This window comes from Spea bombifrons, chromosome 11 (genome assembly GCF_027358695.1).
Source record: "Spea bombifrons isolate aSpeBom1 chromosome 11, aSpeBom1.2.pri, whole genome shotgun sequence".
In the NCBI taxonomy this organism is placed as follows: domain Eukaryota; kingdom Metazoa; phylum Chordata; class Amphibia; order Anura; family Pelobatidae; genus Spea; species Spea bombifrons.
This window is the reverse complement of record NC_071097.1, coordinates 38,125,451-38,197,539: the sequence shown is the minus strand read 5'-3', so window position 1 is coordinate 38,197,539 and position 72,089 is coordinate 38,125,451. Positions and strand designations below refer to the sequence as shown.

General features: G+C 46.6%; 3 protein-coding genes across 3 annotated transcripts in view; 2 read left to right on the top strand and 1 right to left on the bottom strand.

Moving 5' to 3' along the window:
- Positions 1–6,234, top strand: part of KCNK18 (potassium two pore domain channel subfamily K member 18) — a 7,235-nt gene extending 1,001 nt beyond the window's left edge. Inside the window, exons 2-3 of the mRNA XM_053450027.1 lie at positions 4,730–4,876; positions 5,288–6,234. Coding sequence (XP_053306002.1) covers positions 4,730–4,876; positions 5,288–6,093 — 953 coding nt within the window. The 3' untranslated portion in view covers positions 6,094–6,234. The remainder of the gene's footprint in view (positions 1–4,729; positions 4,877–5,287) is intronic.
- A 12,899-nt stretch (positions 6,235–19,133) lies between these two features.
- SLC18A2 (solute carrier family 18 member A2) lies at positions 19,134–37,294 on the top strand. Its single transcript, XM_053451361.1, has 15 exons — positions 19,134–19,254; positions 27,981–28,326; positions 29,117–29,175; positions 29,386–29,469; positions 31,301–31,393; positions 31,518–31,607; positions 31,848–31,891; positions 31,981–32,041; positions 32,324–32,419; positions 33,308–33,386; positions 33,967–34,018; positions 34,879–34,942; positions 35,574–35,693; positions 36,162–36,295; positions 36,859–37,294. Exons 1-15 carry the CDS (start codon positions 19,134–19,136, stop codon positions 36,964–36,966), a joined length of 1,551 nt encoding a protein of 516 aa, XP_053307336.1. The 3' UTR covers positions 36,967–37,294.
- Positions 37,295–41,353: 4,059 nt separating this feature from the next.
- On the bottom strand, positions 41,354–56,308 carry PDZD8 (PDZ domain containing 8). Its single transcript, XM_053451355.1, has 5 exons — positions 55,555–56,308; positions 55,233–55,358; positions 53,514–53,616; positions 44,786–44,942; positions 41,354–43,652 (listed from the first exon to the last, which is right to left on the bottom strand). The coding sequence occupies exons 1-5, from the start codon at positions 56,247–56,249 to the stop codon at positions 41,518–41,520; spliced, it is 3,216 nt and encodes a 1,071-aa protein (XP_053307330.1). The 5' UTR covers positions 56,250–56,308; the 3' UTR covers positions 41,354–41,517.
- Positions 56,309–72,089: the final 15,781 nt, after the last annotated feature.

Sequence of the window (72,089 nt, the reverse complement as noted above, 5' to 3'; positions counted from 1 at the left end):
CTCTGTCACTATACACGGGATGGGTCTGTCACTATACACGGGACGGGTCTCTGTCACTATACACGGGACGGGTCTCTGTCACTATACACGGGACGGGTCTGTCACTATACGCGGGACGGGTCTCTGTCACTATACACGGGACGGGTCTCTGTCACTATACACGCGACGGGTCTGTCACTATACGCGGGACGGGTCTCTGTCACTATACGCGGGACGGGTCTGTCACTATACGCGGGACGGGTCTGTCACTATACGCGGGACGGGTCTCTGTCACTATACGCGGGACGGGTCTCTGTCACTATACACGTGACGGGTCTCTGTCACTATACACGGGACGGGTCTGTCACTATACGCGGGACGGGTCTCTGTCACTATACGCGGGACGGGTCTGTCACTATACACGGGACGGGTCTCTGTCACTATACGCGGGACGGGTCTCCTGTCACTATACGCGGGACGGATCTCCTGTCACTATACGCGCGACGGGTCTCCTGTCACTATACGCGGGACGGGTCTCCTGTCACTATACGCGGGACGGGTCTCCTGTCACTATACACGGGACTCCTGTCACTATACGCGGGACGGGTCTCCTGTCACTATACGCGGGACGGGTCTCCTGTCACTATACGCGGGACGGGTCTGTCACAATACGCGGGACGGGTCTCTGTCACTATACACCGGACTCCTGTCACTATACACGGGACGGGTCTGTCACTATACACGGGACGGGTCTCTGTCACTATACGCGGGACGGGTCTGTCACTATACAGGGGACGGGTCTGTCACTATACGCGGGACGGGTCTCCTGTCACTATACGCGGGACGGGTCTCCTGTCACTATACACGGGACGGGTTTCTGTCACTATACGCGGGACGGGTCTGTCACTATACGCGGGACGGGTCTCCTGTCACTATACACGGGACGGGTCTCCTGTCACTATACACGGGACGGGTCTCCTGTCACTATACACAGTGTTCATAGAACAGATTGCTTTCTGCACACAATGCGACACACGCTAAGAACTATATGCACAATACGCGGGGCGACACACTGACACACGCCCCGTATTATGGATTTAGTATATGCTGCACAATATATGTAACGCTATAGGAGGAGGGGGGGTCCCGCAACTCGCTTTCAGCAGCTTTCACTTTATTGATTATCGGGAAACGGGTCCAGAAAGAGATAAATAATTTAAGGCCATTAAATGGCGTGGCCAACAATGCATGCTGGGGAGGACTTACAAACACTAATTGCACCTTAATTGCTGGGGGGGGTAAATGGAAAGCGTCAACTATATCAAGGGATTAAATAAAGTCCAAGAGGGGAGCATTTTAATAAAAAGACACAGAAAGTACAAGAAGTAGAGGCCATAATTTAAAGTTACAGAGAGGGAGACTGAGGGATAAATTCTACTTTGCAGAAAGGGTAGTAGATACCTGCACTAGACCTCTGGTGGAGTAGGACAGGCAGACACAGTAAAGGAATTCCCCGGTAAAGCTCCGCTGGGGAATAAATTAGTAAAGAGGGCTGATCAGGTCGGCCGTCACGTTAGGTTAATGAGCAGCTCTTTGAGTGCTCGGCGGCTCTGAGTGAGGAAGCGCCTAACTCTGCTGACTCGGCTAATGGCTCCCAGCCTTCAACTAATGGCTGATGGAGCACAACTTACACTGAATGAGCCAAATCAGCCGGGAATCAGAGCCAATTACTGCACCTCCGCGGGCGCGTGTCATCACTCTGACTCCACCCACTCCCCACCCAGGTCCATCCCACTCCAAGCACCTTTGCAGGCTAAATCCACCCCATGTATCACTGCTCATCTCTCCCCAGGTAGAAGGAGACCCGTGGGGGGACATAACCTGTAACTACGGCAACGGTGGGGCCTCACACATACAAAGCTACGGAATATGATAGCGCTATAGAACTCAACAAATAATAATACGTGATATAATACATGGTATAATCCAGTCCTGGTCCTGGTATGACCAAGTCATGTGATATGGCCTTATATATATATATATATATATATATATATATATATATATACGGGATGATATAAACATTTGTGTAAAAATCCCAGACACCACGTTGTAATAAACCAAATAAGTTATTCACCTTCGTCTGTCGCCTCTAAGCCTGGGGCACAAGGGGTTACGTTTTGTACTAATAAGCATTCATTGAATAATGATTTTATTAAAGACAGGAGAATTATTATCCCATAACTTCCAGCAACGAGCAAAACTTTCTGCTGTATACTGTAATTACCCGCCAGTGCTATATACAGTAATATAACCCCAGCGCTGAATACAGTAATATAACCCCCCAACGCTGAATACAGTAATATAACCCCAGCGCTGAATACAGTAATATAACCCCCCAACGCTGAATACAGTAATATAACCCCCCAGCGCTATATACAGTAATATAACCCCCAGTGCTGTATACAGTAATATAACCCCAGCGCTGTATACAGTAATATAACCCCCAGTGCTGTATACAGTAATATAACCCCCAACGCTGAATACAGTAATATAACCCCCAGCACTGTATACAGTAATATAACCCCCAACGCTGAATACAGTAATATAACCCCCAAGCGCTGTATACAGTAATATAACCCCCCAACGCTGAATACAGTAATATAACCCCCAGCGCTGTATACAGTAATATAACCCCCAGTGCTGTATACAGTAATATAACCCCCAGCGGTGTATACAGTAATATAACCCCCAGTGCTGTATACAGTAATATAACCCCCCAACGCTGAATACAGTAATATAACCCCCAGCGCTGTATACAGTAATATAACCCCCAGCGCTGTATACAGTAATATAACCCCAGCGCTGAATACAGTAATATAACCCCCCCCCAGCACGGTATACAGTAATATAACCCCAGCGCTGAATACAGTAATATAGCCCCCAGCGCTGAATACAGTAATATAACCCCCAGCGCTGAATACAGTAATATAACCCCCAGCGCTGTATACAGTAATATAACCCCAGCGCTGTAAACAGTAATATAACCCCCAGTGCTGTATACAGTAATAACCCCAGCGCTGTATACAGTATTATAACCCCCAGCGCTGTATACAGTAATATAACCCCCCAGTGCTGTATACAGTAATATAACCCCCCAGCACTGTATACAATAATATAACCCCCCAGCGCTGTATACTGTAATTACCCGCCAGCGCTGTATACAGTAATATAACCCCAGCGCTGAATACAGTAATATAACTCCCCAGCGCTGAATACAGTAATATAACCCCCAGCGCTGTATACAGTAATATAACCCCCAGTGCTGTATACAGTAATATAACCCCCCAGCACTGTATACAGTAATATAACCCCGGGGCGCTGTATACAGTAATATAACCCCCCAGCACTGAATACAGTAATATAACCCCCCAACGCTGAATACAGTAATATAACCCCAGCGCTGAATACAGTAATATAACCCCCCAACGCTGAATACAGTAATATAACCCCCAGCGCTGTATACAGTAATATACTCCCCAGCGCTGTATACAGTAATATAACCCCCAGCGCTGTATACAGTAATATAACCCCCAGTGCTGTATACAGTAATATAACCCCCCAACGCTGAATACAGTAATATAACCCCCAGCGCTGTATACAGTAATATAACCCCCAGCGCTGTATACAGTAATATAACCCCAGCGCTGAATACAGTAATATAACCCCCCCCAGCACGGTATACAGTAATATAACCCCAGCGCTGAATACAGTAATATAACCCCCCAGCGCTGAATACAGTAATATAACCCCCCAGCGCTGTATACAGTAATATAACCCCAGCGCTGTAAACAGTAATATAACCCCCAGTGCTGTATACAGTAATAACCCCAGCGCTGTATACAGTATTATAACCCCCAGCGCTGTATACAGTAATATAACCCCCCAGTGCTGTATACAGTAATATAACCCCCCAGCACTGTATACAGTAATATAACCCCCAGCACTGTATACAATAATATAACCCCCCAGCGCTGTATACTGTAATTACCCGCCAGCGCTGTATACAGTAATATAACCCCAGCGCTGAATACAGTAATATAACTCCCCAGCGCTGAATACAGTAATATAACCCCCAGCGCTGTATACAGTAATATAACCCCCAGTGCTGTATACAGTAATATAACCCCCCAGCACTGTATACAGTAATATAACCCCGGGGCGCTGTATACAGTAATATAACCCCCCAGCACTGTATACAGTAATATACCCCCAGCGCTGTATACAGTAATATAACCCCCAGCGCTGTATACAGTAATATAACCCCCAGCAGTGTATACAGTAATATAACCCCCAGCGCTGTATACAGTAATATAACCCCCCAGCGCTGTATACAGTAATATAACCCCGGGGTGCTGTATACAGTAATATAACCCCCCAGCACTGTATACAGTAATATAACCCCCAGCGCTGTATACAGTAATATAACCCCCAGCGCTGTATACAGTAATATAACCCCCAGCGCTGTATACAGTAATATAACCCCCAGCGCTGTATACAGTAATATAACCCCCAGCGCTGTATACAGTAATATAACCCCCAGCGCTGTATACAGTAATATAACCCCCAGCGCTGTATACAGTAATATAACCCCCAGCGCTGTATACAGTAATATAACCCCCAGCGCTGTGTAATCGCCTCCGTCGTGTCCGGTGAGAATTCAGACCCCGACGCGGTTTTCTTCTTCCAGGTGAAGCGTTACAGAAGGATGAGTTTCTGAACTCCACGCGCGATCTGATCTCTCATAAGGTTAAAGTGGAATGGCTGAAGCAGCCGGGACTCGAGTGGAATTTCCTCACATCTCTTTTCTTCTGCTGCACGGTGTTCACGACGGTCGGTAAGTGATCGCCTGGACATGATTCAGACATGAACACCCCATTTAAAGGGGAAACGCGCGGGGAGCAGGGGGCCTGTCAAGAGCTGGAGGATTCGGGTCAAACCCAGGTATTTACGAACATGTGGCAAGAGGTGTTCCAAAAAAACAAACCAATTGAGATAAAACGTGTACAATTTATACTTTTTTCCTCCTTCCTGGCCTTTAACTCTCCAGTTTTGTCAGGATCAGCAGCAAACAAGACTCCCCAAACGGACCAGGCCCAACACAAAATGTTATATAAATAGGTAAAACTTTACTCTCTTCACCAAATAGACAAAGAGCCTTCCTTCCTCAGAGCCACCGCTTATCGTTAATCAATGATTTCTTCTGTTTGTTGTTTTTCCGCTAATTTGTCCGCCATTTTGTGTACAGGGTACGGCCACCTATATCCGGACACAAGGAACGGGAAAATCGCTTGCATCATCTACGCCACGTTTGGAATTCCTCTAATGCTGCTGCTTTTAACCGACCTGGGGGATATTCTGGCCGGCCTCCTGTCTTCGGCTTATAAAAACGGAATCACGTTCTGGAGCGGGTTCTGTTCCAAACCGGAGTCCAAGGTGTCTGCGTTACTCTCCAGGAAAAGCTGTTCCGGAAAGTCAAGCTTAGAGTCCACGCTGGACAGCCGAGTGTCCATGAAGGAGCCTTTGAACCTCACCGATGTTTTAAAGAAAGAAGCCGCGGTGAAGACAAAATACCAGCAGATGCGGAACATTAATATTTTTGAACAGATTATTATCAAAGAGCATTTCGAGAGAGAACAGTTAAAATGCAGCAGTTTCCAGAAATCGCTTTCCTGCCCCCAACTAGAGCAGGCGTCGGCGGGCGACTCCGCCATTAAGGACTTGGATAAGCTCGGGGCGGAACTGGAGCAGCTGGATGTGCCCATCTCGCTCATCGCCCTCGTGTTGATGACGTACATCATGTTCGGGGCCTTGGTCCTTCCTTTGTGGGAAAAAGAATGGACGACGTTGGATGCCTTTTACTTCTGCTTCATCACCTTGACTACCATTGGCTTTGGTGACGTCATCCCCCAGCATCCCAACTACTTCCTGCTGCTCTCCGTTTATATCGTGGTCGGAATGGCCATCATGACCATGGCCTTTAAACTCTTACAGAACCGCATGGTCTGCTTGTATAAGCATTGCATGGCTTGCATCAGCCACGGTCAGAAATGATTCCACAGAGAAATGGCAAAAGTAGTCATTTCTTCCCTGGGGAACGCCTTGAACAGACTGCCGGCCTACACTGGGGTGTTTGTGAGATGGGTCATCGCCTCGTATGCCACAAGAATGGCATCAAATGGAACTATTCCTCCCCAGTAGTAGTTGTGAAAAACTTAATCTGTCTGTCCGTGCGAGTTATGCCTGGATGACCCAGGGGTCAGAGAATCTATTCTCATTATTATTATTATTCTCATTAATGGTTATTAGTAGTAGTATTATTAGTAGTAAGAGTATTATTATTATTCTCACTATTATTATTATTGTGAGATGTAGTAGTATTATTGTTCTCATTATTATTATTCTCATGAATTATTATTAGTAGTAGTATTATTAGTAGTAAGAGTATTATTATTATTCTCATTATTATTATTAGTAGTAGTATTATTATTCTTATTATTATTAGTATTATTATTTTCATTATTAGTAGTAGTAAGAGTATTATTATTATTCTCATTATTATTAGTAGTAGTAGTATTATTCTCATTATTATTATCATCATTATTAGCAGTAGTAAGAGTATTATTATTATTATTCTCATTATTATTAGTAGTAGTAGTAGTATTATTCTCATTATTAATAGTATTATTATTATTCTCATTATTATTATTAGTAGTAAGAGTATTATTATTATTATCATTATTATTCTCATTATTAATAGTATTATTATTATTCTCATTATTATTAGTAGTAGTAAGAGTATTATTATTATTATCATTATTATTAGTAGTAGTAAGAGTATTATTATTATTATCATTATTATTATTATTCTCATTATTATTAGTATTATTATTCTCATTATTATTAGTAGTAGTAAGAGTATTATTATTCTCATTATTATTAGTAGTAGTATTCTCATTATTATTATTATTCTCATTATTATTAGTAGTAGTAAGAGTATTATTATTATTCTCATTATTATTATTATTATTAGTAGTAGTAGTATTATTTTCATTATTATTAGTATTATTATTAGTAGTAGTAGTAGTAAGAGTATTATTAGTAGTAGTAGTAGTAAGAGTATTATTATTATTATTCTCATTATTATTATTAGTAGTAGTATTCTCATTATTATTATTATTCTCATTATTATTATTAGTAGTAAGAGTATTATTATTCTCATTATTATTATTAGTAGTAGTATTCTCATTATTATTATTATTATTCTAATTATTATTATTAGTAGTAAGAGTATTATTATTATTATCATTATTATTATTAGTAGTAGTATTCTCATTATTATTATTATTCTCATTAGTAGTAAGAGTATTATTATTATTCTCATTATTATTAGTAGTAGTAGTAGTATTTTCATTATTATTAGTATTATTATTATTATCATTATTATTATTATCATTATTATTAGTATTATTATTATCATTATTATTAGTAGTAGTAAGAGTATTATTATTATTATCATTATTATTAGTAGTAGTAGTATTCTCATTATTATTATTCTTATTATTATTAGTAGTAGTAAGAGTATTATTATTATTCTCATTATTATTATTAGTAGTAGTAGTAGTATTTTCATTATTATTAGTATTATTATTATTCTCATTATTACTATTAGTATTATTATTGGCTGCCGTTGAGATGCTTTACATCTGACCGAGGAGTCACGCGTTGCATGTTGCAGATATATCCGTCTTTATCGAGGCGCCAAGCGAGAAAGCGCTCTTCGTTGTCCGTTCTATGCATTGCGCGGCAGGGAAGCGGATCGCTGCGCAGGGGAAGGTTTGCATTCTATAGAACATTTTATAATCCCTTATATTGTCATGTGGGAGATTTACACCAATAGCCAATTAAATAACAATTCACGGAATAAATAGCTTTGAATGAAAAACTTAAATGTATGTATTTGTCCTAAGCAGATTTGTTCTACATATAGATTATGGGTGTTTTGGGTCGAAGACGAGGATATGGGGCATTATTTACTAAATACACAACCAAACATAGCGGCTGGGAAATCGGCTGCATGGACGCCCGTAAATCCCCTGCTGAGCCCTAAAGTGCTGCAGGTTCAGTCGGTGAAAATAAAGAAACTGGAAGTGCTTGAAATTTGTATCTTTTGTGTAAAATCACACGGTCTGTTTATTCATTTCCTCTCTTATTTATTATATCTGCTACGTCTGGTAAATTATTCCAGCCAACGTGTTCATGAATGTTAAAGATAAATGGGCTTTAACAATTCTGCTCATGTTTCTTAACCCCAGTTTCATTCTGGAGCCCAAATACCTGCGCGACCGCCCTGTGGTCACACTTACAGGTGAGGAGCGGGGGCAGCCCTGCTTGGTGCCCAGGAGCTAACATGAGATCAAAAATGAAGCAAAAGAGAAAAATGAACCTCTTCTAATCTTCTAAAATGACTGCCGGCTGCGCAGGAGCGTTCGTGTATACTAGCGGCCAACCCCTCACATCGAATCCACATGGCCTCACCTGGAACCCACTAAAAGGGACAGCCACTCAGAAGCCCTCGCAAAGCCAATCCCATTTCAGTCAATCTGCAAGTTGTTTCGCATACGTTAGCATGAGAGAGAATGCGACTGGTCAGCAGAATTAACCCTTAGCATGACTGACCACTCAACTTCTCAGTGAAAAGACCCAATCGTCTACCTACGTTCCAGCCGACTTTATCCATAACGATTGTAATTACAACTCACAGCCAGCAGGTGGCGAGCTTCCTATCACCTGAAAGCTTTGTGTTAATCAATTGCTCCTGAAGCGCTAACACTTTTATTGTTTTAATTCCATTACCTTTCTTCTGTGTTTGGGGTTACAGACATTTGGGTCTTTTCAGTAAAATGCACGTTGGCACCTGTAGCTCCCGTATCGCCAACCAGACAGGCATCTTTCGTTTCTCATGAAGTACTAGAAAACTCTATTACTTCTGTTACCCAGAAGTCGAATGATCAGTCTAGTTAAGGGTTAACCCAACTGCTTTCCGGTTGATATTTCTGGCCCATGAGAGATAAGCTTGCGGCTTTCGCCAACGGGTGCAGATCCTAAGATTTCAGGGAATCCGCATTCAAGCTATTTTATTTCAAAGTAGTTTCTCATCGTTCTTCTTCAGTAGTTCTTTTTATTTTATTATATTTTTTATTTTAACTTATTATATATTTTTAGCTTTAAATTAGCCATAATAGCAGCCTCCCATCGATAATAAAATTTGTACATTTTGCTAGAGCAGCAGCGCAAAGCTGGGATTTTATTAAAGACAGGAGGTGAGTATTATTCCTCCCATTCTCACTATTGCCTACCTTTTTCCTTTAGGTTAATATTTCTTTGATGATTAAGTTCTTCAAGTTGTTGACTTTTCATTCATCTCAAGATTCTTGATAGATGTCATTAAATGTGAGTGATTACTCGGAAGGTTACTCGGTTTTAGTTCGGCTTTGTTCTAAAGGAAGATTTAGCAATAATAGGAGCCTCCTGCCCTTTGTAAAATCTGATTTGCCCCCTCCGGACCCTGTTGGGATCTGTGACAAGCTAAGAACACTGAGAGCTTTGCCTACATTTCCACAAACACTACCTGCGCATGGCCACTAGATGGAGCCAAAGCACCGGCTTCAGGTTATCAACTGCGCTGAATGATAATAATAATCATCATCATCATCATAATAATCATAACAATAATAACCCTAATAATACTATAACATAATAATAATAATAATCATCATAATAATCATAACAATAATAATCCTAATAATACTATAACATAATAATAATAATAATCATAACAATAATAATCCTAATAATACTATAACATAATAATAATAATCATCATAATAATCATAACAATAATAATCCTAATAATACTATAACATAATAATAATAATCATCATCATAATAATCATAACAATAATAATCCTAATAATACTATAACATAATAATAATAATCATCATAATAATCATAACAATAATAATCATCATAATACTATAACATAATAATAATAATAATCATAATAATCATAACAATAATAATCCTAATAATACTATAACAATAATAATCATCATCATCATAATAATCATAACAATAATAATAATCCTAATAATACTATAACATAATAATCAGCATCATCATAATAATCATAACAATAATAATCCTAATAATACTATAAAATAATAATAATAATAATAATAGTTAATTGCCAAAAACGTACTTGATGTGAATGATAAAGAAGCAGTAAAGGCTGGCAGCAGCAGCAGCGGTGGCTAAACATAGAGAACCACGTAGGACGTGTGATTTATTATTACTCTTATATTATTATATTAATATTACTATTATTAGTAGTACTGTTATTACTGATAAAAACACGTTAGCGTCATTAATTCATCACACGGAAGATTCTTAGATATTTATAATAACCCAGACACGCAGCGAGGCTACCATGCTTTGGGCACTCTGGGCACTCAAACCTCTTCTGGGTTTTCTGCACCAATTATAAGACATTTTACAAAACTTAAAACCTGTTAACTGAGCAGCCAATCAGGAAGGAGCATCCAGGTGCATGCTGGGATACGTCTTCTCAGCAAAACCGTCACTATGTAAATCTTTTATTAGAAAGCTGTGGGGTAAACGTTAGAATATAAGGGGCAATTCTTTTACCCTCTGCTGATTGACGGATCTGCTTTAAATGTTCTTATTAGTTCTGGGGCAGATTCCCAAGGCGCTGGGGCAGTGAATGGGTGAAGGGGCAGTTTCTTACAGTGAATGGGGCAGTTTGTCACCTAACCACGAATGACTATTTGCGATACATTTTGGGGGTTCAGTGGCAGGCTGGTGACTCTTGTTATCTCTTTGGCAATGCGAGGGTTATAATGAATGGGACTCCATATCCTGATGCATTGTATGGAACTCGCGTTCGCCATCATCCTACGTACCCCGCTGTGAGGCAGCTTTCAGCAGTTCCAGCCCCGGGACCGGTTTTGCCCTCCCTGTTTTCGCTGATTTGAATGCCAGTGAAGTCGCGGAGGGAGCGTTTCCGCCCGAGGTGAAGTCCGGTGACGGATTGCCGCGGTTCTGGATTGTGGCGCGTGCAGCCAGCGGCGTCCGCCAATAACGGCGGATGGGAAGTAATTATCTCGCCGACTCCTTTGCCTAAAAAGCTTTAATTCTTGATTTCATTTCTTATTAAGTGTTTAGCGAGACGAAGGCGCCGACGTCTCCGTGTCGTTACATCGCACGGCCTTCGAGCCACTGGCCCTCAGCTTGGTGAAGATGATGCAGTCGGGGCGCTGGGCACCACTATACGGTTCAGCGGGGGTCTTGGTTGGTTGAATATTCTAGAATCTATCTATATGGATTTTAGAATCTTCCGCCGTTTAGCCGACGTGGCCCCAGAATGGAAGGTCCATCTAACGACTGCCCGATCACCAGCCTGGGGGTTACATCCAGCCTCCTCGTGAAGACCCCGATCCTTAACGGGGGGATTTTAAGCGTTTTTTCCTTTTTAGTTCAAGTTCCTGCCAATCCGGTTTGTATTCAGAGGGAAGACGACGAGGATTTCCCGCCGCTCCACGAATGAAACCCGATTTATTTCCATCCTCAAAGGATAATAATAATCGCCACAAATAACCAGAGTGACCGAGTCTGTTCCACCCGAGCGCAAATCATCAAGCGCTCAATAAAAAGGAGCGCGGGGGGAGATTAAAGGGAAGCGGCGCTTTTATGGAGACTTCAAAGGTTTCTTTGTTGAAGGAATGAAAACGCGGAATATCCAGAAATGCCCGGCTCGGGGCATCTTCTCGGGGTGATCGGGGGCATCTTCTCGGGGTGATCGGGGTAACCTGCAGGTCCATGTTTGGTTCCGCTCACCGTGATCGGAGTGCAGGTTGGATTCTAGAAGGATCCAGAAAGATGCAAAGAAATAATAACTTAATAAACAGGGGAGGACTGGGGGCCACATTCAGCTGACGGGCTCTATAAACGTGTTACACGCCACAGAAGAATGTGCCCTCTCCAGAACATGCAGCACAACGTGCATACACGCCTCGTCAAGAAGCTCAGCAAGGATCCAGTCCAGAGGGGAACCCTCTGTAAATTAAAGATAACTGGAAACTGCCCCCCCAGACTCCAAATCTATAGAACTTCTAATCCCAGAACAATGTGCAACAACTCCCACCACTAACAGGCATAGTCCTAGAGGTCTGGGAATCATCAAACCCAGTGCTACTGGTCTGAGGCCCCCTCGCTGAATGGGTTCTTGTGGCCCCTACTCTGGGAAGGCAAATAATTATTTCCTGACTTATGTAATGAAGGAACCGTAAGTACCCTGGAGTAGGGTTTGTCAGCCTGTGATGCCCCGGCAGGGGTAATTTACAAACCGTCCCTCTTGTGAGATAGATGACAGGAAGCAGCTGATATTAGGGCTAATTGGTTTAAATCAGGTTAATGGCGGTATCTGGAAGGCGCGAGGAGCAATTTGTCTGGCAGCAGAGAGGGCTCTACGTGCCGCTGCGGCTTCCGCCGGTGACTACAGGGGTGGCCCCGGCGTCCCCCAGAGCTCTTCGTGTCTGTGATGAGACTTCGCTCTCCTTTTCGCTATTCGAAGCCCGTCGGATAAATGAGTTGGCCGCTCTGTGAAGCCACAGAATAAAAACCTGGCCGGGCGTTTTTTGCTCCATACAGTAACTTTTTTTCTCCATACGGTAACTTTTTTGCTCCATACAGTAACTTTTTTGCTCCATACAGTAACTTTTTTGCTCCATACGGTAACTTTTTTGCGCCGTACGGTAACTTTTTTGCTCAGTATGGTAACTTTTTTGCGCCGTATGGTAACTTTTTTGCTCCGTTCGGTGGCTTCACCACCATGAAACTTTAACAAACTGACAATATTTCCTAACCCGATACGTTCCCTTTCACTCCGTGATCTATTTCACTGGATCGCATAGATAATCCTAATTTCCTATTGATATGAAGAAGGCAGGAAGGTCAGGGCTGATCCTTCTGCCACGAGGGGTAAATGGGCGACCCACGGGCTGGGGCCCTAAGTGTCTGGACTTTTGTGGAACGCGCGGTTTGACCGGAATCGGCTGCTGTTTGCTTTATTTTGATGAAAATTCCCGGTAAAGTAAAAATTGTGCTTTGACCCAGACAAATAACCCTTCATTTACCTGTCCTCGTGCGACTCGCTAATGACAGAAAATAACCCGGGGCGCTGAGCGCGCATGCAGATCGCACGCAGGTCGCCGATGGTTGCTGTGAGACAAACCTAATTATATTGCACAGAATCTCAAGTGCCACAAAAAGGCATCTGGAAGGTTTATTGACGGCGTTTGTGGGAAGCGACAGGCGGCCACTTCTAGAGGACACAATCTCAGTGACGGGTATTGGGGCACAGTTACCCCCGGCCCTGAAGCGCAGGCTGGGTAGGTATTCTGTGTTTGCCCCTGGATCCCGGCACACAAACGCTTTGAACGTTAGGTTTGGTTCTTCGATGACCGGAAGCCTCCTCCCGGGGGGTGAAATAACTCTCCATAAAGCTAACCCAGTCCCATCTGCCCCTCTCACAGGTTTCGGGGGGCCGCATACCCCTCGATGACAGAAGAGGCAAAAGCCAGAACTGGGGCAAACCCTGATTTATCAGCATCGCATAAATAAATAAATGTATGACATGTGAGCCCCCCCCCGGGGGCCACCAATAATTATTACCTCATCACTGAGCTGACATCATGATAACACACAGGTGGAATGGAAGGAAGTTTTACTTTACTGAGAGGGTGGTGGATAAGTGGAACAGCCTCCCAGCAGAGGTGGTAGAGGGTAATACAGTGAGGGGATTAAACATGCATGGGATAGACATACGGCTCCTGAATCTAAGACGAGACCAACGACTGATTAAGGTTTGAGTCTTTACAGCAGGAGAAACGGTCGACTAGACGGGGGCCGCCGGGGGCCGATCTGGCGGCAGGTTCTACATCTCTATAAGCCCTTTGATGGCTATAACTGATCATTGATCTGCCCTCAGACCAAGAGACGGTTATTATCAGAAATTCCGTGCGGGAACAGACAGATTCATTGCTGCCAAGCCACCCGGCGCTGAAAGTGTTAACTATACCCAAAGTATTTAACCCTGCCAGCACCGGAGGCGTGAGAGAGACACATCACTGGCCCCGCGGTTTCTGAAAGGGTTAATGAGAAGTATAAAGGAATCCATTTCCGTGAACGTTATTATTGTAGCGAGTTGGTGAAAATGCTGATATTAGAAGCAAATGGAAAGCCATAAATTATTTAAGGATTTCGTTAGCCCGGGGCGGCCTGATTATTTCTCGACTGGTTAATAACGCGCCGCATATTCCCGGGGTAATTAATCAGAGGATCCCGAGTTATATAAACCCCACAAAATGAAAGAGATCGGGGGGGATCATCGTCGGGGGGCTGGAGGCTGTATGAGAACAGATAACTTATTAATGGGTTCCAGTACGGGAGGAAGACCCATTGGTGCCCCTCCTGGATCGTTAGTCTGCTAAAGGGACCCCGATGGAGTTTGTTGGGCTCGTCCCTCATACAGAGCCGGTTACCCCAGGTGGAAAAGAATCGTTCTGCGTCCCACGAGCCGGTAGATCCCGTGGGCAGCCCAAGACCTTCCCAACGTGGCCACCATGACTGGGACCGGGATAACTCTTCTCATTTCTTTCGAGGCGCCTCTGAAAAGGTTCCCAGCCCAGTCCTCTTGGCAGATCAGTGGCCCGTATAGAACGATGAACAGAATGTGGTAATTACTGAATCTTGCCCCACTATTGAGGCTCGAGGTCTGGGAATAACTGCCCCACAGGAGTCCACGTAAATAACAAGCGGCCAATCCGTGTTCTTCGGCTGTCTCCATCCGGAGGTAAATTCTGTTTCAATTCCTCCCCTTCAACTTCTGGATTAAGGGTTCCACGTCCAGGATGGTGAATGGAAAGTGCTGCCCCCTGCAGGGTGTGGGGTGTATAGACTCGCCGATGGCAATTATTACTGTTATGCCCCCAGCATCCAGCAGGGGGCAGCACTTTACATGCCCCTCTGGCCCAACGTGGGCTTCATGCTGTGACCTTGATCCCGTGTCAGTCACGACGTCCCCGGCTTACGAAATATGTTAAATATATTAAATATACAGGGCCTGGAGAGGCATAAACAAAGCATGGGGGCCACATTCGGCCCACAAGAGATTCTGTATCCATTCGGAATCTTTGACTCAGCTCTAATAAATCCTCATCTCGCGTCACCTTATTGTGGCAAATAATTGCTGATTGTAAGCCTTGTGAGACGGGGCCGGTATCTGTGTACTCAGCTGGGCCCCGGGAATCTGCCTCCGGGAGACGGATGATGTCACAGCGAGCTTCGGGACACACGGCAGCCGGGGGGGCACTTATCCTGGAAGATGTTTCTGCCGGTATTACTACATCGCGGAACGAGCTTCTCCCGGACACCGGCGTTTGGACTCTTCAGTTTTATGTAGCGCCATCAAATTCCGTAGCGCTGTACAATAAATTTAGAATCCGTTTAATCCAGATGAAGTCTTACTTATTTCCCAAAATGCATTTCTGGATAATTCTCATACAAGGACATTCGTTTATAGAAATGATAGTGACCCTCATCCCGTCCCATCATCCTAAACCAGATCTGCCTGCCCTGACCACATCCCAATCCAGGTCTGCCTGCCCTGACCACATCCTAAACCAGGTCTGCCTGCCCTGACCACCATCACAAACCAGATCTGCCTGCCCTGACCACCATCCCAAACCAGATCTGCCTGCCCTGACCACCATCCCAAACTAGATCTACCTACCCTAACCACCATCCCAAACCAGATCTACCTACCCTGACCACCATCCCAAACCAGATCTGCCTGCCCTGACCACCATCCCAAACCAGATCTACCTACCCTGACCACCATCCCAAACCAGATCTGCCTGCCCTGACCACCATCCCAAACCAGATCTGCCTGCCCTGACCACCATCCCAAACCAGATCTACCTACCCTAACCACCATCCCAAACCAGATCTACCTACCCTGACCACCATCCCAAACCAGATCTGCCTGCCCTGACCACCATCCCAAACCAGATCTACCTACCCTGACCACCATCCCAAACCAGATCTGCCTGCCCTGACCACCATCCCAAACCAGAACTACCTACCCTGACCACCATCCCAAACCAGATCTGCCTGTCCTGACCATATCCTAAACCAGATCTGCCTTCCCTGACCACCATCCCAAACCAGATCTACCTACCCTGACCACCATCCCAAACCAGATCTGCCTGCCCTGACCACATCCTAAACCAGATCTGCCTGCCCTGACCACCATCCCAAACCAGATCTGCCTGTCCTGATCCTTTTCTTGTCCCTCTGTTACAATGAAAGGGTTAAGATCCGGGTTCTCTGGGCATTTTTCTATCTTTTGATATGTTTTAGGCTGTTCTATTGAATTTCTCTTATTTGACTTATTCTGCGGGCTTCGCCGGATCCGTAGCTTATTTCTTATTTAAAGAACGATAAACCTTTTCTATCGCGAGTAATTTCCATCCCGCAGAAGCGGCGTTCGCGCTGCCGGCCGGACCGAAATCTCATGAATTAATATTAGTTTTCGGGCAGCTGGTTTATATCTGATCAATTTTCTTTATTAGATTCAGACAAATACTTTTTTCCGCCTCTGTATGTGACAGCGCAGATTACATGATAACGCGTAACAAAGGACCCGTGTGTCATGTACATCCGTACAGCACACGTAAATATTACCAGCTTGCCCCCACGGTGCCTGCTTGTTGCCCCTCGCGGTTATTATTACCCTATTAAGAGGTGAGTCGGTTGGAGGAACGCCGGTGCTTGATCCCCCTTACGGCCGATACCCCCCATCGCCAGTTGCCTGGTGTCGGGGCAGAAAGGATGCCCCAGAGGCCCCAGAGGCTGTAGCTCCAAATACAGCAGTATCTCACAGCCTTTCCCTTTGCAGCGTGGACTGGTTTCCAGTTCAGCCCCAGTAAGTGGAGTGCTGGTTGGGTGGTGGTAACCGGCGTTCGGATCACAGGCTGGGGGTGAGCAGTCCTGGAGCAGCAGACAGAGATCTCTGGTGACGCGAGGAGGAGCTGGGTAAGAGGGGCTGCCTGTGCCCCCCTCTCCTCTCTATCTGCCCCCCTCTCTGCCCCCTCCCCTCTCTCTCTGCCCCCTCCCCTCTCTCTGCCCCCTCCCCTCTCTCTGGTCCTCTCCCCCTCTCACTAGGTCTCTCTGAGTCTTCTTCAGTCTCTCCATCTGCAGCCAACAGCTGGAGCAGAGGATCAGCCTGTGGGTACCCAGGTGAGTCTGTATCTGCCCCATCCCAAACCTCTGTGGCACTATTTGCCCCATCCCAAACCTGCAGCCGAGACCCCTGTGCCACTATTTGCCCCATCCCAAACCTGCAGCCGAGACCCCTGTGCCACTATTTGCCCCATCCCAAACCTGCAGCCGAGCCCCTTGTGCCACTATTTGCCCCATCCCAAACCTGCAGCCGAGACTCCTGTGCCACTATTTGCCCCATCCTAAAGCTGGACCCGAGACCCCTGTGCCACTATCTGCCCCATCTGAAAGCAGTACCCCTGTATCTGCCCCGTCATAAGGAAACCCCCGCTGGATGCCTCGTGTTACTGGGAGCTTCACGCGTTGCAGGTCCCCTCGGAGCCTCCAGCCGAAAATATTCAAACTCCGCTTGTCCTATATTCCCAGGATCCGCATTTAACCTAATTTAAGCTTTCTGTCCCCGATGATGCGATGTGCGGGGCACAAAACGTTGCATTTCCATTTATTTCTCTATTTTCTGTGTTTTCTTCAAAAAATGCTTCACTAGAGAGAATTTCATGAAATCAGCGATTTCCTCACCAGCCTTAATAACAGATGACGGAGCGATGAGAATTCAGAATTAGACCCCGGCACGTGAAGGGTTAACCCCACCATATACAAAAATGCTTGTTTTTTGAGAAATAAAAGACCCTCAAGTCTCAGAACTTTGCCTTAATCAGAAAAAATCATAATCGCTCATTTGTGGCGGGTGACACTCGGCCGCGGCGTCCGTCACCTTAATGCGCAAAGAGCCCTCTGCCCCCCGCGCACGACTCCGTTTATTAAAATCCCGTTAGAATCTGACAATTCTATTAAAAAGAGATATTTATCATTTCTGATTGTTTCTTCCCGTTATCAGGAAACATTAGAGCAGATCCTGATACCCCCGGGGCAGATCTGGAAACTATCAGGGTTTGCTCCGAATCTCAGAGTTTTTGCCCCAGTCTCGGGTGAATGGGCAGATTCTCAGGTTTATTGCCCCAGTCTGGGGGTGAAGGGGCAGATTCTCAGGGTTATTGCCCCAGTCTCGGGGTGAATGGGCAGATTCTCAGGGTTATTGCCCCAGTCTCGGGGTGAATGGGCAGATTCTCAGGTTTATTGCCCCAGTCTGGGGGTGAAGGGGCAGATTCTCAGGGTTATTGCCCCAGTCTCGGGGTGAATGGGCAGATTCTCAGGGTTATTGCCCCAGTCTCGGGGTGAATGGGCAGATTCTCAGGGTTTTTACCCCAGTCTCGGGGTGAATGGGCAGATTCTCAGGGTTATTGCCCCAGTCTCCGGGTGAATGGGCAGATTCTCTGGGTTATTGCCCCAGTCTCGGGGTGAATGGGCTGATTCTCAGGGTTTTTGCCCCAGTCTCGGGGTGAATGGGCAGATTCTCAGGTTTATTACCCCAGTCTGGGGGTGAAGGGGCAGATTCTCAGGGTTATTGCCCCAGTCTCGGTGTGAATGGGCAGATTCTCTGGGTTATTGCCCCAGTCTCGGGGTGAATGGGCAGATTCTCAGGGTTATTGCCCCAGTCTCGGTGTGAAAGGGCAGATTCTCTGGGTTATTACCCCAGTCTCGGGGTAAATGGGCTGATTCTCAGGGTTTTACCCCGGTCTCAGCCAGGGGCGGATGGTTTAGGGTCTCTGATAGTTTTGGGGGTCCGGCTGACGGCCCCTCTCCTTGTGTTTGCAGGGTCCGTGTGGTCGCCATGTCGGTCTCCGAGCTGAGCGTCTTCCGGTGGCTCCGGGAGGGCAGAGAGTCGCGCCGGTTAATCCTGCTCATCGTTTACATCGCGCTGCTGCTGGATAACATGCTGCTCACCGTGGTCGGTACGTACAAAGCCTCTCCGTCCGGCTCCGGCCCCTCAGGGGGTGTTTTTGGGGTTCTGGGTGATCTTTGGGGCTTTTTGTGATTAATGAGGTTTTTATTTCTTCTGGAAGGAAATTAGAGAGACGTCCGTTTATACTGAGAGTCCCAATAGCTATGCGAAGGGTTAATGTACCCCTAGCTATGGCTGGGTGTACGGCGAGGGGCATTAGTGGCAAGAAGAGAGTAGTGGCTACAGTGCTGGAGACCCCATCTCTGACCTTCTGGAGAGAGTTCAGAGGAGCCGACTACAACGGGGAGCGGTCTGCAGGATTAAAATGATCAGAAAAGACTGAGGGGTCTCAATATCGCCGGCTTGGGGGGGCAGACGGGGGGGAGAGAGAGCGACGGGGGGGAGACGGGGGAGAGAGATTTTAATACATAAAGTACAGGAGGGAATTTATTTCAGAGGAGGAGAAAAGTTACAAGAAGCCAGAATCTAACATTAGAGAGTCAGAGACTGAGATGGAACGGAAGGAAGTTTTACTTTACTGAGAGGGTGGTACTTTACTGAGAGGGAACAGCCTCCCAGCAGAGGTGGTAGAGGGTAATACAGTGAGGGGATTAAACACGCATGGGATAGACATACGGCTCCTGAATCTAAGACGAGACCAACGACTGATTAAGGTTTGAGTCTTTACAGCAGGAGAAACGGGCGAGTAGACGGGGGCCGGATGGGGCCGATCTGCAGGCAGGTTCTGGGTTTCTAAGTGGAAATGCTATAAATCCTGTGAACGTGCGAGGAACGATCCCGGCAGAGATCATGTCGGTTTCACGTTAAAATATCCAATAATTGGTAAAATAAATGCCAGGAATTATTCTTTTAGCCGGGAAATGTTGCCGGTTTGTCTCCGGCTGTCGTTCTGCCGTCTTAGGGGCGTCGGGGAAATGAAAATATTTGTGTGAAGTAAATGCGGTTGGGTCCCCTTTTACTTTTACTGTCAGCCCCCGTCTGATGCTCGGCTCACGTCGGGCCGCTCTGAGGATCCGGCTCCAGAACGGCTTCCAAATGTATCTAACGGATGTAACGTATATAACGGAGATAACGGATATATAGTATATAACACATATAATATATATAACGGATATAATGTATCTAACGGATATAACGCATATAACGGATATAAGGGATATATTGTATATAACAGATATAACAGATATAACGGATATAACGGATATAATGTATATAACGGATATAACGGATATAACGGATATAAGGGATATAAGGGATATATTGTATATAACGGATATAACGGATATAACGGATATAATGTATATAACAGATATAATGTATATAACAGATATAACGTATATAACGGATATACCAGATATAACGGATATAACGGATATAACGCATATAACGGATATAAGGGATATATTGTATATAACGGATATAACGGATGTTACGGATATAATGTCTATAACAGATATAATGTATATAACAGATATAACGTATATAACGGATATACCAGATATAACGGATATAACGGATATAAGGGATATATTGTATATAACGCATATAACGGATATAATGTATATAACGGATATAACGCATATAACGGATATAAGGGATATATTGTATATAACGCATATAACAGATATAATGTATATAACAGATATAACGTATATAACGGATATAACAGATATAACGTATATAACGGATATAAGGATATATTGTATATAACGCATATTACGGATATAATGTATATAACGGATATAACGCATATAACGGATATAATGAATATAACGCATATAACGGATATAAGGGATATAACGGATATAATATAAATAACGGATATAATGTATATAACGGATATAACGGATATAATGTACATAACGGATATAACGGATATAACGGATATAATGTATATAACGGATATAACCAATATAATGTATATAACGGATATAACGGATATAATGTATATAACGGATATAATGTATATAACGGATATAACGGATATAATGTATATAAAGCATATAACGGATATAATGTATATAACGGATATAACGGATATAATGTATATAACGGATATAACGGATATAATGTATATAACGGATATAACCAATATAATGTATATAAAGCATATAACGGATATAATGTATATAACGCATATAACGGATATAACGGATATAATGTATATAACGGATATAATGTATATAACGGATATAATGTATATAACGGATATAACGGATATAATGTATATAACGGATATAATGTATATAAAGCATATAACGCATATAACGGATATAATGTATTTGGCGTCTGGTTTTAGAGAAACAATGTTTCTGGGGCAGAAGAATCTCTTTCCATATTGCGGGGGTCCGGATCTCTGTGCCGGGAGGGAGGGGGTCCGGTTTATTTGGTTCACTCGTTCCTGGCGCAGCTGCCTTTGCAAGATTATTATCACCCGGAGCGTCCCAATCAGCGCCTTCCCATTAGTGCGTTCGCCGCTATTACCTCAACGCGATGAAAGGAGACTTTTGTGCTCCTCGTCTGCAAACAGGACGTGTCAGGGAGGGGGGCGGCTGCTCTCAACAAACAGGACAGAGGGGAACAGACGCGTCCTCCCCATATATAATATATATTCTATATAAATGATCCGTCTCCACGTCCCGCATCGCATTCCATGAAATAATCAGTTTGTTAAATTCATCTGTTCAATATGACAGCGATATATAAATAATAATAATAACACATTGTACAGCGCTGCGGAGTATGACAGCGATATATAAATAATAATAACACACATTGTACAGCGCTGCGGAGTATGACGGTGATATATAAATAATAATAATAACACATTGTACAGCGCTGCGGAGTATGACGGCGATATATAAATAATAATAACACATTGTACAGCGCTGCGGAGTATGACGGCGATATATAAATAATAATAATAACACATTGTACAGCGCTGCGGAGTATGACGGCGATATATAAATAATAATAATAACACACATTGTACAGCGCTGCGGAGTATGACGGCGATATATAAATAATAATAATAACACACATTGTACAGCGCTGCGGAGTATGAGGGCGATATATAAATAATAACACACATTGTACAGCGCTGCGGAGTATGACGGCAATATATAAATAATAATAACACACATTGTACAGCGCTGCGGAGTATGACGGCGATATATAAATAATAATAATAACACATTGTACAGCGCTGCGGAGTATGACGGCGATATATAAATAATAATAATAACACACATTGTACAGCGCTGCGGAGTATGACGGCGACATATAAATAATAATAATAACACATTGTACAGCGCTGCGGAGTATGACAGCGATATATAAATAATAATAACACACATTGTACAGCGCTGCGGAGTATGACGGCGATATATAAATAATAATAACACACATTGTACAGCGCTGCGGAGTATGACGGCGATATATAAATAATAATAATAACACACATTGTACAGCGCTGCGGAGTATGACGGCGATATATAAATAATAATAACACACATTGTACAGCGCTGCGGAGTATGACGGCGATATATAAATAATAATAACACACATTGTACAGCGCTGCGGAGTATGACGGCGATATATAAATAATAATAACACATTGTACAGCGCTGCGGAGTATGATGGCAATATATAAATAATAATAACACATTGTACAGCGCTGCGGAGTATGACGGCGATATATAAATAATAATAACACACATTGTACAGCGCTGCGGAGTATGACGGCGATATATAAATAATAATAATAACACATTGTACAGCGCTGCGGAGTATGACGGCGATATATAAATAATAATAACACACATTGTACAGCGCTGCGGAGTATGACGGCGATATATAAATAATAATAACACACATTGTACAGCGCTGCGGAGTATGACGGCGATATATAAATAATAATAACACATTGTACAGCGCTGCGGAGTATGATGGCAATATATAAATAATAATAACACATTGTACAGCGCTGCGGAGTATGACGGCGATATATAAATAATAATAACACACATTGTACAGCGCTGCGGAGTATGACGGCGATATATAAATAATAATAACACACATTGTACAGCGCTGCGGAGTATGACGGCGATATATAAATAATAATAATAACACACATTGTACAGCGCTGCGGAGTATGACGGCGATATATAAATAATAATAATAACACATTGTACAGCGCTGCGGAGTATGACGGCGATATATAAATAATAATAACACACATTGTACAGCGCTGCGGAGTATGACGGAGATATATAAATAATAATAACACACATTGTACAGCGCTGCGGAGTATGACGGCGATATATAAATAATAATAACACATTGTACAGCGCTGCGGAGTATGACGGCGATATATAAATAATAATAACACACATTGTACAGCGCTGCGGAGTATGACGGAGATATATAAATAATAATAACACACATTGTACGGCGCTGCGGAGTATGACGGCGATATATAATTAATAATAACACATTGTACAGCGCTGCGGAGTATGAGAGCGATATATAAATAATAATAACACATTGTACAGCGCTGCGGAGTATGACGGTGATATATAAATAATAATAACACACATTGTACAGCGCCGCGGAGTATGACGGCGATATATAAATAATAATAACACACATTGTACAGCGCTGCGGAGTATGACGGCGATATATAAATAATAATAACACACATTGTACAGCGCTGCGAAGTATGACGGCGATATATAAATAATAATAACACATTGTACAGCGCTGCGGAGTATGACGGCGATATATAAATAATAATAACACATTGTACAGCGCTGCGGAGTATGACGGCGATATATAAATAATAATAACACATTGTACAGCGCTGCGGAGTATGACAGCGATATATAAATAATAATAACACATTGTACAGCGCTGCGGAGTATGACGGCGATATATAAATAATAATAACACACATTGTACAGCGCTGCGGAGTATGACGGCGATATATAAATAATAATAATAACACACATTGTACAGCGCTGCGGAGTATGACGGCGATATATAAATAATAATAATAACACATTGTACAGCGCTGCGGAGTATGACGGCGATATATAAATAATAATAATAACACATTGTACAGCGCTGCGGAGTATGACAGCGATATATAAATAATAATAACACATTGTACAGCGCTGCGGAGTATGACGGCGATATATAAATAATAATAATAACACACATTGTACAGCGCTGCGGAGTATGACGCCGATATATAAATAATAATAACACACATTGTACGGCGCTGCGGAGTATGACGGCGATATATAATTAATAATAACACATTGTACAGCGCTGCGGAGTATGAGAGCGATATATAAATAATAATAACACATTGTACAGCGCTGCGGAGTATGACGGTGATATATAAATAATAATAACACACATTGTACAGCGCCGCGGAGTATGACGGCGATATATAAATAATAATAACACACATTGTACAGCGCTGCGGAGTATGACGGCGATATATAAATAATAATAACACACATTGTACAGCGCTGCGAAGTATGACGGCGATATATAAATAATAATAACACATTGTACAGCGCTGCGGAGTATGACGGCGATATATAAATAATAATAACACATTGTACAGCGCTGCGGAGTATGACGGCGATATATAAATAATAATAACACATTGTACAGCGCTGCGGAGTATGACAGCGATATATAAATAATAATAACACATTGTACAGCGCTGCGGAGTATGACGGCGATATATAAATAATAATAACACACATTGTACAGCGCTGCGGAGTATGACGGCGATATATAAATAATAATAATAACACACATTGTACAGCGCTGCGGAGTATGACGGCGATATATAAATAATAATAATAACACATTGTACAGCGCTGCGGAGTATGACGGCGATATATAAATAATAATAATAACACATTGTACAGCGCTGCGGAGTATGACGGCGATATATAAATAATAATAACACACATTGTACAGCGCTGCGGAGTATGACGGCGATATATAAATAATAATAACACACATTGTACAGCGCTGCGGAGTATGACGGCGATATATAAATAATAATAATAACACATTGTACAGCGCTGCGGAGTATGACGGCGATATATAAATAATAATAATAACACACATTGTACAGCTCTGCGGAGTATGACGGCGATATATAAATAATAATAACACACATTGTACAGTGCTGCGGAGTGTGACGGCGATATATAAATAATAATAACACACATTGTACAGCGCTGCGGAGTATGACGGCGATATATATATATAAAAATAATAATAAGAATTATTAGTAGTATTATATTATTATTAGTAGCAGTATAATTTCTATTATTATTGTTATTATTATTGTTTTTATTATTATGTTATTATATTATTAGAAGTAGTATAATTATTATCATTATTATTATAATTATTATTATTATTATTATGTTTGCTTCTTGCTTCACTGTCATTCATAATAAGGATTTGGGGACATTTGCGTGTTCTGGACACATGTAAAGCTTTGACGTGTACACGAGGCAGGCTCATCATGTATGAAGGGAAATGGTATATTTTGGGGGGGAGAAGGGAACGTCGGAGCCGTCAGCTTGGTGGGTAAAAACATGATTGTGATAATGTGCCGCAGCTGGAAGGTGAAGCCCCCGGGCAGCGGGACCCCCGTAGTCAGACATTTATTTTGTGATATTTGCGCAGGTTTAACTCCACGTAATTAAATAATCAATCAGATCGCGTTTTACTCGGAGACTGAAACACCGATCAATACGAATTTCTCCACATGCGGCTCGGAGACTGAATTCTAGAACAGCCGTAAAACGAGAATTCCGCAAAGAAATAATACATAAAGAAATAATAAATAATAGCAAAGAAATAATACATAAATCATAATAATAATAATAAAGAAATAATAAATGATAACAAAGAAATAATACATAAATAATAATAATAAAGAAATAATAAATAATAAAGAAATAATACATAATAATAATAATAATAATAATAATAATAATAATAATAATAATAATAATAATAATAATAAAGAAATAATAACAAAGAAATAATACATAAATAAAAATAATAATAATAATAAAGAAATAATAAATAATAACAAAGAAATAATACATAAATCATAATAATAATAAAAATAAAGAAAGAATAAATAATAACAAAGAAATAATACGTAAATCATAATAATAATAAAGAAAGAATAAATAATAACAAAGAAATAATACGTAAATCATAATAATAATAAAGAAATAATAAATAATAACAAAGAAATAATACATGAATAATAATAATAAAGAAATAATAAATAATAGCAAAGAAATAATACATAAATAATAATAATAAAGAAATAATAAATAATAACAAAGAAATAGTAAATAAATAATAATAACAAAGAAAGAATAAATAATAACAAAGAAATAATACATAAATAATAATAATAAAGAAAGAATAAATAATAACAAAGAAATAATACGTAAATCATAACAATAATAAAGAAATAATAAATAATAACAAAGAAATAATACATGAATAATAATAATAAAGAAATAATAAATAATAGCAAAGAAATAATACATAAATAATAAAGAAATAATAAATAATAACAAAGAAATAGTACATAAATAATAATAATAAAGAAATAATAAATAATAACAAAGAAATAATACATAAATAATAATAATAAAGAAATACTAAATAATAATAAAAAATAATACATAAATAATAATAAAGAAATAATAAATAATAATAAAGAAATTATACATAAATAATAATAATAAAGAAATAATAAATAATAATAAAGAAATAATAAAATAATAATAATAAAGAAATAATAAATTAATAATAAAGCACATTTTCCCATCGTGGACGTTATGGTTTGTAAATTATTTCGGATTTCCCTGGAAACACAGAACCGGCTGATACGTCGAGCTTCTCATAAGCGGATCACATCATGAATATCAGGACGGTCTCCTTGTAGCGTTTTTGCGTTAATTGACTGGTCCCGTTAGTTTAAGCCCCCCAGCCCCCCAGCCCTCCGGCTCTGTAACCAGGGCCTACAGTGAGTGAAAGAGCCAGAGGGTCATTAATAACCCTGAACCCCTAATAACTATTTTACTAAGATTTCTGCTCCCTGACTAGATCCTTCCTGTGCTCCTTCTCAGGGTTTCCTAAAAGCCCCATTTGGTGGGGCAGGTGTATAGGTTACAAGAATGTTTGTGGTGAGCTGGGCAGTTAGGTGACTGCGCCACCGGGGTACATGGTTGGGATTGCCCCCCAACCGCTGACATGGAAACAGCCTATCGGGAATGAGGACGGTCTCCTTGTAGCGTTTTTGCGTTAATTGACCGGTCCCGTTAGTTTAAGCCCCCCAGCCCCCCGGCTCTGAAGGTCAGTTCTCTGTAAAACTCTCCGCAGAGCTGCTTGGCTTTACCCGTTTTTCTTTGATGACGGCTTTTCAATTGTAAAATAAAAAAATACGTAAATACAAAAGGTGGCAGCTCTCAACAATTCTGGAAATGTTCTGATTTTGGTTCATCGCTCGGGGCGATGTCCCTTTCTGGCATCATAAGACCTATTCTATTGTTCTAATATTTTATGGTTATGTCCCGAGTTCATGCTGTAACTCGCTCTGTGGGAGAACAAATTCTGCCCTAATGCCCCGTGTCCTCTCTCTGTCTCCAGTCCCCATAATCCCCAGCTACCTCTACACGCTGACACATGAAGCCAACGGAAGCGACCCCCACGGGGGTCCGAGTGGGCCCACCGCTGCCAGCGGCTATCAGATGATTTTCTCCTATTATGACAACACGTCCTTAATCATTAGTAACGGCACTCGGGGCTCGGAGCTGCCCGGACCACATGGGATCCCGACCCAACCACCCGGCGTCTCCACCGCGGCTGCCCCGTCCGACTGCCCCAAGGCCGACTCGACTCTACTCAATGAAAATGTCAAAGTTGGCTTATTATTTGCTTCCAAGGCTACGGTTCAGCTGCTGACAAACCCGTTCATTGGCATCATGACCAACAGGTACGTCTACGGGCGAAAGAGAACGCCATGCCGTCACAGAAAGTCTGTCTATATATATATGTGTGTGTGTGTGTATGGATATATATATATGTGTGTGTGTAGATATGTGTGTATGTATATGTGTATATATGTGTGTGTGTATATATATATATATATGTGTGTGTGTATGTGTATATATATATATATATATATATATGTGTGTGTGTATGTATATGTGTATATATGTGTGTATGTATATATATATATATGTGTGTGTGTATGTATGTATATATATATGTGTGTGTGTGTATATATATATATGTGTGTGTGTATATATATATGTGTGTGTGTGTGTGTGTGTGTATATATGTGTGTATGTGTATATATGTGTGTATGTATGTATATATATCAGTAACCAGGGCCTACAGTGAGTGAAAGAGCCAGAGGGTCATTAATAACCCTGAACCCCTAATAACTATTTTACTAAGATTTCTGCTCCCTGACTAGATCCTTCCTGTGCTCCTTCTCAGGGTTTCCTAAAAGCCCCATTTGGTGGGGCAGGTGTATAGGTGACAAGAATGTTTGTGGTGAGCTGGGCAGTTAGGTGACTGCGCCACCGGGGTACATGGTTGGGTTTGCCCCCCCGGCCCCAACCGCTGACATGGAAACAGCCTATCGGGAATGAGATTTCACGCCATTCGGTTTGGAGACTGGGGGGGTCTGTGAAACATGGAGGACAAAACCCAGGGAGCCAAACCCTGGATAAAGCCGAGGCGTTTCGCGCTCCGTGATCCTGTCTTTTCTCTTGCAGGATCGGCTATCAGATCCCGATGTTCGCCGGGTTCTGCATCATGTTTCTGTCCACAGTCAGTAAGTATTTCCAGATCCCGGTGATCAGCGCAGATCCCACCGCCGAATGAAATGTCCGTCTTATCAGAGAGTGCGGGGAACACCACCCTGTATCCCTTCCTTACAGATGATATCAGGGGACGCTTTTTAAACGAGGAACAATCGTAATTCTCACAAATAAGGGAGTTTCAGTCGCTGACCAGTAACGGCGGATTTTCCTTCTCTCCGCAGTGTTTGCGTTCTCGGGGACATACTCGCTACTCTTCATCGCTCGCGCCATGCAGGGAGTTGGCTCGTCATGTTCTTCTGTAGCAGGTAACACCCAGGGCTTTCCCGAGGAGATGGAGCAAAGTGCGGCTCTCCCCGCTCTCCCAGTATGGAGAATGGAGGGACACGGAGCACACGCTCGGTATTAATAAAGATGGCGCGAGTGGGATTAATGCCGCCTGTGCCTGAGATATATATGTTATATATATATGTACATAAGAATGTAGCAAATTTAGGTAATTGGTAAAAAAAATTTTTTTTACTTTTTAACCCATTAAGTGCCTTTTGAAAGGAGGTCACGCGCACGTCATTATTATAATGAATCCGCGCACTGAGGGTCTCCAGCGGACTAAAAAAAACACTGTGCAAAAGTTCTAGGCGGGTGTAAAAAATGCTGTAAATGAAGAATTCTTTCAAAAATAGACATTACTAGTTTATTTTATTATTTAACAAAAATGCAAAGCGAGAGAACGGGAAAAAACCAAATGAAATCAGTATTTGGCGACCGCCGTTTGCCTTCGGTTCTTCTCGGTGTCTCGCGCAGGTTTTTCGGCAGGCAGGTCGTTCCAGACATCAGGGAGAAATAACCGAAGTTCTGTGGACTTCGGCTCTTCAATCGCTTCTCTCTCTCGATGTAACCCCTGGTGGACTTGATGATGTTGAAATCAGGGCTCTGCGGGGGCCAAACCATCACTTCCAGGACTCCTTGGTCTTCTTTACACTGAAGATTCCATTCTTGCCCGGCTCTTCAGCCCTTCGACGAACAAACTTCTTCTGCCGCAGCCATATATTTCACATTTTGACTCCTCAGTCCAGAGCTCCTGCTGCCATTTTTATGCTCCCAGGTTCCAGTGTTTTTGTGAATAGTCGAGTCGCTTGGTCTTGTTTCCACGTCGGACGTTTGGCTTTTTGGGCGCAAGTTTCCATGAAGACCACTTCTGAGCAGACTCCTCCGGACAGTAGATGGCTGCATCAGGGCCCCACTGTTTTCTGCCGGTGCTGGGCTGATGGCACCGCTGGACATCTTCTGATTGCGAAGGGAAATAACCACGATGTGTCTTTCATCAGAACATCCGGAATCCCCTGCTGCCTGGAAGAGACGTTGCTGACGAGGTGTAGCTACCCTGGGGGTTGTTGCTGTTCTCGGTATTGTGCTGGTGAATGGCTGGTGTTTCTGGCTACAAATTGATGATCGCTTGAACCTGTTTGATATGATTATAAACTCTCTGCCTGCATCAGCCCTGACGGCGGCCGAAGACCCAGAAGAACCGTTACTGTTTTAAACGCAAAGGGCAGTCGCAGATTTTTCACCCACTTTGCAATTTGTTAAATGATAACAATAATATTTGGACGCCTATTTTTGGTAAAATTTGTTGTTATATTTTTGTCGATAAAGTGTGGTTTCTTTTATTATCACATTTAAGTTGCAGTAAATTCATTATTACTAATATCTTTTATTTTTATGATCAGAGCGTTATTTTAGTCATCGTTACCGCATCTTCTCCGGGGTATTTTTAACAGGCGGACGGCTCCCGTCGGAAACGTTTAATCTCACTGACAAACTCCCGCTTTAATCAAACCCTTTTGCTCGGAAGCAGCTGCCGGACGTCTTGTCTCTTCCCATATAATCGCCCGCCGCATGCTGCATGTCAATGCATTCATTAGGCGCCAGGGGCCGGTGCGGACGCTACACTTTAACCCTTTGCGTGCGCTGCTGTGCCGGTCTCCAGGGTTGATATTTTTCATTACTGCTCGCGCGGCTTCTGTTTGCTCCGATATAAAGGTCACGGTGGATTTATTTTAAGCCTCGTGGGGTCCGAGAGCCGACTGTTTGCCCTGTAAATCCCAGTTTAAAGCCGGCGTGTGTTGTGTCTCGCAGGTATGGGCATGCTGGCCAGCGTTTACACCGACGACGAGGAGCGCGGGAACGCCATGGGGATTGCGCTGGGCGGACTGGCCATGGGCGTTTTAGGTCAGTACTTGGAGCTCATTCACGCCCCGAACACCCCGTTGAAACGGCCGCCGGCCCCCGGTATCTGTAGGGAATGAAGTCTGCGGGCCGGGATTCTGTAACCCCCGCTCTTTGTCGTCCTCAGTGGGGCCGCCGTTCGGAAGCATCCTCTACGAGTTTGTGGGGAAGACGGCGCCGTTCCTGGTGCTCGCGGTGCTCGTCCTGTTTGACGGAGGTCAGTAACACGTCTGACGGACTCGTTTTACATCAGAGCCGCCGAATGTCTCGCCTCGCGGTGATAGAGACGAGGCGGTTGGTCATTTACTTTTCAGTGACAGAATCCCAACCCTTGGGGACTGTGCTGGACACGACTCTCTCCCAAAGAGCTTGCAATCTATAAGTGTCAGTTGCAGGATTTTGCGCCGAGGGTTCTCTGTCGCAGTTGTCTGATGATGAATCTTTTAACCCTTCCTAGCCCTGCAGCTGTTTGTCCTGCAGCCTTCCAGAGTCCAGCCCGAGGTCAGTACTCGCCTGAAGCCAACCCATAAACACGAGACCAAAATGTCAGCGCGGGACGCAGGTTAACGGCCTCTGTCTTTCCTCCGCAGAGTCAGATGGGGACCCCGCTCTTCACCCTCCTCAAGGACCCTTATATCATCATCGCTGCAGGTAAAAAAAAATGCATTAAAAGCCCTGATGCCTCCTCATTCCCTTTTCAAATGACACTGAAATGCGCCGGCCCTTCGGGGGCCGCCTTCCTTCCATCATCAGACTCTTCCAATTTTGTTGCGTTTTAAAGGGGAGATGCTGCCTTATTGCTTGGCCCCGGGGGCCAGTCCTCCGAGGGCTTCTGCTTCAGCCTTCGGGGATGGCCTCCAGTAGGCCGTGGCCCGTAGAGTCGAGGCCTCACAGCCACCTCTGGGATAACTTTTCTGTCGCTGTCCGTTTCAGGCTCCATCTGCTTCGCCAATATGGCTATCGCGATGCTGGAACCTGCGCTGCCCATCTGGATGATGGAAACCATGTGCTCGCGGAAATGGCAGCTGGGTAACGTCAATTAACCCCTTCTATATATACATCAATTAACCCCTTCTATATATATATATATATACAGATAACACGCAGTGGGTGACGTATGATAATTAACCACTTCTATACACACAGATAACACACAGCGGGTGACGTATACGTCAATTAACCCCTTCTGTATATACAGATAACATGCAGCGGGTGACGTATTCCTTAATTAACCCCTTCTATATATACCGATAACATGCAGCGGGTGACGTATGATAATTAACCCCTTCTATGCACACAGATAACACACAGCGTGTGACGTATGATAATTAACCCCTTCTATGCACACAGATAACACACAGCGGGGGACGTATACATTAATTAACCCCTTCTATATATATATATATATATATCTATATATATATATATATAGATATATATATATATATATATAGATATATACAGATAACATGTAGCGTGTGACGTATACGTTAATTAACCCCTTCTGGGTGTATGTAGGGTTGCGGGGTAAGAGTATTTAGGGGTGTGGGGTATATTAGGGGTGCAGGGCTGGGTATATTAGGGGTTGTGGGGTAAGAGTATTTAGGGGTGTGAGGATGGCTGTAATTAAAGGAACAGAACTTGGGGTATCTGGGTAGATGTTTATAACCCAAGTCCTGGGGCTCGATTTGCTTTTTGCCCCAGCCGGAGGCTATTTCCCTTTTCGTGGAGCTCTGGGTAAGGAATTGTTTCTCGTTTCAATCCCCCGACACCTTTCTGCTTACGTCTCACTCCGGTTATTGTGGATCGGAGCTGAGATAACGGAGTCGGCGGATATTAAACCTGCGCAATGTCATTAATTGCGCTCTTGCTCTGCGTGTGGCTGATAAGGCGAATGATCCTTCCCCTCCCCCCCAGGTGTCGCCTTCATTCCCGCCAGTATCTCTTACTTCATCGGGACCAACATCTTCGGGGTCCTCGCTCACAAGATGGGAAGGTAGGGATCGTTTTTTATTACTCCCCAGAGATCCGCTGATAGCGGAATCAGCCGATTTATTAACGGCCAGCAGATTCAGAGAGTAAAAAGTAACATTAAGGGACACGTTTCATGCCTTTTATGGTGAAAAAAGCAGAATTTGGTTTAAATAAAAGCAAAAAATCTAAATTAAGAAAAGTCTATGTGGAATAAAAATAATGAGGTGCAGGGAAGCGGCATTTTCTGACATTTTTAGTTTGGTTTGGTAAAAAATGGGTAAAAATCTAGAGAAAAATCAGCTCTTTCCTTACCTGCAGCGGTTTAAAACATAAAAAAAATGAATAAAAGTCTCTGGATCTTTTAGTTTTTAATCTTTTTTATCAAATAACATTTGGCAGGAAAGGGGTTAAGTGGTGCAGTCACTGAAGGTGTAGGGTGTCGCCGGCTGTCATGCCCCCTGCAGGCGGTTGTGTGCTCAGCGCTTTACACGGCATCGCTGAACACTGGGGCTGTTTTTAGGGTCTTGCAGGGGGTAGAATTGGGGTAAACGGCTTGGATGTGGGGCAGATTTGATGCTTTACTTTGTTTGTTTGCCCCCCAGGTGGCTCTGTGCGTTCATTGGGATGTTACTGGTGGGAATAAGCATTCTATGTGTAAGTACCGCCGGCGGGTATGTATAATAATATATAATGTATATATAATAATAATAATAAATATACAATGTATATATAATAATAAATATATAATAATAAATATATAATGTATATATAATAATAATAAATACCGGTATATAATAATATATAATGTATATATATATATAATAATAAATATATAATAAACATATAATGTATATGTAATAATAAATATATAATGTATATATAATAATAATAATAAATATATAATAATAAATATATAATGTATATATAATAATAATAAATATATAACGTATATATAATAAATATACAATGTATATATAATAATAAATATATAATAATAAATATATAAAGTATATATAATAATCATAATAAATATATAATAATATATAATGTATATGTAATAATAAATATATAATGTATATATAATAATAAATATATAACATGTATATATAATAAATATATAATAATTAATATATAATGTATATATAATAGTAAATATATAACGTATATATAATAATAAATATATAATGTATATATAATAATAAATATATAACGTATATATAATAATAAATATATATTTAATATTTAAGTAATAGACGTAACGGGGCAAATGCCTAAACAGCAAGACGCCAGAGTCCGAATATCTGCTGGGACCATTGGTTTCCTTGGCGATTGCTCAGTTTTTCCTCAGTTTAAGGGGTTTAACAGAGATCTGTGGGGGTATTAAGTCGGGAGAGGTTTGGGGTTTGCGGACCGCCCATGCGGGGAACCGGCTGCCCTTTGGCGGTCTCTAGCGATAGTAAACTGTCTCTTTGTTCTGAGGCCGGCGCTGTCACTTCTTTTTTTATACCCCGCAGGTCCCTTTTGCCAAAAACATCTATGGCCTCATTGCACCGAATTTTGGCGTCGGATTCGCAATCGGTGAGTTTTGCCGCCTGGCGGAGATCGGCTCGCCGTCTCGTGAAGAAACGCTTATCACGTTAATGAATATTAATGATAATATAATAATTATAAAATATCTGTAATATCTGTCCGAAATAAACGAATTTATATCAGAGAACGAGGAGAAAAGCCGAGCCGTCCTGCCCCAAACCACGTCGGAAGCCGTCAGAGCTCCTCCATGAAACGCTTGCGCTGCGGGGGTCATTATATGAAAGGGCTTTATTCACTTAGCTAAACAATAGCGGGAGAGGGTAACCCACCTCCCCGACCCCGTGGGCCTCTCCCGCATGAGGGCCTGAGCCGGGCCTGATCTCGCTGTGTCCGGGGGCCCTATATACATATATGTGTACATATATGTGTTAGTGTATGATGTAGTGTGCGTGTTACTGTATGGCGTGTATGTAAGTATTTGGTGTTAGCGTGTCGGGGTGAGACTAGCGGCCCCTGGGAGAGTGGAAGAGACAGGGAGGAGCAGAGGTGTTAGCATGAGTGTGTGTTAGTGCATGGAGAGCATTTGCGTGTAATTGGGGGGGGTGGATGAAATACTGGTTACCCCTGCAGGGAGCCAGATCACAATTCACAGTATTTACAGAGCTTTGTTCCCTGGCAGGGATGGTAGACTCCTCCATGATGCCGATTATGGGATATCTGGTGGATCTGCGCCACGTTTCGGTCTACGGCAGCGTTTACGCCATCGCGGACGTCGCTTTCTGCATGGGATTTGCGTTGGGTAAGAAGCGACCGGACGTTAAGCTGCCGAGGGCTGCTACTCCCACGAAGCCCGGCCGGCCAAGAGACTCGCAGCCCGTGGATAAACCCCATTAAAGGAGCCATCAGAGGTCACTTTCTCCTCCCCAGCTGCGTCTCCAACACGATTCTCTCATAATTATCTCTATTTGCCGAGATCCGGGTAAACCGGCGGCAGCTGCGCATGTTCTCATCGTAAATCCTCACAAAGGGAACTGGCCACTGTAATTACCCGGCCTCCTCCAGCAACGTGTGAACTAAACACGTGTCCCAGAGCTCGGCTTTCATTCCTAACCCGGACTTTTCCCGAGGTCCAGCCGAGCCGGCGGCGCGTGCTGACCGTATGTTTAGTACGTTTAGTACGATAAGTGTGTTTAGTACGTTTGTTTAGTATGTTTAGTATGTTTGTTTAGTAGGGAGGGTTAATGCGTGTGTTTTTGGAATCGGACAGGTCCATCTGCGGGGGGCGCCATCGCCAAGTCCATTGGGTTCCCCTGGCTGATGACTATTATTGGCATCGTGGACATTCTCTTTGCCCCCCTCTGCTTGTTTCTCCGAAGCCCACCTGCCAAGGAGGAGAAAATGGTAAGCGGAGAGAGACGGGGGAGAGGAGAGAGACACGGAGGAGAGAAGAGAGACGGGCGAGAGGAGAGAGACAGGCGAGAGGAGAGAGACGGGGGAGAGGAGAGAGAAACGGAGGAGAGAAGAGAGACGGGCGAGAGGAGAGAGACAGGCGAGAGGAGAGAGACGGGGGAGAGGAGAGAGACACGGAGGAGAGAAGAGAGACGGGGGAGACGGGATGGGATAGAGAAATAACAAAGGCCGTGAGGGAAATTTATTCCAAAGGAGGAGAAAAACAAGAGACCGGAATCTAACAGTAGAGGATCGGAGACTGAGATGGAATGGAAGGAAGTTTTACTTTACTGAGAGGGTGGTAGATAAGTGGAACAGCCTCCCAGCACAAGTGGTAGAGGGTAATACAGTGAGGGGATTAAACATGCACGGGATAGACATACGGCTCCTGAATCTAAGACGAGACCAACAACTGATTAAGGTTTGAGTCTTTATCATATGGGGGTCACATTAAGGTTTATTGAATGTGGAATGAAGCCGGGGGGGAATAATCGGGTTTCTTTTCCCCCCGGCAGGCGATTCTGATGGATCACAGCTGCCCAGTAAGAACGAAGATGTACACGCAGAACACGTCGCAGGCTTATTACGCGGCCGAGGACGAGGAGGAGGAGAGCGATGAATGATCGGCGCCGGCGGCTCCGCTTCCCGTTCTAACGAATCTCTTTTTAGTTCTATCGATTTTTAGTTTTAAGCCAAAGGTACTTTGATCTCCAGCAGCTTTTCATGTTTGGCCGCAGAAACTTTGAGAACGGACCTTCGGCTGTCAGCCGACTTCAACTCCCAGAAGCCTCAGCCGACAGGAAAGCGAGCAGAGCCTGGCTTATGGGAGTTGCAGAGAAAGCGGCTGATGCGCTGTGAAAATACATTTAAAACAAGCGGGTTTCATATATTTGAAATCATATATCTGTGATAATCAAAGGGTTAACATCCGCAGGCTGTCCTCACACTTACTCCAGGAACGGGCGATGTAAGATGGGTCCGGCTTTTACATGGGGTCAGATTACATAAAGCAGGGCGTAAGGGGGGGCGACGTTCCTTTAAAGGGTCAGAATCTATGACATCACGTGATGTAACATGAGATCAGGTCTAAATTTGTGACACAACTCGGTGTGGGGAAAACGATCATGTGACCCGGACCAGTAACAAAAGCGGGTCTTGGGAAACTTCTAGAGCCTTTTGGACAAGTGGGTGTGGTTAAACATTAGCCCCACCCACATCTATCCTTGTCCCACCCACAATATATTTAATCTCCCTTCCGTTAAAGGAGCAGGCGGGGAATTCCTCTCCATGCGCGACAAACATTAAACGCTGCTAGCGGCGCGAGACGCGCACCGAGTATCCAGACAGCGCCGCAGACTGCCGACAGCCTTAAGACAAAAGGAGTCTTTATATAGCCGTTTCTATAAATATTGTTCAAAAACTTTATTTTATGTATTTGATTTCTTATACAATATATTTTTAACTACTGTGTGTAACGTAAATGTGTATAAACGCATAAAACCCGCATCCCTTTCTCTTTCATGTTAAATAAGGGTTAATAAGGGCCTGGCTGTTACCGGGGCTACTGTCGTTGTCGGGGTAATTAGATGCCATTCTTAGGACCCTCAGCCTTTTATTACGGGGCAGATTAAATCAAATTCATTTACATTTCATTTCCTGAAAGCACCTTTATTATCCAGCGGCCCTCGGAAAATGAAACGCGCCGCATCTCATCACCATGGCAACCTCAGCGAACAAAGCAAAGCGAGCGCAGCCCGGCCCGCGTCTCTGCTGATTGGTCAGGAGGTTTCGGAGATGCACATTTTACTATTTTAGTTAAAGTGCGAGACCCAGACCTAAACATGTTTCATTTACCACAAAGTCCTTGCCTGAAGCAATCAGCAGCTTAACAACTGGTGAACGATACGGGGAGGAATAATCACGCGGCTCCTGAGAGAGTGACGTTAAGGTGGCTGTTCCCATGATATCAGCATATAATACATAAATATCACTCGTTTACTACGGAGCCTGAAACACAAAGTATCCGGGAAACAGACAGATCTGCTTTAAAGCTGCAGTCCCACCAGGGATAGACTCGGGGCACGGCCCCCGGCGGACGCCATCAATTTACTAATTACAGCTCCTTTGGGTTAAAGACGTGTTGGCGTCAATCACTCTCTTTAACAGAAACTGAAAAAGCAATAGAAACACACATATACACTGCCCTTACACACACACACACACACACACACAGTCACGCCTGCCTCTCCACACACACACACAGTCTCTCTCTCACACACGCGCACGCCTGCCCCTCCACACAGTCAGACACACACACACACACAGTCACGCCTGCCCCTCCACACACACGGTCACAAACACATACACACACACACAGTCACGCCTGCCCCTCCACACACACAGTCACGCCTGCCTCTCCACACACAGTCACACACACAGTCACGCCTGCCCCCCCCCCCCACACACACACACAGTGACGCCTGCCCCTCCACACACAGTCACACACACACAGTCACGCCTGCCCCTCCACACACACAGTCACACACACACGCACGCGCACACACACACAGTCGCGCCTGCCCCTCCACACACACAGTCACACACACACACGCACACAGTGACGCCTGCCCCTCCACACACAGTCACACACAAACACAGTCGCGCCTGCCCCTCCACACACAGTCTCACACACACAGTGACGCCTGCCCCTCCACAGTCACACACACACACACACACACACACACACACACACACACAGTCACGCCTGCCCCTCCACACACACAGTCACACGCACACGCACACACAGTCGCGCCTGCCCCTCCACACACACAGTCACACACACACACACGCGCACACAGTCGCGCCTGCCCCTCCACACACACAGTCACACACACACGCGCGCACACACACAGTCGCGCCTGCCCCTCCACACACACAGTCACACACAAACACACACACACAGTCACGCCTGGCCCTCCACCCGCGCCATGGGGGGTGAGGTGAGAAGACGGGAACCTGCAGGGGGAGCAACCAGGAGACGGGGGGGGGGCTGCTACATAATTACATAATTTTGGTATTTAACACAAAAATACCGAGCCGGCTGCCACAAAAATAATTGCAAAACAAGCAAGTGGGAAAATTATTTGTTTTTAAACAACTTTTTTTTGGGAGAAGAAAAACCTTTATTTTTTTCCCCGGCTCAACCACCAGCGCCGTTAACCCTATAACTGGGGCAGCAGAGTTGTCACCTTGTACCCTGGACGACACATCTCAGCACCCTCAGCCGACACATAGAGGATCACGAAAGGCTCTTATATTTTCCCCCCACTTCGTGGAATACACTGAAGTAATAGAGAACGGGGACACCAAAAGCCATGAGTAGCGCGGGGGCAGCTGGGGGTCTGCATGTGGCCCAAAATTTTTGTGTGCAAATAACAGCCGTGGCCAAGCGGCCTCTCGCCTTCAGTCTTGCTCACCCTCAGCCTCCTAATTAGATTGTAAGCTCCCGGAACCAGTCTGTATTGCCACACGGTATACTGTCAGTTTTCACTTCCCCTTCGCAGCATCGCCACGGCCTCTGCGGGCGCTCCATAAACGTAACACGCAGTCCTGCAATGATCTTTTTATTACGGAAGCCATTTACAATCACGCTGCAGACATTAAAACTCTCGGTACGAGCGGATCGGAGGCGGCCGCAGACCCCCGCGGACTTCCCTCCGTCACACGAAATCCCATCACGCTCAGCCTTCCCCTTTAGTAGAAAAATATTGCACTCCATTAATTCGTCCTTTACAAAAAATTAGCAGCAGATTAATGTTCCCGGCCGTCCGAAGCTCAGACATTTACAATATTCACAGAGGGGGTCGCCAACGCGGGGGCCGCCTGCGGCCAGACGCTGCACTCCAGGACCGTCGAGGCACGCAGTCACACACCGCTCTGCGTTCTAGGTGCTGGAAGACCCAGTCTAGAGCTGGAATTCATGGGATACTTTACTCCGGAACCTGCTGCGAGGGCCGGACGGCACTGTACCGAGTGCCAGCAGCGCGTAGACGTCCTTCTGAGCTCGTACTTAACTGGAGAACAAACAACATCCACGATTTATACGTTTTTCTAGGTTTAGCTCCTATCACTCACATCACGCTCAGCCTCAGCTACACATTAGAGTTCTGGCCCTTTCAGATAGAGTCTAGAACCGCGCAGACTGGCCGTGAATCGGTTCTGGAACAGCCTGGACTTCAGGGATCGGGCCGCTGTGTACTACAACTCCTATCACTCTCAGTGTGGGGCCGCTGCCACAATCACTCCATGCATTCAGAGTACAGGCTCCGGCTGCGATGCCTCAGACATAAAAAGGTGGCATTACCAGAAATAATAATATATAAAAAAAAAAAGGTTCTAGCCGGTGCTCTGAGCGGTTCATCTATAGCAGAACCGCTTCTAGAATAGCGGCCCCTGCCCAGCGCATGTTCTAAGCTGTCGGTTCTGGAGCAAACGGGTAAAGGGGCCGAGTAGAGACCACCGTGTCCGGCGCCTGCTGCCTCCTCCTTTATTCCGACGTGTTGGCTTATTAAGTCATATTCATGATGTCACCGCAGCGCACGCTTTCACATTAACGTCAGCGGCGGGTGGGACCGGCACCGGACCGGTTCTTAAACTTGATCTATACATTTCCTGGGAATTCTGCTGCCTAAATGTATGGACTGGGTTTAACGCACAACAGCCACAGCGCAAACACTACTTAGGTGACCGTGGCCTTTAAACAGCTGTCTGGCCGCAGAAGCAGGGAAGCCGCATATTTCACACATTTCTTTAACATCGCGTACCCCCTTACTCTGACGGATCGGCAGCACAGAGAGCTCTGGCAGACGGGGGGTTAAATAGACCGTAAGAGCGTACATGAGATAAAGCGATGACCGGGCGCACGCGGGATACACGCAGCCGGATACACGCAGCCGACTCGGGCAGAAAGCCGCCTGCCAGATCCACCAAATCACAGCCGGGTCGGCCAGGCCGGAGTTCCACGTGACCCTCAGTGGCGGCTGGGGATTGTGAGAGTTGCGTCATCCCTCGTTTCACAGTATGCTTGGCAAGCGGCTTACTGGCTCCAGTTGGGGCTCATTAACCCTTGGTGTTACCTGGTCCCGCTCACATTCACAGTACTTTGCCTGCGGAGACTAATCTGCCTCCGGCGAGTCTGGAAGCTTTTCCTCCATCGTGAGCCCGAAGGGTTCCGGTTCTTCGTGGACCGGGTCGCCGTCGGGGCCGGTATCGGCGTCGGACGCGGTTACGGACTCCTCGTCGTATTTCGGGGTTTTCCGCGGCTGGGCCAGCGAGGAGTTTTCTAAAGACTCGATGTCCTCGATGCCAGCTCGGTAGTGAATCATTAGCAGAGTAAGCGCTTGCAGCCGCTCGCCGGATTTCAGAAGAGCGGCGGTGAGCAGCGCTTTCCTCCGGGGGTCCGACACATCCTTTTCCTCTCTTACCAGGGAGTTGTTATGCTCCAGCTCTTGATCGATCTCATTCTGGAGCTTATCCAACATGAACTCCAGCTTCTGGATCCTCTCGTCGGTCGGCAGGCCCCTGTAAAGATCTCGCCCGATTTCCTTAACCGCTATAAAGACGCTGTCATCCAGCCCCCCCTCTTTCCGAACGAGCTTCGCCGAGCCCCCCGACGCTCTCTTGGAGGGACTGCTGGCCCCCCCGGTCTCGGTGTCGCTGCTCTCGTTGTCCGAGGTATTCGGGGTGTGCTTGGGGGAAGGCTCCACCGGATCGCTGCCCTGCTCCTGCGGACGCGCTTTGGGGGTCTGGCGTAAATTCAGGAGACGGGAACTGGTGTTGATGATATGCCGGGTGATGCCGGTCGTTCTGTTACCCAAGGATTTCGATTCTAGATCGGCTCGCTTTTCTAGAGCCACGCAGTAGGGGTTTTCGGCCAGACACTTGTCCTGACACTTCTTGTGGCAGACGTAGCCGCAGATCATGCACTGCGAGGCCGCCTTGGTCCACACTTTCCTCTTGCAGTGATCGCACAGGGTCGAGTTCTGGAACTGCGTATCTTGGAAGTTGTGTTTGGCTTCCGCAAAGACCACGGGAGCCGCCAGCGCCTCGTCTTTCTGGAGAGCCGCCGTATCCTCCGTGAAACTGAGGTCCCGCTCTTTCTCCAGCAGGACGCTCGCGTTCTCAGACTCTCCGTCCATTAAGTATCTGAAGTTCAAAGTGACGTCGCCGTAGCAGAACTTCTCATTAAATCCCTTATGCATGCTCAGAGTTCTCAGCGCGGTCCTCGTCACGGCGGCTTTCGGTTCCGGGGCGTTCAGGCGGAAGCGGGTGACGTGCTCCAGAGACGAGGTGGCGAGGCATTCCAGCGCGATGTCCTCCAGCCGGATACTGACGTGCCCGACGCAGCAAAGGCTCCCGGTTTTGAAAGAGTCTCTGCACCAGAGCGCTACGTTCAGATACTTGTGGTGACTTTCTACCTCAAAGACGCGGGACGACCGGGTCCAGCGGCCCTGCCGGTTCCTATAGAGCACCTCCGGAGACTCCCAGGCGTTCTGATCATCCACACCGTCCTTGGTCCCGGTGGAGCTTTCCGGCAGCTTGTCCTTCCCAGCATCCTGCTTTAGGGAACTGGGTTTCTGGGGGCCGACGTCCTCCGTGGGTTCAAAATGTTTCCCCGACTGTTTCTCGCCATTCAGGGCAGGCGGAGGGGGCCTTTCTGGTTTATCCACGGCCGGCTCGGCGGCTTCCACGGCACTCGAAGTCTCACAGGTAGTTAAGGTAAGCTTGACTTGGGGTCTCGGGGGCACGGGCGGCCTGTTGCTGGACATTGCCGAGGGTCTGCTTTGCTGGTCAGTGTCTCGACTCTCAGGAGGACCCGTTTTACCGGCCTTTGGCAGCGGTTTTGGAGCGGTTTGGTAACCGGACACGTTCATTTTACGGCTCAGACTCGGCGACACGGACCCCACAGGCTTCGCAGGAAGATTAGCCGCGGCACGTTTGGGACTCGGATTCGCAGGAAGGAACGGCTCCTCTTTCAGTTCTCCGGGGGGCTTCATCTCACAAGCAAGGTCCTCAAACTCAGAATCCAGCTCTCGGATTTCCGGATCCGCAATCAGACTGGCCGCGTCGTCTTCGAAGTTCTGCTGACAAGATGCAGCTGAAAACCCAGAGTCTTCCGCGGCTCCAAAACCCTCCTGTAAGCCTCCAGCGCACTGGTTCTGACCGGCGGGCCTCTCGTAGAACACAAGAACTCGGTCCCCTGCTTGCTTGATGAGTTTGGAGGCTTGAACAGACGAAGTAACTTTCACACCTAAAAACGAAACAGGAACAGTGTTAGGAGAACGCAAATCATAGGAACCTAGAACCTGCTGGAAGACCCGCCCCCTTACATACATAGTTACATATAGTTACATAGTTACATAGGCTGAAAAAAGACATGCGTCCATCACGTTCAGCCTTTCCTATATCTGTTAATTTGTTGCTGTTTGATCCAAAAGAAGGCAAAAAACCCCGGCTTCGCTCTTTCCAATTTTGCACTAACCAGGGAAAAAAATTCCTTCTTGACCCCAAAATGGCAGTCAGATTTCTCCTTGGATCAATCAGCTGTTTCCCCATAATTAAAGATTATATCCCCGAATATTATGTTTTTCCAGGTCTCCATCCAGTTGCAGTTTAAACGTCTGTACAGACTCCGATAAAACTACCTCTGCAGGCAGAGAATTCCACATCCTTACTGCTCTTACTGTAAAAACCCCTTTCCTCTGCTTTAGTCTAAATCTCCTTTCTTCCGGTCTGAATGCATGACCACGTGTCCTGTGCACAGTCCTGTTTATGGACAGATTTCCACACAATGGTTTGTATTGGCCCCGCATATATTTATATAATGTATATCGGCCCCCCGAATATATTTATATAATGTATAGCGGCCCCCCGAATATATTTATATAATTTATATTGGCCCCGAATATTTTTATATAATGTATATCGGCCCTGAATATATTTATATAACGTTATCATATCCCCTCTGAGGCGACGTTTCTCTAAACTAAACAGATTTAAATGAGTTAACCTTTCTTCATAACTATAGTGCTCCATTCCTTTTATTAATTTTGTAGCCGCCTCTGCACCCTTTCTAGTGCTATGATATCCTGCTTTAGAAAAGGTGCCCAAAATTGCACAGCATATTCAAGGTGCGGCCTTACCATTGATTTATACAGAGGCAAAATTATATCTTTATTCCACGACTTGATGCCCCTTTTTATACACGACGATACCTTACTGGCCTTAGCAACCGCAGACTGACACTGCACATTGTTGCCTAGTTTGTTGTCTATAACAATTCCCAAATCCTTCTCATTTGTTATTACCCCTAATTCACTACCGTTTAGGGTGTAGGGGCAGCGCATATCGGCAGCGCGCGCAGGCCCAGAGCGCTCCGCGTACCTCCGATCGCTATGAGACGGTCTCCCTTCTTCAGGTCGGCTGCCGCCGCGGGAGAGTTGGGGGTCACGGTCTCGACGCAGACGTGGCCGGTGTCTCCATCTCTCGCTTGCACCATGATGAGGCCGATGCTCTGGGACGTTCCTTTCACCAACTCCACCTTCAACAGAGAACAGAGACGCTCAGAACGGACCCTCCGGGACCCCCCGTACACTCAAAGGGTTAATAAAAACATATTATAATCACTTGAGTGATTGAAAAAATAATCATGAGTTTATGAAAATCAGCCCCCCCCCCCCCCCCAGTGTGCAGAATCCCCCCGGCACCGGGGCAGCCGCCGGTAACACAACCTTTGGCACAGCTGAACACGGCGCGGGTTCTCAGTGTTTGGAAGTTTTCCCAGAATCTGATCATCCGGTGCCCCCCAATTAACACCCCCAATCAGCACCCCCCCTCAATCAATGCCCCCCAAATCAACATCTGCAAGGCGTTTCCTGACAGCCCTTCTCCCGGCAGCCGCCGTCATCGCCCCGGACACAGCTCGAGAACCCTAGCTTTACGAGGGGGGGGGGATCTCAGGGTAACGGGTTAAACGGGGGCGGGATAAGAAGATGCGAGTTTCTGACGTGGTAATTACAGTCATGAACCCCTCTGTAAAAACACTAAGAGGCGCCACACGCCGCACACACGCCGCACACACGCCGCACACACGCCGCACACACGCCGGTTAAAGACAAATCAATAGGGCAGAGGCAGCCGGGACACTCGCTGGGTGTACGGAGGGAGACGAGGACGCAATTACCCCGCTGATGTACGCGAGATGACAGAGGCCGCGCATGATCACAGGAAACGACACAAAGTAATCCTAGCCGGCAGGAGCCTCTTGACTCACATCACACACAATCGCTAATGTATTTACCGGCTAACATTAACCCTTTAGACCCGGGGGGGGCGTGCCGGCAGAGACTGGCGCTTCAAACCCACTCACAGGGTCCGGAAAAATGTTAGGGAAAAAATAATTTAAAAAGCAGCCTTTCCACCCCAAAAAAAACAGAAAAATCTAAAATACTACAAGGCGGGATATACAGAACCGCAGCAATAACCATGGCAACGCGATCCGGTCCGCGCAGAAAGTGGGGGGGACGCTCGGCCGGTTATAACACTGACGCTGGCTCTCAAAGGGTTACACTATCCCCAAAACACACACCTCGGCCCCGGGAGGGATTTAACCCCGCGTGGGACCGGTGTCTGCACGGATCGGCGGGGGTTACACGCCGGGGGCCGCTCTCATACACGGATATCAGCAGAAACGGCTCGGAGAAGCCAAGCGGCCCCCAGCTCCGGCCTAATCTGTACGTTCCAAGAAATGTCGCGCGGGGCCCGGAGCCACAATCTACGAAAGGAGGCGATTAAATCGCATTAAATCCTGGCGGCCGAACGCGGCGAAAAGAAAATGTTTGCCAATTATAAGAAATTACAGAGACATTTTAAATAAAAAGTAATTAACGCGCGCGGGGGGGGGCGTCAGGCGGCTGACACTTAAATGGCTCAATATCGTCTGGCGCGGGGGAGGGGGCCGCGCATCGAACGTGCGCTTCTGCCACACACGGCCATTTAGCCCAAAACGCCGGCATTTTACTTAAACGCTCTTTTATTGAGGAAAAACGAGTATTGATTTTTTTGGTGGTTCATCCGACGGCCGGTGGAGGAAAACGCGTCGGTCGATAACGATTCAGCCGCAGAGGACAGACATTCGTTTATCGCCCGGCGGCCGCCCTGACCCCAAACCTCACTCCAGTCTGGGTTTCGTCTTACGATGAGGAGATCTGCCTTATGTATATTGAAAGTCCCTTAATGAATTAACCTCTACCACCTCTGCTGGGAGGGCATTCCACGCATCCACCAAGACAATGAACCCCTCAAAAAAGGCACAAACTGCACCAGAGACCAGGAGGCATCCCGATCGGCTGTTAGCGGGATGTGACAGCAGGAACCTGCGGCCCCCGATGGACGAGGCGGCAGAAGTAACCTCTCTACGGATACAGAATGTTCTTAGGGAAGTTTAAACTCCGCTGTCCACAGGGGCCGTACTCTCTCTGGATTCTCCATCCCCTCTCACACCCCCCGGGCAGCGGACCGGAAGGGTCTCGGAGTAGCGCTGACCGCAGACCCCGCGCCGGGGGGATCTCGCTCTCGCTGAATACCATCTGTCAGATCGATGTGCTTCTGGTTATAGGGCGCGGGTCGCCGGCAGCGAGCAGGGAAGCAAAGCCACGTCGTATCCATCAGCCGCACCGTGAAGCAGATCTGCCCCAGGGCCGGAGAGTCGCTGCCTCCCTGCCGGCCGCCTCCACGAGCCACAGCCCCCTGCGCAATTATACCAATATTACTAATACTAATATTACTAATTATAATACTTATAATAATACCAATATTACTAATACTACTAATTATAATACTAATAATAATACTAACAATTATACCAATATTACTAATACTAATATTACTAATTATAATACTTATAATAATACCAATATTACTAATACTACTAATTATAATACTAATAATAATACTAACAATTATACCAATAATACTAATAATAATACCAATATTACTAATAATACTAATATTACTAATAATACTAATACTACTAATAATAATAATAATACTAACAATTATACCAATATTACTAATACTACTAATTATAATACTAATAATTATACCAATATTACTAATAATACCAATATTACTAATAATAATACTAACAATTACACCAATATTACTAATTATACCAATATTACTAATACTATTATTACTAATAATAATACTAATTATACCAATATTACTAATACTAATATTACTAATTATAATACTAATACATATATTACTAATAATACTAATATTACTAATAATAATACTAACAATTATACCAATATTACTAATACTAATATTACTAATTATAATACTTATAATACCAATATTACTAATAATACTAATATTACTAATACTTGTAATACTAATAATGATACCAATATTACCAATACTAATATTACTAATAATAATACTAATTATAACAATATTACCAATACTAATATTACTAATAATAATACTAATTATACCAATATTACTAATATAAGTTTGTCGCCATGGATACGGGGGCCATTTAACCTGTGACCCAAAATTCATGGCTTACACAGGAGAGCTGCCGATATTTCTGTTTCCGATTCGCTAGATCAGGTTTCACCAGCCCGACCAACAGACTCAGGTAAGTCTTGTTCCTCCTGGGCGGGGTCTGCTGTCTGGAAACCAATAGGAACTTCCCATTAGCTAAAAACCAAACAAGCTGCCTGTCTCTGGCAAAAACAGTCGGCTCAGCTGCACTGGGCGGGGGGCAAATGTGTATAAAATACCCTGGGGCTATGCCAATAGTGGAGATGTGATGTCATATGCCAGATTAAAATAATATAAAAGAGTAACCGATAATAGTAAATACAGATGTGCACAGTGGGGGCCACCCAATCAGGTTACAGAAACCGGTGGAAACGTTTGGTTTCGTTAGAAGACGAAGAATTATTCCACCTCAGTCCTGTTTTTTTTTTTTCTAAATTGTTGCTTTATTGGCAAACTAATAACCTGCCGGGCCGGCTGCGGGGTAACCGTATTAAGGGATTGATTTCCAATGTTGTCATGGCTCATAGCCACCTGACTCGCAGCCGATGCCGGCCGCCAGCTGGAAGCAGAACGATTACCCGCAAACCCTTCATTACTGCGCTAATTTCAAACCCAAACTCGCATTTAGCTCCCAAACAGGCTCTGCTTCGCGTATTAACCCTTACCCTGCTGCCACGCCAAAAACAGAAGGCGCGAGGAAAACGTTATTTAAAGAAACCCACAGCCATATAAGCCCCCCCAGCCAGCTCCGTATAATACAGCCATATACCCCCCCAGCCAGCTCCGTATAACACAGCCATATACCCCCCAGCCAGCGCCGTATAACACAGCCATATACCCCCCCAGCCAGCGCCGTATAACACAGCCATATACCCCCCCAGCCAGCTCCATATAACACAACCATATACCCCCCAGCCAGCGCCGTATAACACAGCCATATACCCCCCCCAGCCAGCTCCGTATAATACAGCCATATACCCCCCCTTGCCAGCTCCGTATAACACAGCCATATACCCCCCAGCCAGCTCCGTATAACACAGCCATATACCCCCCAGCCAGCTCCGTATAACACAGCCATATACCCCCCCCAGCCAGCTCCATATAACACAACCATATACCCCCCAGCCAGCTCCGTATAACACAGCCATATACCCCCTAGCCAGCGCCGTATAACACAGCCATATACTCCCCAGCCAGCTCCGTATAACACAGCCATATACCCCCCCCCCAGCCAGCTCCATATAACACAACCATATACCCCCCAGCCAGCTCCGTATAACACAGCCATATACCCCCTAGCCAGCGCCGTATAACACAGCCATATACCCCCCCAGCCAGCTCCGTATAACACAGCCATATACTCCCCAGCCAGCTCCGTATAACACAGCCATATACCCCCCCCAGCCAGCTCCATATAACACAACCATATACCCCCCAGCCAGCTCCGTATAACACAGACATATACCCCCCAGCCAGCTCCGTATAACACAGCCATATACCCCCCAGCCAGCGCCGTATAACACAGCCATATACCCCCCCAGCCAGCGCCGTATAACACAGCCATATACCCCCCCCAGCCAGCGCCGTATAACACAGCCATATACCCCCCCAGCCAGCTCCATATAACACAACCATATACCCCCAGCCAGCTCCATATAACACAGCCATATACCCCCCAGCCAGCACTGTATAACACAGCCATATACCCCCCCAGCCAGCTCCGTATAATACAGCCATATACCCCCCCAGCCAGCTCCGTATAACACAGCCATATACCCCCCAGCCAGCTCCGTATAACACAGCCATAAACCCCCCCCAGCGGGCGCCGTATAACACAGCCATATACCCCCCCCCAGCCAGCTCCGTATAACACAGCCATATACCCCCCCCAGCCAGCTCCGTATTACACAGCCATATACCCCCCCAGCCAGCTCCGTATTACACAGCCATATACCCCCCAGCCAGCTCCGTATAACACAGCCATATACCCCCTAGCCAGCTCCGTATAACACAGCCATATACCCCCCCCAGCCAGCTCCGTATAACACAGCCATATACCCCCCAGCCAGCTCCACATAACACAGCCATATACCCCCCCCAGCCAGCTCCGTATAACACAGCCATATACCCCCCCAGCCAGCTCCGTATAACACAGACATATACCCCCCCAGCCAGCGCCGTATAACACAGCCATATACCCCCCCAGCCAGCGCCGTATAACACAGCCATATACCCCCCCAGCCAGCTCCATATAACACAACCATATACCCCCCAGCCAGCTCCATATAACACAGCCATATACCCCCCAGCCAGCACTGTATAACACAGCCATATACCCCCCCCAGCCAGCTCCGTATAATACAGCCATATACCCCCCCCAGCCAGCGCCGTATAACACAGCCATATACCCCCCAGCCAGCTCCGTATAACACAGCCATAAACCCCCCCCAGCGGGCGCCGTATAACACAGCCATATACCCCCCAGCCAGCGCCGTATAACACAGCCATATACCCCCCAGCCAGCTCCGTATAACACAGCCATATACCCCCCCAGCCAGCTCCGTATAACACAGCCATATACCCCCTAGCCAGCTCCGTATAACACAGCCATATACCCCCCCAGCCAGCTCCGTATAACACAGCCATATACCCCCTAGCCAGCTCCGTATAACACAGCCATATACCCCCCCAGCCAGCTCCGTATAACACAGCCATATACCCCCCAGCCAGCTCCACATAACACAGCCATATACCCCCCCCCAGCCAGCTCCATATAACACAGCCATATACCCCCCCCAGCCAGCTCCGTATAACACAGCCATATACCCCCAGCCAGCTCCGTATAACAAAGCCATATACCCCCCCAGCCAGCACTGTATAACACAGCCATATACCCCCCCCAGCCAGTGCCGTATAACACAGCCATATACCCCCCAGCCAGCTCCGTATAATACAGCCATTTACCCCCCCCAGCCAGTGCCGTAAAACACAGCCATATACTCCCCGCCAGCGCTGCTTAATACAGCCATATACCCCCCAGCCAGCTCCATATAACACAGCCATATACCCCCCCAGCCAGCTCCGTATAACACAGCCATATACCCCCCAGCCAGCACCGTATAACACAGCCATATACCCCCCCTTGCCAGCACTGTATAAAACAGCCATATAACCCCCCCGCCAGCGCTGTATACAGCCATATAACCCCCCGCCAGCGCTGTATACAGCCATATATATATATATATATTATACATACTCTGCGGAATGAATGTTTGGGACGGACAAACGAACCTTGAATATTGTGAATTATTGGGTTTATTTGACGCTTTCGGGTCAGAGGCCTCCTCCCGGAGTGGAGCCGATGGATCGGCAGCGCAGGACGGTAACCGCGCAGGAGCCGCTGATCCGGAGAGATGCGGCTGCCCCCCGTACATGTCAGGAGACGGGGCGGATAATGCGACGCTCTGCATGCGCAGGCATGAAGCCAGTTTGCAGGCGACGCCGGGGGACGGAATTACTTCTATAGACGATCAATCAGGAACCCTCGCGTCAGGGAGATCGAGAGCGACAGGTCAGACTCCCAGCACCCCCAGGCAGTCCGATGCCGGCCCTCCACGAGCTGAGCTCACTCCTCACCGAAACTTGTGATTTCTGTTTGATTTAACATCCTGAACATCCGACGCCAGGGTCTATTCACTAAACGGAGAGCCGCGGCCAGCACTATTCATTATGAAGGGCCAACACTGGCAGGTGAAGGGCCGACACTGGCCCCACATAATGCATCATAGGGGTGACCTTCCCACGTTTAATTCCCATTCCGCGACACGGTGGTCCCCCTCTCACCTTGCTGCCTGACATTATGGGGTTGGAGCGATGTGATTCCGGGTAATACTGCCTTCCTGCCCCAGACCACGCCAGGACTGCAGCACAAGAAAAGGCCTTTTTCAACCGGGGAATTTACTTTCACCAGCATACCCTCGAAACTCTCAGCCGTGCCGGTAAAATATCCCAGCAGCGCGGCGCGGCGGATCCACATCGGGACCAGAGACCGGCGGCTGAAGGGCTCCAACCATCCACCGTGATTTCCCGTCCCATGAGATAACGGCCGAACCGGAGATCAAGGAGACCTCACTTTACATTAAAGCGGAGCAGTCTCTTCTCTACAGAAAAGGGCCACACCGGGCGCTGAGAAATCCGTGCCTTTTACACGGATTCAGCTGTGAGCAGCTTGGCACGTATGACCCCCGCGTGTAAACACCAGTCACGTTACATTTTCCACAAAGCATCAGAAACTGAAATAAGCGATTTAATTGGGTCACAGAAATTAACGATAATCGCTTTATATCAATTATAGTCAAAGTGCGGGGGAGGGGAACCGACGTTTAATATTCCTCGCCGTGTGAAGATTTCATTAAAGAGCAAGCAACGGATCCGAGCGACGCAAACAATTAAATTCCCGTCTCCGCGGCGACATTAATGAAACCTGCAGGCAGATAGGCCCCTGGCGGCCCCCGTCTAGTCAGCCGTTTCTCCTGCTGTAACGACTCAAACCTTAATCAGCCGTCGGTCTCGTCTTAGATTCAGGAGCCGTATGTCTATCTCATGCATGTTTAATACCCTCACTGTATTACCCTCTACCACTTCTGCTGGGAGGCTGTTCCACTTATCTACAAAACTTCTCTGGAAAGTAAAACTTCCGCACATTGTGTTGTCATGAACTCGGGATTATACACGTGGTGCCAGCGGTTATTAGCCTATCACAAAGCCAAGTCATTTGCCACCTCTCTGAAAACCCTTCTTATATCTCCACACTTAAACCGGGGCAGATTAACCCTTTATCATCATCAGCGAGCCCACCATTTCTGTAATTACAAGGAATAAAACAGATGTAAAGTCAGCGGCGCCTCAATTCCACAAAACATGCGCGGCTGCGAGGATGCTTCCCGGCACCGGGGGGGGTATTAGAGGCAATGATCGCAATTGTCGATTTGTTTAATGTCACGACATGCAAACCAACATGACTGCGGTGTCACCGACAGACAGCGCAGGGACCGCGAAGCAAAAGCCCGGCCTGATTCCTTGGCTCGCGCTGCCACCTGCTGTTTGCTCTGAGTTATAACATCTCCCACGCGGCAGGCGAGGCGCGCGCTCCACTCACCGTCCCCAACAGGCGGATTCCTCGGCTGCACGGAAAGGCCTCGGCTGGTCGGTGTTAAGCCAATCAGCACACGTTACGAGGCAGCAAACTGCCCCAAGACTGTGCCACTCCGCCCCCGCGACCCCTGCCACTCCGCGACCCCTGCCACCCCTGTTTTCAGTAAAAACCTCTAACACCAACGGGGCAAACAATCAGGACAGGAGACGATCAGATTCTGCTGCCTGCGGAGCTGAGCCCCCGGCAGATTGTTCAGAGCCCGGCGGGCGTTAAAGCGCGAGAGCGTCAGCAGAGCCCCGCGTGGTGAGAATCGGCACCGTCTCATGAACAGCCCGTGGGTTCCGCAATTTTATCCTAAATAAGAAAAGCGGCGGATTCTCTGCGGAAACGGGGTCTGGTTTTTACCGTTTTGATGGATGTTCTCGATTTCTCCTTCCAGGGGCTGCCGCTGATCTCCAGGGTGCAGTGAATGTGCGTCTCCTGCTCGTACGAGCCGAAGATCAGAAGCCTGCAAGACAAGAAACGCAGCCAATGAATGCCAGCTGCATGCGCGCCGCGGGAATCCTCGCCAAGCAGATACGGCTGCATTCAACGCCGATTAACGTTCCGAGTACATAGGATCTGACAAACTTCCACCAAGTGGCCTGACGGCGCTATATATAAAACTAATAAAACTAGTACTAATAATAATACAACTAATACAACAGCTAATAATAATAATACAACTAATAATAATAATACAACTAATACTACTACAACTAATAAACAACAATAAAACTAATACAACAATAAATAACAATAATACAACTAATACAACAGCTAATAATAATACAACTAATAATAATACTACAACTAATAATAATAATACAACTAATACAACAGCTAATAATAATACAACAGCTAATAATAATACAACTAATACTACTACTAATAATACAACTAATAATAATAATACAACTAATACTACTAATAATAATAATACAACTAATACTACTACTAATAAAACTAATAGTAATAATAATTAAAAATGCAAAGTATAAAGCATGAGCCAAATCCTCCCAAACACGCAGAGTATTACGTGCTTTAAACACATATAGAACATACAGAATAGATACGTGTGGGAAAACGTGCTCTCACAGAGAAATTACAACTTGACTGACGGTTGGGTTTAGAGGGTCTGCACATGAGGGACAGGATGAGATCCGGCCGCAGATAAACCATCAGCCCCACATAATTACCCTGACTGTGCTTCCGCTCACTGTATAGACTACCACTAGCCTGCCCCATTCATTCCCAAGACCTAGGAGGCTCATACAGATCATTTCAGCGATAACTCGAGCAGAGTCCTTTTCTTGTTCATCAAAACGCTGGCGGTGAGAATGTTAAATTATGAATATGCTCACTAAAATATTAACAGCTCTGGAAACAGGACCCGGTTCGGGGACAATGGGGGCCGGTGACCTGCTGCTCGACGCGGGTAATAGATCCCGGTCGGGGAGCACAGACAACAAACCGAAAGGACTCGGGTTAAGTCAGGGGTCACCAGCGGCGCAGCCAGACCGTGCTCTATTCACCAAACCCGGGGGATGAGGATCGTCCAAAAAGGTGACTAGAGCTCCACCGGCTGCGACTTTAAAAAAAAAGATTCATCCCATCGGGGACTGTTGAGTTCGGCTCTGCTCATGCGCGGCCCCATCTGTACCCAGTTTAGACGTAAGAGGCAATAAGTCGCTAAAATAACATCAGAGGCCAAAGTGACTGAATCTGCGGCTGGAATTCCGCATCCAATCAAACGAGGTTGAGTGTAAATCTTCTCTCGCAGCTCCAGGGCCACGCGAGCCCCCCCTCCAGAGAGCCAGGATCCGATCTATAAAGCTGTAGGATCCCAGGGGCCACAGACTCCGCTTAACCTTAAAACATGAACGATTCACAAACCCTAGATCTGCAGTGAAAGCGCGAATGAATGAATGAATGAATGAATGAATGGAGCTCCAGCGCAGGCATCGCAGGGACCCCAGGGGCCACATGAAACGCTCAAAGCAAGCAGGCCCAAGTAGTCTGTACATGGATACACATCAATGTTGTCGGTTGCAGTGAATCTCTTTCGCCGTCAGGAACGCTTACCTGCTGCAGTCTATAAGCGAGACCTTCAGCCGGCCGTCAGCCAGACCCATGTCTTGTAGAGTCAGGCTCGGCTCGTCGAGATCAGCGCCGGACGGCTGGGCGTCACTCGGAAAAAACGGCTTGTACCTAAAGAACAGAAAGAGACGTCAGCGAGTGACCCGGCAGAACACCGGCGGCCGGAGACCCCGGGGCGCCCGTCCCCTCATAGATCAGAAACCAGACGTTCTTCACGTTATCCTCGGGTTTGCAGGGTACTGAGGGGACCTTGTAGATCACCCGACGTCGCCGTTGGACAGGGTTCCCGAGGGATCGAGTGGATTACCTGATCTTGTAGTTGGGCAGGGTGTGCTTCCTCCGGATCACCCTCTTTAGCTGGTTGGCGATAATGGAGGTGAGCTGGGGCATGGGCCGTCCCTCAAACTCGCTCTGCACGTCCAGCTCCAGCAGCGGCTCCTCGGCGAAGCACACGGCCCAGTGATTGAACGGAAGACGACTGAAGAGCATGCGGACGCGGCCCTGTACACGGCCCAGGCGCACCGACAGCCGGGCGGACTTCCCAAACACCAGCTCCACGTCTACTGCCAGCTGCAGGCCGCCCGGGTACTCGACCTCCAGCTCAAAGGCCAGCTCGTCCGGGGCCCCTCCGGCCGCCGCCGACCCGGGTTCAGGCCGCACGCTCCGCAGCACCGGCAGCCGTTCGCCCAAGCTCATGTCCCGGAGACTCAGGCCCTCGAGCAGGCGGCCGGCCGTGCGGCTGCACAAAAGCTCCTCGAACTCCACCTGGATCTTGCGGCGGAGCCATCGGCGGAGCAGGGTCGTGTCCCGCAGCTCCCGGAACACGAACAGGAAGATAGCATTCAGGAAGTGACAGGACTCGGCGGGGCCAGCGCTGGGAGGGGAGGGTGGCACGGCCCGGGGAACCGGGGGCGGCGGGGGCCGACGGGACAGCAGCCAGTATTGCGCTAGCACGGTGAGCAGGCAGCCCGCCAGCGCGGAGAACAACACGACCAGCAGCATAGCCCCAGCATCCCCGCCACACAGGCCGCAACACTGACACTACCGGGACAAGGCGGGCGCCGATTGGCTGTGGGGTGGCAAGAAAGCAGAAAGCGCGATCATTGGCTGGAGGTGACGGGAGTGGGGCGAGAAAGCGGATGTTCATTGGCTGAAAAGTGACAGGAGAAGACGGCGTAAACCTATTGGCTAGAGGTACGGAAGCGGGGCGAGGACTCAGATGCTCATTGGCAAGAAGAGGAGAGCGCGCGTTCATTGGCTAGAGGAACAGGCTGGGTATGCGGAAGCTCATTGGCTGCAGGTTGATCGTCGAATGAGGCACATGCCCAGTCGTGGGATAGGGTGCAAGCCGCACACTTAGGTTTCCATTGGCCTACGTGAATGTGTGGGCGGTATCATGTCTGCTCATTGGCTAGAGGTATGTAATAGGCGGGTACATGACTGACCCAATGGTTGTGGAAGTCACGGCGGGAAAGAGGGTGATTCGTAGCGCAGGTGCCTGAGAAGGGTGAAGGACCGAGATCAGGCAGGTAGTGTTGCCTGGAGCAGCTTCAAGTTCCCAGCAGAGGTGTTCTGAACCCTGGGGCGAAACCACCGCCCCCCCCCCAGCCCCACAGTTTCCCCAGCCCCACAGTTTCCCCAACCCCCCAGCCCCACAGTTGCCTCCCCACTATGGAGTTAAAGGCAGTGCCTGCGCTTGTTCTCCTGTTCTGAACCACTCCGTGATTTACTTTATTCAGCAGTAGGTAGGATACCTACTCCCAGCACTCTCAGCTATCACAGCCCATTAATACTGCCAACGCTGCATATTGTGATTTCCATAGTTCTGGGCCCCAGGGTTTGGATTCCCCTGCTGGGCACCTGGGTTTGTGGCCCTTAGAGTCGTGCAACCCTAGGCTGAAGCTGACTGTCTGTTCTATCCTGATAACACCGGACACGTCCTCGTGATCCACACTCATCACTCTGATCAGCCAAGGTTTAGTCCATAATAATAAGCGACTCCTATGACTCAGACCTTAGTCCATAATAATAATCAACTCTCATCGCTCCGATCAGCCAGGGGTTAGTCCATAATAATAATAATAAGAAACCCAGGCTGTTTTAGTCACCTTATACTGGGGTCAGAGCCATTTGTGGCTTTATCCCAGTTTCGCCCAACACCCCGTGTGGTTTAAGCCCCCCGGGCTCGTGGGCAATTTATTCCTCAGGACATAAAGCTCAGCAGGCAATGTAACAAAGGGGCAGAAAAAGCACGCAGCTCTGATTTATTATGAACAAAAACACTCTGCAGAGCAGCGAGGAGATAAAACAATACATCCCGTTGTACAGCGCTGTGGAATAGGGTGGTGCTATGTAAAACAATAAATCATAATTTAAAGTAGGCAGCAGAACAAATAAATCAGGAGGGTGAAAGCTGAAGGTTCGGTGGAGGTCGGTTCCTGAGGTTTGGGGGCAGCGAGTGAAATCTTATAGACGGGAAAGGAAGAGGCGATAAGTGAGGAGGAGATCTGGGCATCGGCACTCATCTGTGGCGTTCCCAGACCGGCCAATCCGGGTGGAGGGTGCCGGTGATTTCCGTGTCTCCTATCCCAGTGGTAAGACGGGGCATCTCCCGTTTAACTAATGGCGTCGTATTAGAACTCTTTTTCCTGTTACTAAAGCGTTTCCATGACAGTCGTGTTGCGCAGGAGTCCGTCACTGAGAGGGCGCTCCTTGCAGAACTCCACAGGCGGTACTGAGCCGGTGAAATTAGCGAGCTGTAATGTGAATAAGCCCCCCGGCGGGCGCATCTGCCCCTCAGAGGGCTTTATTCGCTAACTCAATGGCTTAGAACCCACTGTGGCGAATCTGTTTTCGTCATTCTAATTGTAAAAGTAAAGGACTGTTCTACCCCGGGAAGGTGAGATGGGAAGGCCTGTGGCAGGGTCAGGCATTGGATTATTCCGTAATTATAACTCATATAAAGAGATTTCTCCTTGAAGAATGATTGGTGGGTTTTGCCCTTCTATGGAAGCGATCGGAGGCAGATGAAGTGAAACGCTGGGGACGGTGCTGCGCGGATAGCCACGGGCCATTAGCTGCGCCCACAGATCTACCGGCGCGTTTTAAACAAATGATCGTAATCATCGGCGAGTTCCAGTTCAGCGAACCTGGAAAATAATGAAGAAATTGCTCGCAGCTGTGGAGGGCTGTCAGAAAACGCTCGCTGAGACAGCCCTGTTACCAGCTTTATTAAAAGGAAAAACCCCACTGAAAGCAACCGGATCCGGCGGCGAAACCCAACGCCAGCCGCAGACAATCGCGCCACTTTTATCCGGCAGTTTGTGTGCAGCCGGGGGGGCGCGGATCCCAGATCTCAAAAATGTCTTTCAATGGAACTGGTGCCAACTGGGTTAATAGGTTGTCGGGAATTCTCCCCGGAGATAAGAGGTCGACGGTCTTCACAGCCGCTGTTTGCCAGCGATTTAGACAATTATTGGGGATTTGGCTGGAAAGTTTGGGCATTGAATGGTAACGGAATCTGTGCCCAGTGTAATCGCCGCAAACCGGTACATTCCCTCCCCCGCGGGCATGGAGAGGTCCCACTGCTCTATGAAACCATTAACTCATTCATATGAAGCTGAGCATAAGACAGGGCCAGGGGCCAAAGTCTGGGCTCTTTCTGCAGCATAAGATGGCATCTGTGAAATGCGTTGGGATCACAGATTCTGCCTCTTTGTTTTCAGCTTGCGCCCTGCTGGTTGTTTTTTGAAGTTATTGTCTTTCTTTTCTTACAGACGCGGCTTTATAAGGGACCATCCGCTGAGTACGAAAAGACCTTTTCATTATATTTTTTAGCTCACAACCTTTATTTACTGTCCCAGTCTGATAAGCTGTTGTGGTGATCGAGGTTAGACATGAAAAAACACCTGGTGGATACAACAGCCTCACAGAAGAAGAATGCAAATGAAAGTACGTTGAGTATTAACATACATATACAGCCTTTAAAAAAAAAAAAAACTCTAAAGGAGAAGCTGCAGCGACAGAGGGAAGAGTTCCCACTGAAACCCTCCTCACCTGTTGTCTCTGTAAGTCAAATTGTTATGTTATATATGGCTTGTTATGTCCAGTCTACCCGTTGTACTGCGCTACGGAGTTTGATGGCGCTATATAAAATAATAATAATCATGGAGAGAGCTTTCCTCGCATTCACTGGCAGTAAGTATATCACATGTTCTGCTAAACACATCTCTTGCATGAAAAATAATAAAGGGGTTCATATGGGGTGATCTGCAGACCCCCCCAGACTAGGGACACCGTGTAAATGTTAAGGGACGCCTCGCTATCCCGCGCGTCGGCCTGAGTGTTACTCGGCGGGTGCAATGAGCGCCGGCATCCACCAGGTGTCAGCGTCGCTCCATCCCAAACGGGGTTATTTGAAACGTATCCGAATTTTCCTGTAAGATCCTCTTTTATTAGAAATCCGCCTGGTGCTTTTATTGCTTTCACGAGACGGGCTCGGCAGCCACTAAACACGTAGTTATTTATGGTTTGTGCTAAATATATGGTTAGCAGGGACAACCTAATAAAGGAGACATTAGGCTCCTGTGAGAACTTGCTAATAAAATCTTTGGTTAAAGCCGTCACAGATGCTCCGTAATGGAGCCGTTTAGCCGGCAGGGTGGAGGATCCCGCTCGTCATCCCTTCTGCGAATGTAATTGCAACAGTATGTGATCTGATCCGAGGTTCCCAAACTCGGGGTCATGACCTTTCAGCTGGAAGAGGTCAGGGTGCCACTTGTACCTACATCTTCGGCACCTGTGGCCCCCACTTGTGCAGCGCAGCCGGGGTTATTACAGATGTGCAAATCTCTTTTTTATGGTTTGTTTATCCTGGGGAAGCTGTTCTGATTAGTCTTGTTAAACGGAGTTACGAGATGGTGATTTAAGTCATGAGTTTCTGGGGTAGGAAGAAGCCCCGGGGCAGAAGGATCCAGCTGAGAATGGTGGGAGGTAAAATATATAGGGGTGGGGGGCAGGAAAAATACTTTCTTAACCATGCAGCGATACTGGTCCCCCCGTTGCTATGCAGTGCTGAGCCCTGAAAGGGTTAATGTGACAGATGGTTATAATCACCTCTTGGGTTCAGAATATGATATGTTTAGTTTTCTTATTATTTGGAGGGTCATTGAAAAAGAGTCAATTTGAGGGGCAGCCTAACGATTTCCATAATGATCCCATTTAATTACCTGCAGACTCCAGCGCCAAGCTCTGCTTTTTGAAATGGGTTGTTGTTCCTTGAAATAGTTTTGCTCGATCTGCTGGCGCTCACAGGGTTAAACGTGCGACTCTGGGACTTCATTAATCCCATGTGTCGGTGCCAAGCGTTTCCAAACTGTTCATTCACTCGCCTTTGAAGTGGGAAACCACAAGAGAAAAGAAATGGGAACCGAAAGGAATCTCATTTATGAAAAGCGAACGTTCTCAGCGTGTTCTTCACACAGGCCGGGGCTGCAACTGCCATTACCCCGAGCCAGCCGCCGGGCAACGCCACTACCATCGAACTCAGCTAGCCATAAGCGTGCGGGTTTTTCTGGGCTGCCACTCTGATCATCCTCAGGCAGCCTTCCGTAAATGTGATCCCCGCGCGCGGGAGGTTCTCGTGTAATTACCGAATGTTCCAGTTTAATTGGCAGGGCTGCGATCCTGTTTACTGGGATCGTAAAATGCTCGGAAATTCGCTACCTCATAACTTAATAACTATAATCGCTCGTTCTCCGCTGGCAGCGACACCGGCGGCTCCTCTCGCTGTGGATTGTGCCAAACGCAGCTCGTTCTGACTCAGTAACAAAGTGTCTGCCGGGGGGGGGCACCGCTCGGGTGTTGAGAGGTGCAGGAGCGGGGTGTACGGGGACCGGCGCGGGCGCCGCTGAGGGTGCTGCCCTGCCCTGCCCTGTCTAGGGAGCTGCCCTGAACTCCTGACCTGGCCCCCGGGGGTGTGCGAGGCAGAGAGACGGGGGCCACAGGGCCGTTTCCACCTTCTGACAATCACCTGGGAGATGCATTTACTGTGACGCTGGTCTCACATACTGGTTACTGGTCTCGCATTACTGGTTACTGGTCTCACATACTGGTTACTGGTCTCGCATACTGGTCACTGGTCTCACATACTGGTCACTGGTCTCACATACTGGTTACTGGTCTCACATACTGGTTACTGGTCTCACATACTGGTCACTGGTCTCACATACTGGTCACTGGACTCACATCCTGGTCACTGGTCTCACATCCTGGTCACTGGTCTCACATACTGGTCACTGGTCTCACATACTGGTCACTGGTCTCACATACTAGTCACTGGTCTCGCATTACTGGTCACTGGTCTCACATACTGGTCACTGGTCTCGCATACTGGTCAGGGGGAGTTTTGTGTCAGCTCCTTCCCCTCGATTTACATTACGAAGCGAAACCCTAGTGAAAGCTTGGCTGGCCCTGTATAATGTATAGATATACCAGTGAGCCAGCCCTGTATGATGTATAGTTAAAGCAATAAGTCAGTCTCAATGGAGAAATCCAGGTCTGCAGATAAAAGGATACAGTGCTGGGGGTATATTACTGTATACAGCTCTGGGGTATAGTACGGTATACATTTGCTTTTGGCCCTGCGCCCAGCTAGCCGGCCCTTGTACCAAGTTCATTGCTTTTACCGGTTTGGCTTCGGTCTTATGTGAAGGCGCGAAACGCGTTAAGTCTTTGTTTTTAGAGTTTTTCCCATGTTTCTGTTGGCGCTTTATTTTCCATTATATGGTGCGATGATCTCATTTCTTTTCTGATTGGTGGTGTTCACGTGAGCGTCGCATACCCTCGGCACCTGATTGGAAGGGCAGCTTTGGACTTGGTTACTCTCAGCGTTATAGGCCATTGAAGTCTGTTCTTTAGCCTTTTTATGCCAATTATGCCATCTGCTCCTTTGCGGTCAGGCCGCTGGCCTGGGCTTGGCCCTCTGGCCTGGGCTTGGCCCTCTGGCCTGGGCTTGGCCCTCTGGCATGGGCATTGCTTGGCCTGTTCTTCCTGGTTACGACCTGGACCCTGGTTCATCACTGGGTATTCTGGATTTGATCTGGGCGTCAGGCCTTCTCCTTTCCTTGGCCACCGCTGTTCGCTTCGTTTGAAACTTTGCTGGAATGTCTGTCTTTTAAATTCTTGTGTCCCGGGGACCGTTACCCGATCCCAAACCGCTCACTTCCGGCTACTTTACGGCGCAGTAAAGGTAAAGAAAGCCCTGTACCGGACCACCTTCGTCAGGGACGTCCTCCCGAGGGTCACGTTATTTACCACAAGTTTTATTTAGCGGAATGAGGCTGTTAAACACAATTTACAAAGAGTTGCTCCGGCCTTCCATAGTGTGGGGCCAGCAGGAACCCCCGGCAGCAGGAACCCCCGGCAGCAGGAACCCCCGGCAGCAGGAACCCCGTCAGGAGGAAACCTCGGCAGCAAGAACCCCCGGCAGCAGGAACCCCCGGCAGGAGGAACCCCGGCAGCAGGAATCCCCGGCAGCAGGAACCCCGGCAGCAGGAACCCCCGGCAGCAGGAACCCCTGGCAGGAGGAACCCCCGGCAGCAGGAACCCCGGCTGTTTGTTGGGAAAAGAGAGAGACGTAGGAGACGATTATCCATAGAAAGTAAACTCATTCCTCAGCCCAACCAAACAGCAGCTGCCGATTAATTAAATACCGCCTGTGAAAAACGGTATTTTCTGTAATTCAGAATGATAATTTCATATTTCTGCTTCATGGGGTATGACAGATCTTTCCGGTACTAAAACAAACTCTTGCGGATTAAAGGAAAACATTGTAGACGTTTCAGCCAATAATCGTGTTTCTAATTAGGACTGAAGGAAAAGAAAAGCTTTGAGTCGAATTCAGCGGCTGTCGGCTCCAGATTCATGGAAAGTGCCGGAATCCAACATTCTGTGCCGATCCAAAAGGACGTTATAGAGGGCTATTTAGCGAGTAGAAATAGGCTTTTTAAGTGGGTGGGGCAGTCACCGGAGTGGGTGGGGCAACCATTAAGCACCTCCTCTTTGCATCCAGCATTGCTGTAATAACAGAGCTCATTGGCCTTCCAGACAGGTCACATGGGCAACCGTTCAGATGGAGTTTAGCAGAAATGTCCCAATGAAACTGCCGGCAGATCGGCCCCCGTCGGCCCCCGTCTAGTCGGCCGTTTCTCCTGCTGTGACGACTCAAACCTTAATCAGTCGTTGGTCTCGTCTTAGATTCAGGAGCCGTGTGTCTATCCCATGCATGTTTAATACCCTCACTGTATTACCCTCTACCACTTCTGCTGGGAGGCTGTTCCACTTACTACTTACTTACTACTTAATACTACCCTCAGGGAGGTTAAAGGCCTATATAATAATGACAAGAATCATCTATAAAATTATTACACAGTGCGAATAAAATGTGAAAACACAACATTTAAGGTACTTGCCACCTCTGACATGCGGTGGATGATTTTACCTGTCCAGCCCACGGTGGTAATTGTGATTACCGCAAACGCGAGGATGGGGCTGGGGATAGTGATCCGCCAACCTGGAGCCGTCTCTGATGTCGGGATGTGACCTAGTCAGCGGCCGCTGGGTGATGGTGGTTCATTCCCAAGGCCCATATCAACTAAATGATTCTACTGATTGGAAAGATTCACTAAAATCTGTGGGTTTTTCTATGAACGTTATTTATGTGATTGCATCACTATGTATGTAGACTGTAAGCTCTGTGGACCAGGGCCCCCCTTTCCATTGGGTTGTCTTGACTTGCAGTGTCAGGTATTGCCTGCTGTGCGTTGCTGCTGCGTATGTCGGTGCTTTACAGCTTGGGGAAGCTGTGTGCAGCGCTGTCCTCTCGGCGGGAGTCCGCCGTGGCCCCCGGGCGTTAAGAGATTGGGCTTGTTTTTTAACCCCTGTAAACGCTGCCGCTCTCGGCCTCCGTGTCCCCGCCGTCTAATCATGTCACTTTCCAGGGGAAACTTGTTATCTTTTGCCAAATCTTGTCTTTTTAACACAGAGCCCATAATTACACCTCTATACAAGCCAACATCAAAGAGCCATTGAGCGGAGCAGTGGGGGTCTGCTCAGGGGGGGGATTCCCGGCCCTTCTGGAGAAAGAGGATTTTGTCTGCTCTGTCAAAAGGGTCAACTAAATTAACTCTTTACACCCTGAACACCCCATGACTCCCAGCAGATCTGAATAATTAACGTTTTACATTACGCCGGCCAATCACAGGCAGGTTCAGCTTACACGCCGCACATCTCTTTAAGGCTTACGGGGGTCCGATCAGAAGATGTTAAACGGACCCCAATTTCTCTAATGTTGGGAGCGGGGTCCATCCGTGCCGGAGCAGCATCTTGGCTCAGGCTCGAGAATCAGAGGTGTAGTTCAACGACCGCTGGGGCAAAAATGGGGAAGAAAGATTAAAATCAATAAAGACCTAAAAGGAGTTAATACAATGTGCAGCGAGGACCCCAAAGGCTCTGATAGGAGCCCAATTCCTCTTGGTTCTCCCCACTACCTCTATGGGCCCACTGGATTTAGAGACTGATGTAGATGTTCTACTTTACTGAGCGGGTGGTAGATAAGTGGAACAGCCTCCCAGCAGAAGTGGTAGAGGGTAATACAGCGAGGGGATTAAACATGCATGGGATAGACATATACGACTCCTGAATCTAAGACGAGACCAACGACTGATTAAGGTTTGAGTCTTTACAGCAGGAGAAATGGGAGACTAGGCGGGGGCCGCCGGGGGCCGATCTGCCGGCAGGGTCTGGGTTTCTATGTGTAGATGCTGGACTCCAATTTATATCAAAATGGGAGCTTAATTTGCACTAAACTTACAGAGATTTATCAAAGAGAGCTGGCCCCGGTGAGACAGGAGAGGAACGCGGACGCCAGAAGCCCGAGAGATGTGCCGGTCCAAGGGGGTCCCCACGGTTTCTCGGGGCCCGTGCGGACCCTTGAAGCTGCACTAATGGCTGCTGATCACTGTGCGGGGAGTCAGTTACCCGATCGCGGGGGCACCGTGGGCATCTTGTGTGTTTGGGGTATAATAAATGCACGCACTGCACACCATGCGCCGTCAGGTCCAACACGGAAATCCGTTCCGGGATTTCTCCGTGCCTCGCCGCGAATGTATCGATAATCGTCTGTAAAATGATAAAAACGCTCCGTTCCGGGATTTCTCCGTGCCTCGCCGCGAATGTATCGATAATCGTCTGTAAAATGATAAAAACGCTCCGTTCCGGGATTTCTCCGCGCCTCGCTGCGAATGTAGCGATAATCGTCTGTAAAATGATAAAAACGCTCCGTTCCGGGATTTCTCCGCCCCTCGCTGCGAACGTATCGATAATCATCTGTAAAATGATAAAAACGCTCCGTTCCAGGATTTCTCCGCGCCTCGCTGCCATTGTATCGATAATCGTCTGTAAAATGATAAAAACGCTCCGTTCCGGGATTTCTCCGCCCCTCGCTGCGAATGTAGCGATAATCGTCTGTAAAATGATAAAAACGCTCCGTTCCGGGATTTCTCCGTGCCTCGCTGCCAATGTATCGATAATCGTCTGTAAAATCATAAAAACGCTCCGTTCCGGGATTTCTCCACGCCTCGCCGCGAATGTATCGATAATCATCTGTAAAATGATAAAAACGCTCCGTTCCGGGATTTCTCCGCCCCTCGCTGCGAATGTAGCGATAATCATCTGTAAAATGATAAAAACGCTCCGTTCCGGGATTTCTCCGCGTCTCGCTGCGAATGTATCGATAATCATCTGTAAAATGATAAAAAAGCTCCGTTCCGGGATTTCTCCGCGCCTCGCTGCGAACGTATCGATAATCGTCTGTAAAATGATAAAAACGCTCCGTTCCAGGATTTCTCCGCCCCTCGCTGCGAATGTATCGATAATCTTCTGTAAAATGATAAAAACGCTCCGTTCCGGGATTTCTCCGCGCCTCGCTGCGAATGTAGCGATAATCATCTGTAAAATGATAAAAACGCTCCGTTCCGGGATTTCTCCGCGCCTCGCTGCGAATGTAGCGATAATCTTCTGTAAAATGATAAAAACGCTCCGTTCCGGGATTTCTCCGCCCCTCGCTGCGAATGTATCGATAATCGTCTGTAAAATGATAAAAACGCTCCGTTCCGGGATTTCTCCGCGTCTCGCTGCGAATGTATCGATAATCATCTGTAAAATGATAAAAACGCTCCGTTCCGGGATTTCTCCGCGCCTCGCTGCGAATGTAGCGATAATCTTCTGTAAAATGATAAAAACGCTCCGTTCCGGGATTTCTCCGCCCCTCGCTGCGAATGTATCGATAATCGTCTGTAAAATGATAAAAACGCTCCGTTCCGGGATTTCTCCGCGCCTCGCTGCCAATGTATCGATAATCATCTGTAAAATGATAAAAACGCTCCGTTCCGGGATTTCTCCGCGCCTCGCTGCGAATGTATCAATAATCTTCTGTAAAATGATAAAAACGCTCCGTTCCAGGATTTCTCCGCCCCTCGCTGCAAATGTATCGATAATCTTCTGTAAAATGATAAAAACGCTCCGTTCCGGGATTTCGCCGCGCTGCGTCCGTGTAAGAGTTAAACGCGCCGGGTATTACTGGGTTTATTCCACCGCCCAAAGCCTTCAAAGCGTTTGTTCGTTAAGACGCTGGGCCGGGTGAAATGGATTCGGCCCCCGACATGCCGTGTGGAGGGTCACTTATGATCTCTTAATCTGAAGAGGAAAATCCTCTTAGTTATTTAGTTAAAGAGCGCCCTGAATGGGCCGGTGGCTCCCATGAAGCGGGCGATTCTTCTCGGGGTAATTCCCACGCGGAGGGTTCTGATCTCGCCCTCTGGATTAGGCCAAGACCCCTAAGAACCTCGCCTTTCAGGTGGGATCATCCCGGTGGCTTTTAGGCTAACGTTCTCAACGCTTTTCATGGCCAACAATGGAGAAATCCGAGCAGTTTGTCCGAAATAAAGAAACATTCTGCTCCGCGGCTCAGACTCGCTGCCGGGGCAGACATTAGGCGGCTGATCTATCTGCCCCGCTGATGTTAGGGGGGCTGAAGAGCTGTCCAGAAAACCCGCAGCAAGGGCCGTCCGCCTCCAGCCGGGGCTTCGCCTTAATAGGAGATTTAATTGGACTTCAGGAAAGTGGAGCTTTGGAGGAATTCTTTGGGGGCAGAAGTTTGTGGGATTGAGGGAAATGTAAAAGCTGTTCATTTACATAAACGGCCCTTCTGGAGCAGAGCGCAGACCCTCGGCGGCCCCCTCGGACACATCTGTTATCATGGTTATCCTTCCCGGTTCTCAGCCCCGTTTCACAGATAATTCATACTTTCAGCTGCCAGACCCTCATTGTTATGAATCGCGTCGGGCGTTAGACCCCATCGTGCGGTTCGCAGTCATGGCAGTTATTCCCCCCTTTATTATACTGTAAAGCGCTGAGTACATTATAAAAGCATACAGACGTCGGTGCCAGGCGTAGAGCCCCCGTGGGGCCGCTAGGTGCAGACACACAAAGTCTCCTGACCGGCTAGTACACGGACCTCGCCTGGCGGTTTATATCACGTCCCGGGGTAAGCGGCCGGGACGCGAGCAGCAGCATTTCCGGGTTATTTATACAGAGAAAAGAAACGGCCGTTTTCTGTACGAATATGAAAAGTTCTGTAAAAGAGTGAGAAGCCCTGTCTGCGCATGCTGCCTCTCACCTGCACCCTTGGCCCGTGACCCGAAACATAACTCGAGACCCAGGCTAAAGGCGTCTTTCACTGGATTACAATAACAAGTCTTTCTAGGGCCGCATTGTCTTGACAGATTAGGAATGACAGACGGGCCACAAACACACGATAATGGAAACAAAAAAAATCATTACTTTCTGAAAATAACCCCAGAGCGGCGTCCCTGACCCTGCAGACCGGCGGCATTAACCCCGAAATGAACGGATTTCCACCCGACGCGCCGCTTACATACAGTAATAAAGCGTAATAAAGGAGACCTTAAAGCGGATCTCACGCCAAATGTTTATATTCCTCGCGTCCGATTCAAAGAGGTTTTCAGAAATGTTTAACTCTTTTCTTTTTTACCCCAGTTGTAGTTTTTGCCCCAAAATATAAAGTTTTCAGGAAGCTGGATATTAACCGTTTGTATGATTCTCGCTCTATTATTTGATCCCCCATCTACTAAACATCCCGACTCCTTATCATACTGCCGGTGGGGAACAATAGAATGACTCAGTCTTAATCACCCAGTCGGACTCTCCTACTAATAAGAGGGAAAGTCACCCAAAATATCACAATTGACAGCAATGGCTGCCTCGAGGTCTGGGGGTTATTAGCATATACAGCACTGGTGGTATATTACTGTATACAGAGCTGGGGGGTTATATTACTGTATACATCGCTGGGGGTTATATTACTGTATACAGCGCTGGGGGGGTTATATTACTGTATACAGCGCTGAGGGTTATATTACTGTATACAGCGCTGGGGGTTATATTACTGTATACAGCGCTGGGGGTTATATTACTGTATACAGCGCTGGGGGTTATATTACTGTATACCGCACTGGGGGTTATTACTGTATACAGCACTGGGGGGTTATATTACTGTATACAGCACTGGGGGAGTTATATTACTGTATACAGCGCTGGGGGTTATATTACTGTATACAGCGCTGGGGGGTTATATTACTGTATACAGCGCTGGGGGTTATATTACTGTATACAGCGCTGGGGTTATATTACTGTATACAGCACGGGGGTTATATTACTGTATACAGCGCTGGGGGGTTATATTACTGTATACAGCGCTGGGGGTTATATTACTGTATACAGCGCTGGGGGTTATATTACTGTATACAGCACTGGGGGTTATATTACTGTATACAGCGCTGGGGGTTATATTACTGTATACAGCGCTGGGGTTATATTACTGTATACAGCGCTAGGGGTTATATTACTGTATACAGCTCTGGGGGGTATATTACTGTATACAGCGCTGGGGGTTATATTACTGTATACAGCACTGGGGGGTTATATTACTGTATACAGCGCTAGGGGTTATATTACTGTATACAGCTCTGGGGGGTATATTACTGTATACAGCTCTGGGGGGTATATTACTGTATACAGCGCTGGGGGTTATATTACTGTATACAGCGCTGGGGGGTTATATTACTGTATACAGAGCTGGGGTTATATTACTGTATACAGCGCTGGGGGTTATATTACTGTATACTGCGCTGGGGGTATTACTGTATACAGCGCTGGGGGTTATATTACTGTATACAGCACTGGGGGTTATATTACTGTATACAGCACTGGGGGTTATATTACTGTATACAGCACTGGGGGGTTATATTACTGTATACAGAGCTGGGGGGTTATATTACTGTATACAGCGCTGGGGGTTATATTACTGTATACAGTGCGGGAGGTTATATTACTGTATACAGCGCTGGGGGGTATATTACTGTATACAGCGCTGGGGGTTATATTACTGTATACAGTGCTGGGGGTTATATTACTGTATACAGCGCTGGGGGTTATATTACTGTATACAGCGCTGGGGGTTATATTACTGTATACAACACTGGGGGTTATATTACTGTATACAGTGCTGGGGGGTTATATTACTGTATACAGTGCTGGGGGTTATATTATTGTATACAGCGCTGGGGGTTATATTACTGTATACAGCGCTGGGGGTTATATTACTGTATACAGCGCTGGGGGGTTATATTACTGTATACAGCGCTGGGGGTTATATTACTGTATACAGCGCTGGGGGTTATATTACTGTATACAGCGCTGGGGGTTATATTACTGTATACAGTGCTGGGGGGTTATATTACTGTATACAGCGCTGGGGGTTATATTACTGTATACAGCGCTGGGGGTTATATTACTGTATACAGTGCTGGGGGGTTATATTACTGTATACAGCGCTGGGGGTTATATTACTGTATACTGCGCTGGGGGTATTACTGTATACAGCGCTGGGGGTTATATTACTGTATACAGTGCTGGGGGGTTATATTACTGTATACAGCGCTGGGGGTATTACTGTATACAGCGCTGGTGGTTATATTACTGTATACTGCGCTGGGGGTATTACTGTATACAGCGCTGGGGGTTATATTACTGTATACAGTGCTGGGGGGTTATATTACTGTATACAGCGCTGGGGGTTATATTACTGTATACAGTGCTGGGGGGTTATATTACTGTATACAGCGCTGGGGGGTTATATTACTGTATACTGCGCTGGGGGTATTACTGTATACAGCGCTGGGGGTTATATTACTGTATACAGCGCTGGGGGGTTATATTACTGTATACAGCGCTGGGGGGGTTATATTACTGTATACTGCGCTGGGGGTTATATTACTGTATACAGCGCTGGGGGGTTATATTACTGTATACAGCGCTGGGGGGGTTATATTACTGTATACAACGCTGGGGGTTATATTACTGTATACAGCGCTGGGGGGTTATATTACTGTATACAGCGCTGGGGGTTATATCACTGTATACAGCGCTGGGGGTTATTACTGTATACAGCACTGGGGGTTATTACTGTATACAGCGCTGGGGGTTATATTACTGTATACTGCGCTGGGGGTTATATTACTGTATACAGTGCTGGGGGTTATATTACTGTATACAGCGCTGGGGGTTATATTACTGTATACAGCGCTGGGGGGTTATATTACTGTATACAGCGCTGGGGGTTATATTACTGTATACAGCGCTGGGGTTATATTACTGTATACAGCGCTGAGGGTTATGTTACTGTATACAGTGCTGGGGGTTATATTACTGTATACAGCGCTGGGGGTTATATTACTGTATACAGCACTGGGGGTTATATTACTGTATACAGCGCTGGGGGTTATATTACTGTATACAGCGCTGGGGGTTATATTACTGTATACAGCGCTGGGGGTTATATTACTGTATACAGCGCGGGGGGTTATATTACTGTATACAGCGCTGGGGGGTTAACATTGTATACAGCACCGGGGGGTATATTACTGTATACAGCGCCGGATTCCTAAAATTAACCCTTTAAGTGTTATAAGCTGTCCTTACTCTTCATAGCTTCTGGCACAGGTAGGGTTAACACGAAGCCTCTTCTAATGTCTCTCACTAATTACTATCGTTAGCGTCTGACATGAGAAGTAATCCGTCCAACACAGCCATGCAATTTGTAATAAATTATATACAGATTTTCATGTCACGTCGACTTAACGGGGCGTCCTGAGATCCTCCGCCTCCCGCCAGGCCGACATTAACAGAAATTCGCTGCCTGTTAGTAACGGGTGGTCCGTGGGACCGATTCTCCGCAGAGAAAAGGAGTAACGGGTTAACTGGTGAAGGGTTAACTCGTCCCATCAGACTCGACTGATAGGCTGACACTCGCTTACATTAACTGAAGCCCACAGACCATGAGAGAGTTAATTTCATGTTAACCCTCCCCATCCCAATGGGCAGATGATGGGGCAGTTTGTCAGAGGCAAGAGATGAGCTCCATGATTCCCATAGGGTAGTTTCATCGATTTTAACCCCTTCTTGCTACTGAGCCAAGGGATGGGGGTTACTTTATATGGTTTATTCCACACGCGGGGTAGAGGGTGTTAGGGGCTGATTGTGATTTTTTGTGGCCGGAGGCATTACTTCTCACATTTATCGATATCTTTAAGACAGAATAAAGTCCTAAAGAAGTAAAAGTGATGCCCAGAGAGGGTTACTGTTATTTTTCTAACGTTTTAGATGCTAATTGGCCCTTCCACAGCTAAAAGGTTACAAGAGCCG

Excerpts from the sequence above, each read along its gene's own strand:
- SLC18A2 (XM_053451361.1), top strand. The coding sequence starts at position 19,134 with ATGTCGGTCTCCGAGCTGAGCGTCTTCCGGTGGCTCCGGGAGGGCAGA. Across the intron at positions 31,394-31,517 it reads ACTGGCCATGGGCGTTTTAG|TGGGGCCGCCGTTCGGAAGC; the intron begins GTCAGTACTTGG and ends TGTCGTCCTCAG. Across the intron at positions 32,042-32,323 it reads TTATATCATCATCGCTGCAG|GCTCCATCTGCTTCGCCAAT; the intron begins GTAAAAAAAAAT and ends TGTCCGTTTCAG.
- PDZD8 (XM_053451355.1), bottom strand. The coding sequence starts at position 56,249 with ATGCTGCTGGTCGTGTTGTTCTCCGCGCTGGCGGGCTGCCTGCTCACC. Across the intron at positions 55,359-55,554 it reads CTGCCCAACTACAAGATCAG|GTACAAGCCGTTTTTTCCGA; the intron begins GTAATCCACTCG and ends TCTGTTCTTTAG. Across the intron at positions 53,617-55,232 it reads TCGCTTATAGACTGCAGCAG|GCTTCTGATCTTCGGCTCGT; the intron begins GTAAGCGTTCCT and ends CTTGTCTTGCAG.